The 71,735-nt window shown below is 40.1% G+C and overlaps 3 protein-coding genes and 1 long non-coding RNA gene across 6 annotated transcripts; 2 read left to right on the top strand and 2 right to left on the bottom strand.

Annotated features, from left to right (window-relative positions):
• Positions 1–30,275: 30,275 nt before the first annotated feature.
• On the bottom strand, positions 30,276–35,741 carry MRPL32 (mitochondrial ribosomal protein L32). The gene is made up of 3 exons (XM_020889501.2): positions 35,541–35,741; positions 33,519–33,700; positions 30,276–31,050 (listed from the first exon to the last, which is right to left on the bottom strand). The coding sequence occupies exons 1-3, from the start codon at positions 35,668–35,670 to the stop codon at positions 30,796–30,798; spliced, it is 567 nt and encodes a 188-aa protein (XP_020745160.2). The 5' UTR covers positions 35,671–35,741; the 3' UTR covers positions 30,276–30,795.
• Positions 35,742–35,848: 107 nt separating this feature from the next.
• Positions 35,849–46,346, top strand: PSMA2 (proteasome 20S subunit alpha 2). Its single transcript, XM_070466950.1, has 8 exons — positions 35,849–35,950; positions 39,520–39,596; positions 40,019–40,151; positions 41,482–41,604; positions 42,359–42,440; positions 43,905–43,978; positions 45,374–45,431; positions 45,516–46,346. Exons 1-8 carry the CDS (start codon positions 35,910–35,912, stop codon positions 45,630–45,632), a joined length of 705 nt encoding a protein of 234 aa, XP_070323051.1. The 5' UTR covers positions 35,849–35,909; the 3' UTR covers positions 45,633–46,346.
• On the bottom strand, positions 42,737–51,897 carry LOC139034837 (uncharacterized). Its single transcript, XR_011487427.1, has 2 exons — positions 51,776–51,897; positions 42,737–43,001 (listed from the first exon to the last, which is right to left on the bottom strand). It is a non-coding gene; the product is annotated as an uncharacterized lncRNA (long non-coding RNA).
• On the top strand, positions 51,390–54,123 carry C1H7orf25 (chromosome 1 C7orf25 homolog). 3 transcript variants are annotated; one of them, XM_020889495.2, is made up of 2 exons: positions 51,390–51,531; positions 52,480–54,123. In XM_020889495.2, the coding sequence occupies exon 2, from the start codon at positions 52,501–52,503 to the stop codon at positions 53,764–53,766; it is 1,266 nt and encodes a 421-aa protein (XP_020745154.1). In that variant the 5' UTR covers positions 51,390–51,531; positions 52,480–52,500; the 3' UTR covers positions 53,767–54,123. The 3 variants fall into 3 exon arrangements, with proteins under 3 accessions (XP_020745154.1, XP_020745156.1, XP_020745155.1); XM_020889497.2 differs by lacking the exon at positions 51,390–51,531 and adding an exon at positions 51,757–51,856; XM_020889496.2 differs by lacking the exon at positions 51,390–51,531 and adding an exon at positions 51,963–52,305.
• The last annotated feature ends 17,612 nt before the right edge of the window (positions 54,124–71,735 follow it).

Here is a 71,735-nt window from a genome sequence, read left to right as displayed (position 1 = left end):
GAATGAAATTCTGATATATGCTACAACATGAATGAAACTTGAAGATACCATGCTAAATGAAATGTCAGACATAAAAATACAAATATGATTCCCCTTATATGAGATACCAAAAATAGTAACATCCACAGAGACAGAAAGTGGAATGGTGGTTACTAGAGGTTGAGGGAGGAGGGAATAGGAATATGTTTTTTAATGGGTACAGAGTTTCAGTATGGAATGATAATATTCTGGAAATGGAGAGTGGTGATGGTTTCACAACAATGTGAATGAGCTTAATCTCACTGAACTGGATGCTTAAACATGGTTAAAACAGTAAGTTTTATGTAAGTTATATATAGTTTACCAGAGTAAAATAAATCTGCTTGAAGTTATCAGAAGCCTGACCAGAAGATAGAGATAACTATGTTGAGTATCAGAGAAGGCAGCCAAGACCAAATAAACAAAAACACTAAACCCAGAAAACTAGAAAGATGAGCCCATCATTTGGGATATATTTCTGCCCAGGGACAACTGTCAATCTAGAAAAAGTAGTTGACGGTCTCATCAGCATTTTTCACAGCCTTGTGGAGTCTGAGAGAAGAAAGAGTTCAGGGTAGAAGAAAGAGTAAGGGTTCAAGACCAATAACAAGCTGCCTGTGTCCTGGGTTTGGGCCCTAAAAGATTGTACCCTAGGAGTGAGAGAGAATTGGAAGAAAGTGCTCATTCACACTGCATCCCTGCTTCAAATCATCTGAGTGGCCCAGGAAATGCTGAACTGTGAAAATGAAATAATGTAATCTAGACTGTTAGGATCCTACAGGAACATGGCAAAAACAAATGAAAATTGTCTTTGGAGGAAAATGATGATTCCAGGCTTCAAATTACTTCTACAAATTTCAAAATACAATTCTTGGAACATTCCCCTTCACTTAAAAAAAGAAAAGGAATAAGTCACAATAGAGTTAAATACAAGCCTTTGACAGTGTGGATCACAACAAACTGTGCAAAATACTCAAAAGAGATAGGAATACCAGACCACCTTACTTGCCCTCTGAGAAATCTGTATGCAGGTCAAGAAGCAAAAGTTAGAACCAGACATGGAACAAAGGGCTGGTTCCAAATAGGGAAAGGAGTACATCAAGGCTGTATATTGTCACTCTGCTTACTTGATGTGTATGCAGAGTACATCATGCGAAATGCTGGGCTGGATGACACACAAGCTGGAATCATGATTGCCGGGAGAAAAATCAATAACCTCAGATATGCAAATGACACCACCCTTATGGCAGAAAGAGAAAAGGAACTAAAGAGCCTCTTGATGAAGGTAAAAGAGGAGAGTGAAAAAGCTGGCTTAAAACTCAACATTGAAAATAACAAAAATCATGGCATCCAGTTCCATCCACTTAATGGCAAATAGACGGGGAAACGTTGCAAACAGTGACAGATTTTATTTTCTTGGTCTCCAAAATCACTGCAGGTGGTGACTGTAGCCATGATGCTTGCTCCTTGGTAGAAGAACTATGACAAACCTAGACAGTATATTAAAAAGCAGAGACATTACTTTGCCAACAAAGGTGCATCTAGTCAAAACTATGGTTTTTCCAGTAGTCATGTATGGGTGTGAGAGTTGGACCATAAAGAAGGCTGAGCACTGAAGAATCGATGCTTTTTAACTGTGGTGTTGGAGAAGACTCTTGAGAATACCTTGGACCGCAAGGAGATCCAACCAGTTCATCCTAAAGGAAATCAGTCCTGGGTGTTCATTGGAAGGACTGATGCTGAAGCTGGAACTCCAATACTTTGGCCACCTCATGCGAAGAGCAAACAGAAGATGAGATGGTTGGATGGCATCACTGACTCAATGGGCATGAGTTTGAGCAAGCTCTGGGAGATGGTGAAGGACAGGGAAGCCTGGTGTGCTGCAGTCCATGGGGTCATGAAGAGTTGGACATGAGTGAGCGACTCAACAACAGCAACCACAGCCACGTGAAGGTGAACCAGCAGTAACGACAGAGAGCAGAAAACAGCCCCATAGCTCCAGACATTGCAATCATTACACACAGATTTTAAAATAACTCCTCTTAATATGGATTAGTAGCTAGGGCACAGGGTTGAATTTTTCTAGTTCCATTGACATAGAGCTAGAAAACAAAAAATAATGTATCTTTAAAAAGAACAAACTGTAATTTCAGAAAAATATCTAAACTATAACTAAAATTAAGAACTCAGAGCTTACAGAAGATAGAAAAGTTTGAAAGGAAATTAGTCACTTGGATAAAAGGTCAGAAGAAAAATACCCAAAAGAAAGCAAAAAATTAAGGTTTGGAAAACATAAAAGAGAGGATAAGAAACACAGGAATATAGTTACAAGTCCTAATATACATATGGCTTTGAACTTTCTAAGACAAATGAAAAACATCAATTTTCAAATTCAAAAATTCCGAAGAAAATCCAAGATAGAAAAATAAAAAGAAATCTGAAGCTAAAAATAATAACACTGGAGATGGTGATGGGCAAGGTCAGGGGTGGGGTTGGAGGGAGCGGGGTGGGGGGGGGGGTGGTAGAGAGAGAAGGAAAAATAAAAGGAAAAAAAAAAAAGCTGTCAGAAAAATTACTTTCAGAAGAACAAGGACGTCTAAAGTTAATGGGATAATATTTTCAATGTTCTGAATCCTGTTTTGCAGCAAAAATATCCTTCCGAAATGAAGGTGAATTAAATATATTTTCAAACAAGCAAAAACTGAAATAACTTATCATTAGCAGAACTGACCTAGAGAGAAAACTAATGGATATTCTGTAAGCAGAAGAAAACTTACTCCAGATACAAAGTTTAAGATGCAGAAAGAAATGAAAATAATAAATATATGGATTAATCAAAACAAATATGGACTGTAGGCTGTTATTTTTATCAAGTTTACACTGTAGGCAGAATTAAAATTGGATGATAGGAGAATAAACTGAACTAAAGTGTTTTAATGTCCTTGCAGTGCCCAGAAAGCTTGTAAAAGTACAAAGTGATGTTCAACTCTGATGAGTCGGGATTCATGCTGTGGTCTCAGGAAGATCTGCAGAAACAATGGAAGAGTGCATGTCTTCCACACTGCCCAAAAAATGAGATAATTTTTGATCCAGTAATGTTAAGAAGAGAGAGACAAGAGAATATAGAATAGTGAGAAAAATAGACATTGTATAGATTATAGAATTATATTCAAATATAATAGAAATATTGAATATTCTATTGTACATTATATTCAATAGGAAAAAATAGCACAAATAAAAGACAAAGCTTATAAGTATGATAAAATTGTCTATATGAAAAGGATCTGGTAAAATCCAACATTTTGTTATAATAAAAACTTTTAGCACATTAAAAGTAGAAGAGAACTTCCTTAGTTTGAAAAGAATATTATAAATTCTTGGAGCTAATATCATACTTAATGATATGGCTGGACATGTAGAAAATTCAGTCATCTACAAATTTATTAGAATGAATAATGGATTTCTTAGATACAAGGTTCATACAAAAAAAATAATTGCAATTCCTTATACTAGCAGCTCAGGAAGAAAATATATATACTAGCAAACCATATACAGGCAATATTTTATTAAAAAATAAAATTTTAACAAGATATCATAGACAATAGCATCAAAATAATTATTATGAATTAATCTTTTAAAATAGTTTTTAAGACCCCTAAGTAAAAATTTAATTACACCTTGTTGAGAAAAGATAATAAAACTTAAATAGAGATACAGATTGTGTTTGTGAAATGGAAGACTCAATATTGCAAATATCTCAAATTGATACATAGATTCAATGCAAACTCAAAAAACAATCCCAAGGCATTGTTTCTGTGTGTGTACGCATGAGTGAAACTTAACAAGCAGATGTTGGAATTGCTTTGAAAGTGCAACAAGAATTTGGAAATACTTGCTCTACTGAATACAAAGACATAATAAAATTGCTATGATTAAGACAGAGTGAAATTGTTGCACAGAAAGACAAACAGACCAATGCAATGGGATCAATATCCTGTAAACAGAAGCATAAATGCACGGTTTATAATGAAATCTAAAAAACAGAAAATAAGGACAGAGTTCAGTGAATATCTTGGGGAAAATTGGATATCCTCATTTAAAAAAACTTGACCTTGCCTTTACACCATCTACAGTATCAATTTCTAGTAAATTTCAACCTAGGAGTGAACAAAAAAACAATGAATCACAATATCATCTGTGATCAAGAAAAAACACATTAAAACCACAGGGCTTCCCTGGTGACTCAGTGGCAAAGAATCCACCTGTCAATGCAGGAGACACGGGTTTGATCTCTGAGTCAGGAAGACCCCCTGGAGAAGGAAATGGCAACCCACTGCAGTAGTCTTGCCTGGGAAATCCTAGGGACAGAAGAGACCGGTGGGTTGCAAGCCGAGGGGGTGCAGAAGAGTCAGACACCACTTAGTGACTAAACATCACTGTTAAATTACCATTTCCTGCTTCTAGAATGGCTAAAATTAGAAAGCAAACAAGTTTAAAAGTTGGTGAGGAGCAAATGGAGGGCTCACATTGAGTGGGGTGGGAATTGGGAGAACATATGGGCAGACACTTTAATCTTCTTTACTAAAGTGAGGATACACCAACACTATGACCCAGAAATCCCACTCATAGGCATATGTCTAACATAAATATCTATTGACAGTAAAAAGGGTTCACACATTATAGCATATATGTACAATAGATGGCTGTTAAGACTAAAAATGAACTCACATGCAACATGGATGAATTTCTCAGACATAATGTTGAACAAAAGATTAAAAATAGCTTACACAGTATAACTCCAGTTAAATCATGGTTTTTTAAAAAGGGAAACTTAGCTGTAGTTTTTAAGAATGCATGAAAAGTGAAAGTGTTAGTTGCTCATCATGTCTGACTCTTTGTGACCCCATGAACTGTAGCCCACCAGGCTCCTCCGTCCAAGGAATTCTCCAGGGAAGAAAACTGGAGTGGGTTGCCATTCCCTTCTCCAGGGGATCATCCCGACCCAGAGATTGAACCTGTGTCTCCTGGATTGCAGGCAGATTCTTTACCATCTTAGCCATCAGGGATGCCCCATCATGTGTGGTGATTATCAATGTAAACAAAGCAAGGCAACGGCCATTTCCAAGGTCAAGATAGCAGTTATATTTAGGGAGCAAGAAAGGATTGTATTTGGCGTATGTATCTGGGTATTGGGGCAGCTGGCATTGTTCTGTTTCTTACCTGGATTGGTGGCTAAAGGGGGCTTATTTTTATGGTAATTCAATAAACTGCACATTTACTACTTATACACTTACTTTGAGCAGACTTTGGGGTACAGTGAAGGACAGGGAAGCCTGGTGTTCTGCAATCCATGGGGTCACAAAGAGTCAGAAGTGCCTGAGCAACTGAACAACACCACCAAAAACAACACTTATTCTCATGGGTTTTACAATTCTCAAAAAAATTTAAAAAAGGAAAAATCATGAAATAAAAATGTTTCTTAGAAAATAAAAACGTTGTTTCAAAAAAAAAAAAAAAAACACCACACAAACCCAGGGGGTAAAGTCTAGTATATTTCCTGGAAAGACAAAGAAATAGAAAGATGAAGATAAATAGGACAGAGGATCAATCTTGAAGATGTGTATTAAATGGTTAGTAGATTCAAAAAACAGAAAAGAGAGAAAGTAAATGGGAACACATTAGCAAAGAAACAGTAAAACATGTTTCCAGAATGGGAGGATATGGTTTTTTAAATCACAAAAGCCCCTTCAAAATAGCCCATACTAAAGCACATTACTGTGAAATTTCAGAACATAAGAGGTGAAGAGAAGGTTATGAATTTCCTAGAAACACATAAATACGATGGACTTATGTAAAGGATCAGGGATTGGAATCCCGTTGTGCTTAATAACAGCAATGCTGGAAGTCTTCCAGTCTCTGGAACATTATTATCAACTTCTAGTTCGAGGCTAACCATGTTGTCAATCAAGTGTGAGAGTAGAACACAGACTTTTAGACCTGTGATATCTCTCGATTTGCTTCTTTGTATTCTTTCTCAGAAATTGAACTCCATGCTTCCTAAAATGAATTAGTACAAAAGGATAAGTCCATCTGATGCAGAAGAGAGAGGATTCAAGATGACAGAGGGAGGGCAATTTCAGGAAGAGGCTGGAGAGCCCGGTTACCATCAACGCTGAGAGACAAAAAGATCTGACAGAAGATGAACAAAGGGTCCTGGGAGTATGATGAAAAGAAACCAGGATTTAGTAGATTTCCTAACTGGTGATTGGTGAATGTATTGAGGAATTCTAGAGGTTTTAGAGCTTTGGCAAGATTTAACAATAGCTAAATACTTAACAATAGTGTACACTTCTAGCAAATGAAAAAACAAGCTAATTATTAACTCCCAGGAAAATCAAATACATTCCAAACCAAAGCAAGAAAAACAATAGTGAAAGAAAAATAACTAAAAATAATTAAAATGCATAATATTGTATGAAACTGTATTGAAAGATGGAAGGAGGGGGTGAGAGTGTGTGGGTAAGAGAGGAAGGATTGTAGGGCTGGAAGGTCTAAATCTTAATATTCAATTATTAGGAAGTCAGGAAGTCAGGAGTAGGATAAGCATATTGTTATTAGTTAAGGAGTAGGATAAGTCAAGAAAATAAAAATAAAAAAACCCAAAACTTTCCGCCGGAGTTCAGCTGTTAACTAAGCAAATAATTTATTTGTGAATTAGGGGTGTGGCTCAGTGGTCAGAATGTAAGTGCCATAGCTAGATGACTAAGGTCTAAGTCCTGGCTCTGCAGTTACTAGTTATGTGATATTCACATGGTATGGAAAACTCTATGCCTCCACTGCCTAATCTGAAAAAACAGATAATAATTGCACTCAATCCATGAGGTAATAGCAAGGTAGAAGAGTTATTATACAGAAATTTCCTAGGTCAGTAACTGACATGTATCAAGTACTATGTAAATGCTTGCTCTTGAAATTATATACTATATTTTTACTATATGTAATTACAATATATACATACATACAATATATACATATAATTATATACTATATTTTTTCTTACCTCATCCTAAAATGTATTTAAGGTGTCTTAAATGGTACATAAAACATCAACATAGTTTAAATTATAAGTCAGAACAAACTCAAAGAAAAAAATAACTTGTTCTAATTGATTCTGGATTTTTCCATATTTTCTAAAAGTTTTCATTAAATATGTTTTTTCTCTCTCACGGGCATTATTTTGATCATGTATTTTACATTTCTAATTTAGATACATGGATGTAAGAGGAAGTAGATCCAAAAGGAACAAAAATATGAGCAAAGCCTCAAGGAGATCATAGAAAAACAAAATCAGAAGAGCATCCAGAGTAAACACACACTGGCAATGATGGAAGAGTGGAGTTCCTGCAGAGAACTTTACAAACAGCATGAAGCTCTCGCCGAGGAAGCCCATCCAGGGGTAACAGAGAAAGTGAAAGCTTTTGAGAAAACAGCTTGCATTATTTGAGTGATGTTTCAAAATATTAACCTGAGTTTTGTCTTCATTAATTTCACAATCAAGTATATCAGAGTCATCATGCTGAGATCTAAGTAAACTTTTAGTAAAAGGAAACAGAAATATAAAATACAAAATGACTGTAAGGAAGTCTAATTCATTTCTTCATATGACTGACCATCCATAAGAGGCTGGCGATCACTCAGTTTCAGAAACTTAGGTCTAAAAGACATATGTCCTTGGGTAACTTATGCTGAACATCAAAGGGAAATATTTTAGGGTCTCAGAGCTCCAGACTTTCTTACATTTTTCATGTCATTTCCTATAGTGCAAACACATTTAATGGAAAAAGAGAGCCAGTGTTGTGGAGAAGTGACATTGCTTTTTTTTTTTTTTTTTCAAACTACTCAACAGGTTTATTTCAAAATATGTGTACAAGTCAGTTTTTCAGAACCCACATATGGTTTTCCACAGAGATGGTAGTTTTCATTGATAGTTTCTAGACCATTGTGCTTCCTAGATTTAAAATACTATTGGTTTCATATTAGTGATCTGGAATATGGTTTTTTCTACTCTATCTAATTAAGTCTCTGAACCTTCTATTACTCTGTGACTTACTGGAGAAGTTTTATAGAAAAAATATTTTTTAAGGAGGAAGCTCTCTGTGCTAAGGGTTCAGCCATACAAGGCTCATTTAACTCCTTCTTCACTTAAAATACAGTGTGATTAGGTCTGTTTCAGCTGTGCTTAACCAGTTCTTGTAACATTGTTTTTTTTCTTCCCCCCATCTTTTAATTTATTTTTTTTATACTTCTTTTTTTTTTTTTTTTTTGTCATACATTGACATGAATTAGCCATGGATTTACATGACATTGCTTTTTCACCCTACCTTGAAATCAAGATTGAAGTAGCCTGAGAGCCATTTAATCTATAGGTTTGGGTGGCCTGGGACTCACTAGTCCACTTTAGTCCTGGGCAGCTAGTTAAGTTCACAACTTTGCCAATAATTTCACACCCAGGAGTGGACAGCAACTCCCTGAAGACACAGACATTTACCACCCTGAGGGGTGATCTGCTCTTTCTCTCACTTCCCAGGAGTGAGCAAAGAGGTGATGGTGGCTGAACCCTTAGCACAGAGAGCTTCCTCCTTAAAAAATATTTTTTCTATAAAACTTCTCCAGTAAGTCACAGAGTAATAGAAGGTTCAGAGACTTAATTAGATAGAGTAGAAAAAACCATATTCCAGATCACTAATATGAAACCAATAGTATTTTAAGTCTAGGAAGCACAAAATAGAACAGAAGGGAAAATGGCATAGAGTCTCGTTACAATATCTATATTGCCAAACCTACAGCATAGGGGATATCTAAATATAAAACTGAATACATGTGCTTGTTGATTTAAAAATAGAGGGAGGTTAAAGGTAAATAAATAAGGTTGACTAAGAGACTATATCTCACCTTACAGGTGAATTTTAATTTGGATATAAATAGTAGTAGTTGTAGAAACAGAGGAAAGTGAAAGTCACTCAGTTGTGTCTGGCTCTTTGTGAACCCAGGGACTGTTTCCCGCCTTGGAACTCTCCAGACAAGAACGCTGGAGTGGGTAGCCGTTCCCTTCTCCAGGGGATCTTCCTGACCCAGGGATCAAATGCAGTTCTCCTGCATTGCAGGTGGATTCTTTACCATCTGAGCCACAAGGGAAGCCCAGTAGGCAGAGGGCCCTGGTCCAAACCATTCTGTTAGCAATATTTCCTTGTTCTAGAATGTCATCCCATAGCTTTCCTTTTGAAAGGAGAACAAACTTTTCTTCTGGAAATAGCCCGTATGTCTTTTTAAAAATAAAATTCATCAGTTGAATGCCTTAGCTGCGTTCTGTGGTTCCTGAGCCAGAATCTCAAGGTGGATGAAAGTATTTTTACATTCTATTCTTGCCAAAGGTGATCCATGGGGTTCTTTTCCAGCACTGTTCCAGGGTTGGCTGAGAACTACCTAATGACCATATTCGATGCTAAGGCTCTAAAAGCCTGTTCTGTTTTTAGCCAGTACTTTTCTTCTAAATGACAAAATAACCAGCTTTCCTCTCTCAAATTTCATCTGGATATTTTTCAAAAGCAAATGAACTCTGTGGCAAGAGAGGAACCCGAACATGACAAGGTTCAGTGAAAGGATTGTATCAGCCTAGTTGTTAAAGTGAATTCAAGGTAAGATTTTTGGGGGAGAATAAAAACATTTCATGTCATGCTAAAGCACTGTAAGTAGATATTACATTATATATTCTTGTTGCATCTTTGGGTGACACTTTAAAAGCAAAGAAATAAAGAAAAAGGAAGCTGTGTTAGTTATATATCTCAACTCAGCCTACCGCACAATAAAAGGCTGAATGTGGGGGAAAGTGCCTTGAGGTTGGAAACCTATTACTAATTCAGTAGCAAATACATTAGGAGGTGCTCAGAGCAGTGATCCCATCAGATACTATCAAAGAGCTGCACATGGAGACAAGCCTCTTCATAATTCATGGGGCAATTTCACTGTCTTTCCGGGGAGGTTTCTTATCAATAGAAATGTGTCCTTGTGAGTGAATTGTTAGGAATACCAATTACGTGCTTGACTATTTAATTCTACAGATATTCTTAGTTGAGTCATCAAAGTATGTAGCTGATCTAAGTCGAATTTCAGCATCTTCTTACAGTGTCATTCTTCAGTAGCTCCAGCCTTGTTAAATGTGGGTTAATATAAAGTAACATTTATTAGGAATTTCTTCTTTGATATTCAACATAGCTTTAAGACCTCTTCCCTCCAAATCACTGAAGTGTCAATGCTCTATTTCCCCCCCTAAGTTCTTCTAACTTTGATGCCACAAAAGTAACATTTATTTTTTTTTTTATTCAGTGTTTGATGTTTTCTTCTTCTTGACTTACAGTGAAAATAATTCCCAGCTAACACTACTGATGAAAGCAAGTGAATTCACTTACAATCAGTTGTTTATATATTTTAAAATGTTGAAAAGAAAAAAAAAAACTCAGGGTTTAGATTGTGGTTTTTTGTGCATATATATATGTATCTAACAGCTCTGTGTTTTTTTAAAAATAATTTTCCATCTACCACTAAGAGTTACTGAGTTTTAAGTGTTCATTTATTGGAATTCATCCCAGTGCTGAATTCAGCATTTAAGTGCATAGTCTCGTATAACATTAGTTCAGTTCATAACTAGACAGGGCAAAAAAAGTAAACTTTAAATAGAAAACAGTGAAAAGCATAAATAATCTTTGAGATTTTTTAAAAAACTAAATATTGGATCTTCAACAAAATATGACATAAAGGAACTGATTCTTTTCCTCCACATTGGAATAATCCTGGAAAACCAAAAAGAGCTTTGAAATGAAGATGCTTAGGGGAAAGCACTGAGTCTTCCAAAAATTTATAGTGGGGAATATTTTACTGGAACATACCCCAATACTTTTGCCTTTTATTCCAGAGTGTATATTTTAGAATTCTTAAAATAGAATTCTTGAAAAAGACATCAAAATCATATGCAGTCACTGGGAAAATGAGGTCTCTAAGATTTATTTATACTTTGAGAACTGAAAATCAGGCATTAAATAGTCAGGGAGAAGTTTGGGCTATGACTTCGTAAGTTCTTCCCTGGTGGCTCAATAGTAAAGAATCTGCCTGCCAATGCAGGAGACGTGGATTCAATCCCTGGATGGGAAAGATTCCTTGGAAAAGGAAATGGCAACCCACTCCAGCATTCTTGCCTGGGAAATCCCATGGACAGTGGAGCCTGGCAGGCTACAGTCCACGGGGTCACAAAGAATCTGATAAGACAGGACTAAACAACAACTTTTCTCTGGGGGCCCCTGGTGGTGTGACCTAGAAATGGTCAGAACAAAGGGGATTTAGGGGAGAGAGAATTTCCCAAGTGGATGGAAACTAGCAGTGCCTCCTTATCTACCAAAAATGCTAAAGGAGTCAAGATTCTGGTGTTATGCAAGAGGGCAGATTTCAGCACCCATGAAGAAACAGCAGTTTTAGGAAGGGATTCCCACTGGTAGACATTGAAATGTGATAAGCTGTCCAAATCCAAAAGGCAATAGGAAAACCTGATCCGGATCAGAAGGGTGATTAATCTGAAGATGGAGCTGCAAAAGTAAAGCAGAGCCTAGGTTAGCATGCTTTAGTGAGAGGACCAGCGATTCAAGACCTAGATTTGGGATATACTCAATTTTAGGATAAAGGAAGGTGGGAGGAGAGTACATTATGTGAAATGCCAGGCTGGATGAAATACAAGCTGGAATCAAGATTGCTGGGAGAAATATCAATAACCTCAGATATGAGATGACACCATCCTTATGGTAGAAAGTGAAGAGGAACTGAAGAGCCTCTTGGTGAAAGTGAAAGAGGAGAGTGAAAAAGTTGGCTTAAAACTCAGCATCCAAAAAACTAAGATAATGGCATCCGGTCCCATCACTTCATGGCAAATAGATGGGGAAACAGTGGAAACCGTGACTGACTTTATTTTCTTGGCTTCAAAATCATTGCAGATGGTGACTGCAGTCATGACATTAAAAGACACTTGGCTCCTTGGAAGAAAAGCTATGACAAACCTAGACAGCATATTGAAAAGCAGAGACATTACTTTGCCAACAAAGCTCTGTATACTTCAAGCTATGGTTTTTCCAGTAGTCATGTATGGATGTGAGAGTTGGACTATGAAGAAAGTTGAATGCCAAAGAATTGATGCTTTTGAACTGTGGTGTTGGAGAAGACTCTTGAGAGTCCCTTGGACTGCAAGGAGATTCAACCAGTCCATCCTAAAGGAAATCAGTCATGAATATTCATTGGAAGGATTGATGCTGGAGCTGAAACTCCAATGCTTTGGCCACATGATACAAAGAACTGACTCATTGGAAAAGACCCTGATGCTGGGAAAGATTGAAGGCAGGAGGAGAAGGGGATGGCAGAGGATGAGATGGTTGGATGACATTACCAGCTCGATGGACATGATTCTGAGTAAGCTCTGGGAGTTGGTGATGGACAGGGAAGCGTGGTGTGCTACAGTCCATGGGGTCGCAAAAAGCTGGACATGACTGAGCGACTGAACAGAATTGAAGATGGGAGTACCTAGTGCTAGAGACAGGCTTCTCCATAGCTTTTAATTCAATGTGCATTTAATTCCCAGCATTGAGATTTATTTAGAAAGTTATATTCTTGATATTGGGTACAGAGAATTTCTAAGGGTTTATAGTAATCACTGAAGTTATTTAGGCTTAAAAATAACACAGCATTTCACAGACTCCCACTGCATGAGCACAGTGTAGTAAATAATTTAACATTGTTCAGCCAGGCATGTTTTTTTTTTAATTAAAATATAGTTGATTTACAATATTATATAAGTTTCAGGTGTTGAACATAGTGATTTACAATTTTGAAACGTTATGCTCCATTTATAGGCATTAGAGGATATTTGCTATACTCCCAGTGCTGTAGCTTATTTATTTTATACAGGGTAGTTTGTACCTCTTAATCCCCTGCCCTTATCTTACCCCTTCCCCCTTCCCTCTCCCCAGTAGTGAACCACTAGTTTGTTCTCTATTACCTGTGAGTGTATTTCTTTCTTGCTATGTTCACTAGTTTGTTTTACTTTTTAGAGTCCACATATGATATCACAATACAAGTGTAATCATATAGTATTTGTCTTTCTCTGCCTAACTTATTTCACTAAGCATGATACCATCCAAGACCATCCATGCTGTTGCAAATGGCAAAATTTCATTCTTTTTTATCAGTCAGGCAATTGTTTTCTTTCTACTCTACTACATCTAAAGCTGAGCAGCAATTTCTTTTCAAGACAAGGTTACTCTCTATTTCTTTATCTTCCTCAGAGGTTTCGAGTTTGAGCGAACTCCAGGAGATAGTGAAGGACAGGGAAGACTGGTGTGGTGTTGCCATCACAGGGTCACAAAGAGTCAGACTCATTCACAACAACAGGTAGTGAAAATAAAATAAATATTTAAAATTGAAATAGTTGAAAGGTTGCTGATTTGATACAGTTTTGCATGTTTGAGTTGTAATGATATTGTTTCCTTCCAAAGACATTTTTCTGCCTCTGATGAAGGCAAACTCATGCCCCAGTTAATAGTATCAGATGCCAATAGAATGTCTTTCTAAAATCAGAAGCACTTAAAGGACGATGATGATGTTAAATCACATGTTTAAGATTTAGTTTTGGAAATAAAAATCATTCAAATCCCTAATAATGCATTTACACTTCAGGGCTTACACCCATGTGGTTCCAGCAGCCAATACAAAGGCAAATTCATGCTATGGGAACGAAAGCCTAGGTTTCGTTCTGCTGAACCTAGTACTTCTAGTCGCCTTGATCTAACCATTAGAAGAGGAAGGGTGATAAGGGCCACTTGTCCACAGTGAGGTGGGTCTCCCAGATGGGGGCTGGGAGCAGGAAACTGCCTCCTGGGAAAAGTCAGAGAATGGGGCAGTTAGAGAAGCCAAAGTCCATAAATGAAATGGTTGGGGGAGTAAAGGTGGAGCCAGATCAAGATGAAAGCAGAGGACTTTCTTGGTGGTCCAGTGGTTAAGACTCTGTGCTTCCAATGCAAGAGGCATGGGTTTGATTTCTGGTCAGAGAAGTTCTACATGCCACATGGTGAACTTGGAATTTGGGAGGCAAGTAGATGTGAATAGCAGACCACGGGGGCCTCAAGGTGCTTTTGGGAAAACTGCTTTTGGAAGGCTACTTTGACCCCTCTAGCCAGTGTCTCCTCTTCTAATTCTCTCTATTACTGTCTTTTTATGGCACACCTAGTAATGTGCTTTATGATCTATTAACAGTATATTCTCCTTGCCAAGTCCACGGGCCCCATCACCCTGTTCTTGGTAAAGGTAATAAGGAGATAAGAAAATGGGCATTTTCGGAGCACCTGCTATGCAATAGGTACCAGTGGAGGTACATTTATGCATTGTTTAACTAAACAATTTATGTAGGGGCATCCCTGTTATTCCAGTGGTTAAGATTTCACCTTCCAAAGCAGGGGGCGCATTTTTTGATTCTGGTCAGGGAGCTAAGATCCCACCTACCTCAAGGTCAATAAATAAATAAATAAATAAAAGAAGCAATATTGTAGCAAGTTCAATAAAGACTTTTAAAATGGTCTATTAAAAGATTGTTTAAAAAGTTCTGTAATTGACAGACAAGGAAACTGAGGGCTCATGGTCAATGAACTAAGAAGCAAAAGCAGGAGCCAGGATTGAGTTCACAGCCTGCCCTCCCTCTCAAAGCACCATCAGCCTGCTGGCCGTGAGTGAGTGATCCCTGTTTAGTGACCTGGGAGCCACAGTTCACTCCCACCTGCTCCCATGGGAATGCTCCAGCTTGTGCATTATTCAAGCCCCAGCTTTTCATTTGCCTCTTCTCATCTTACTCCATCTTTACCGTGACCTTCACTCAGGGAACAAAGGCAGGACAAGGAAGGAGAACTCGGGTGTGGATTTTGCCCTTCATGGCAAGCTCTGGAGGGTTTTCAAAGATAGAAATTATTTTCTTAAGTTAGTTTTATGGAGTTAATTTCTGACTTCATAGAAGTTTAAATTTTCTTTTCTTTCTTTTTTTTTTTTGCCATGCATGTGGAATCTTAGTTCCCCAACCAAGGACTGAACATGTGTCCCCTGTGGGTTCAATGGGTTCAGTGGCAGCACAGAATCTTAACAACTGGACTTCCAGGGCAGTCCCAAATTTCCTATTTTGAAGGTTTCTAAGAGATTACCTGTATTTTGTTTTTATTTTTTTGTATTTTATTTTTGTATTTTATTTTTGTATTTCTCGTTTGCCTCCTATTTCTCATGAGAGATAAAAGTAACTTACCAGCACACTCTGGAGATCTCTGGAGACAGAGGTGCATTGTTAAATACTGTAGAGAATATATTCTTATTCTTTCTTTTTTTTAATTCTCTATCACTTTAATAAAGAAAGGGGGAGAAGCTAAGTCTCTAGAATGCCTTCCTTTTTGACTGTAGAACCTCAGGAGGTAGATATTTAGCAAGGAATCAGCTGAACTAGAGATTAATTCCCTCCAACTTTGGTTTAATTTCTGACCCTTCCATCTAAACCTCTGAAAGTAAAGTTGTTAGGAATATTTATTTCTGTCTAAGAGCTGAGCGTGGACCCCAGATTTGGGTTGTCAGCACAAAGGACCTGTGCACAGTGTTTGCAGCGTCATTGAGAACCCTTCTAACTTCTCACTCTAAAAGAAACTTTCTCTCTTGTGGCTTCCACTGTTATTATCTGACCCCAGGCTCCATCTCCTCTGCAACGACAAGTAAAAGCTGCACTCTTTATCTTTGAATGCCAGGAAATATAATGAACAGGAATGAGGAGTCTCTGCCAGAGAGGTTTTGTTTTGATGCTTTCTTCCATCTGCCTTGACCTCCCCTGGGGGGAAATTATGCATTTATCAGTTTTTATTATCTTGATTTATAACCTTGGGTCACAATTAGGAGATAAAACATAAAGGCGTAGATTTAAATAGTGCCAATCCTGCCTTCTACATTTCATTCTTTTCTCTCTTTTGCAAGAGATGAAATTCCTCCTGCTCTGTAGCCGTGTATAGATCTGTCAGTGCAGAGTATATGTCACTGCTCCCTTATGTTTACTTAATACTACACTTTTCCGCGTTAACTTCAACCCGCAAACTTTACATTTGTGTCCTTACCTTCCTGGTTTACACTTATTCAGTTAGATAAACAGTGTACCTCCACTACTTTAATGAGTTGATTATGACAAGAGTTGTGAAGAGTGGCACTCAGTAGCTTCAGATGATCATCCAGAAATTTTAATTTTTCCAACATCCATCAGAGAATTTAACAATAGCTAGACCTATTGTGAGGCTTCATTCTCTTACATCATTTCACATTTACTATGGTTCAGGGTATAGAACAATGACATTTATTCACCCACTCAAATAAGGTTCATTAAGTTGTCTTCTATGTGTCAGATATCAGGAGAGGTCCAGGGGCAACAACAGGGAGATAATAAGCAAAATCCTGGCTTTCAATTGGCTAACAAGCAGATAACAGGAAGTATAACAGACCAATGAAAAGCATGTTTGTAATACTAGGATGACAGTAGGCAAAGGGCTCCTGAAGAAGAGAAGGGAGCTGACGTCCCAGTAGTCAGGAAAACCTCTCTTAGATGGTGACCTGGGACAGAGACCTGAATGAAATGAGGAATATGCTGTATAGCTTCAGGCAGCCTTCCAAGCAGAGGGAGCTGTGCCCGTCATGGAGCCCAGGACTGAGCAGGGTTGGGCATGTTTGATTAACAGAAAGGACAAAATCTGAACACAAAATCTGGAGCACAGAGAGCAAAGGGGAAAGTGGTTGAAAGAGAAGGTGGCTGATAGACAGACTTAGGGATGGACTTGAGGACCAAAATAGCAACTTACATTTCATTCTGATAAGATGTGGATGCCAAGGGAGGGTTTTGAGCAAAGGAGACATAATCTGACCTTTTTTCAAAAGAATTGCTCCAACTGAGAGAAGAATGAAATATACGGGTAACAGCAGAAAGCAGGAAACAAGTTATGAGTCATCACAATAAGACAGTGAAGGATAATGGGGTGGGATGGGGGTGGAAGAGGGGCTACAGACAAGGTCAGGTTCATACTGTACTTTGAAGGTGAAGCCAACAGGTTTTGCTGAAAGACTGGATATGTGTAGGAGAGGATAACTCCAAGAATGGGAGATGATTAATGCTAGTGTTTACTGAAAGAGGGAAGCCTGAAGGAAGAGATGATCAGACAGAAGGAGAAAGATCAAGGGTTGTCTTTTGGACATATTAGCTTAGAGAAGGTTATTAGGTCTGTAAGTAGAGAAGTTTAGCATTGAGGTTATGCTGAGAACGTGAACCAAGCCTCTTTTGGCATCTACGTATCAGGCTTTCCAGTTGCGGTGCTGGAGAATAATCTTGGGAGTCTCTAAGAATGCAAGAAGATCAAATCAGTTAATCCTAAAGGAAATCAACCCTGATTATTCATTGGAAGGACTGATGCTGAAGCTGAAGCTCTAATACTTTGAACAACTCTTTGGAAAAGACCCTGATTCTGGGGAAGACTGAGGGCAAGGGAAGAAGGAGGTGACAGGGTGAGATGGTTAGATAGCATCACCAACTCAATGGACATGAGGTTGAGCAAACTCGGGGAGACAGTGAAGGACAGGGAAGCCTGTGATGCAGTCCATGGCATTGCAAAGAGTTGGATATGATGTAGCTACTGAACAACAATAACGAAATATCAGGCTAACCTTGAGTGTTTGTTTATGTCTGAAGTTTAGTTCCTTTTTTCTCTTCCCTTACACCCACAGGGCTTCCCTGGTGGCTCAGATGGTAAAGTGTCTGCCTGCAATGCGGGAGAGCAGGGTTCGATCCCTGGGTTGGGAAGATCCCCTAAGGAAGGAAATAGCAACCCACTCTAGTACTCTTGCCTGGAAAATTCCATGGATAGAGGAGCCTGGTGGGCTACAGTCCAAGGGGTCCCAAAGAGTTGGACACGACTGAGCAACTTCACTTTCACTTTCTTACACCCACACTCTTTTATTTCCCCTCAGAAATACACTTTCTGAATTTCCCTGCCCCTTAACCCATAAACCAGATATCCCCAGAGTGTTGCATGTGAACTCAAGCACTCCTTCAGAAAAAATATAAATCAAGAGAGGGGTCCTTGTGGTGATGGATTTGTTCAGTATCTTAACTGTGATAAATTATTTAGAGCTAAACACACATACACAGTCACATACACAAGTACAAGTAAAACTGGGAGAATCTGAATGAGATCCATAGATTGTTTGAGTGTTGATATTCTGGTTGTGATATTATACTACAGTTTTACAAATGTTACCACTGGGGGGAACTGAGTTAAACTATATGCATGATCTCTCTGTATTATTTCTTACCATGTGAAAAATAACATATCATCACAAGGAATTTTTAATGCTCAAAATACAAGGAGAAAACTTCAAAAACTCAATTGTCATGGAAAGTATTACTGCATTGCTCCTAGATTGAGACAACAGATAAAAAACATACTTGGATGTGACTAGTTTTATTATGGTTTAGGTGAATGGATATTTCTGAAATATAAGGGCAAAACTCAAATTAATAAATTGAAAAAGCAAAAGAGGATAAAATTTATAAGTCCAAAAATTGCTTCTTTTGAAGAGAGCATCATAAAATAGAAACACATCTGCCAAAAAATGTATTCAGTGTTGGTGATGTCACAGTGAGATGGATCTTTACGTGCAAGCCTGGGAAATTGTAAATTAAGTTGCCATTCATTTAACTAATATTGTCTTCTGTATAACATACAGAGGTGAGTGAAGGATGTGTTAACCCCACCATTTTGATACCAAGGACATTTTGGAGATTGATAGTGGAGTGAACTCCATCAGCTTCATTTAACTCCTTGATTGATTTTCTGTAGAGCAGTTGCCCCATTGGCCTTTCTGAAATGATGGAAATGTTCTACATCTGCACTCTTCAACATGCTAACCCTCGTGGTACAAGGAAATCACCAGGTCTCATAATTGCTACTGTTTGTATAAACTGGTATCATAATCATGGAGAAAGAAGTATCATTACCTCCAGAAGTTACAATGACCATGTCTCATTATCTCAATTTTTGATGATGCTTGGTATTTATGTTATTTCTTTAAAAATGAACATTTTAAAAGTCAAGTGTGGCTGGTATTATGGTCCAGGTAAACTGTTCTAGACTCTCATCTAATATTCATTGGCTTTGTGATCTTGGGTTAAGTCTAGGCTTAAATTTTCCTGAGCTCCAAATGAAGCCATTGGACTAAGTCATTTCCTTTCAAGCTCGAATAATCTATTCTACTATGAATATCCATATGCCATCTGGGAGACTGGCCAGCATTTGTTCCATAGAATTAAAAAGAGAGGCCTTAAGATGTGCACATGGCCACCCTGTGTAGGCCGTGAGGCTCAGGGGAATAGGTGCCAAGGCCGATCTTAGCTCCCAGCTCCCCGCTGTGAGCTCCAGGCTGTGGGTGAGTTTGTGTCGTTTTTACCATCTGTAAACCCCAAGGTGCTCTATCACAGTGATAAGCCCCTAGGATTTTGCTCTTTTTTCTCTTTTTATTTTTGAAGCGTAGTTGATTTACAATGTTGTGTTAATTTCTACTGTACAGCAAAGTAATTCAGTTATACACAGACACACACACATATATATACCTTCTTTTTATATTTTTCCTTATGGTCTGTCATAGGATACTGAATATGGTTCCTGTGCTATACAGTGAGACCTTGTTTTTTAACCATTCTATATATAACAGTTTACATCTGCTAATCCCAGCCTCCCACTTCATCTCTCCCCTAGCCTTCCCCTCTCGGCAAACACAAGTCTGTTCTTTACGTCTGTGAGTCTGTTTCTGTTTCATAGATACATTCATTTGTGTCATATTTTAGATTTCACATTTAAGTCATTTTGTATGACATTTGTCTTTCTCTTTCTGAGTTACTTCACTAGGTCTGATCATCTCTAGTTGTATCCATGTTGCTGCAAATAAACCCCTAGGATTTCAGATTTAGAATCAGTTTAGGCTCAAATCATAGTCCTTCCCTGTATGACATCAGGCAGGATTGCTTCTGTACCCGTCTACCTCACAGAGTGAGGCTGCATTCCATCTGGGGACTGGCCCAGCTGCCGACTCAGGGGTCACAGGTCCCACTCACTCCCACCATACACACATATGCAGCATTCTACTTTTCTCAAGGATGCCTTTCCTTTTTTTCCTTTAGATTTTGGGGGATTTACCTCATGACAAGAGACAGGAGACAGGGCAGACATGGGTTTTTGGTGTCCACTGAAGCCATCATCCTGTCTGGCCCCCGGTCTTCTATCCACACAACCTGGAGCATCCTTGGTTCCTGTAAGTAAGACTTGTCAGGACCAGACATTCTGTAGTTCTTCACATCTCCATGATACTGCAAAAGGCCCACCTGCCTAAGAATACCACACAGCCCCTTCATCCCTGGAGTCTTTCTGCCTCTCTGAGGCTGCATCCAAAGAATAAGACTCTAGCCCTCCTCCAAGGGTAGAGTGTGACTGGGTGGGACAGGCAAGGCCCAGGGAACTGTCTCCTACTCTCTGGCTCAGGACATTGATCAATTGCTTGGGGCAAGAAGTCCTATTTACTAACATGTGCCTCCCCCAAGAGTTTATTTCTCTGCTTTCTCCCTTAAAGCCCAGGATTTTTAAAAGCTTTCTTTTTTCCCTCTTTGTTTTACCTTTTTTGAAAAGTTAAAATATCTGACTTTCTGGATCAGATACAAGAAATATCACAGAAAAAAATCAGAGAATTTTACAACAATATATGCTATATAAAAATACAATAATCTATGTAAAACATTCAGCACTGGGCCTCATGTGTTATACACACTAAACAGGCCATAGCTGTGGTGATTAATATCTGTTGTTCAATGTTATTTTAAAGATTATTTATAACATATGCAAAATGCCTGACATATAATAGACACTCAGTAAATGTTCACCAACATATTGAAGTAAAATGCTTTTGAGTTTAATATAAAGATTAATACTGTTTTTGTTTGTTTTTTTTTTAAGGCATTTTATCTTTTAAATTTCATTATATTATTTTTAAAGTCTTTATTGAATTTGTTACAATACTGATTCTGTTTTATGTGTTGGGGTTTTTTTTGGCTCTAAGGCATGTTAGATCTTAGCTCCCCAACCAGGGATGGAATTTGTACCCCCTGCATTGGAAGGTGAAGTCTTAACCACGGGATGGTCAGGGAAGTCCCTGAAGACTAATATGGTTTCTGAATGATGGAGTTAACTGAAAATAATATTTTTTAAAAGGCTTTGAGAATTTATCTTTCCTATTGCTCATTTTTACCTCCTATAAACCACATCCTAGGTTAGCTCAAAGTATATACTTAGATGTCCCTGGCCTTCATATTCTAGAAGATTGTATCAGCAGAAATAACCATTAAGCCTCTGCAACGGCATATGACACATAACATGAAATCATCAATATATCAGACCAAATGGAATTACTTGCTTCATCTAAGTCTAATGGCAGGAAAATGGGAAAAGGAAAATTGTAGATGGGCTGTCCTGAGGGCAGAGTCAGAGACCCAGACTTCTAGGCTTATTCCAGAAAAGTATGAAAGTGAATTAGGCTTCTCAGATTTCTTTTGGCTTCTCCAGCTACTTTAGCAAATAGGATGTGTCTGATGGAGGTGGAGGTCTCACTGGCTAAGTAAGAGGATACAGTCTCCTCTTTGGTGCCAATGGTTTGGGTCAAGGGCACTGATCCTTGCAATGAGTGCGTGGGATCTGTCTGAGGAAAAACAGATAATCTTAATAGGGGTAGGAAATAAGATGAAATAAATAGAGAAAAATACTAATGTTGCTATGTAGAAAGATTAAATATGTCAAATTCATTAAATTTTAGAGTTAATATTGTCCTAAGCAAAATCCTAATGAATATAACACTGTCCCAGATGATTATAAAGTCCACTCTGGAGAATACAGAGCTTTTATTTTTGGTTTAAACAAAGAAGAGTAAAGAGGAGATACCTCCTTGACCACACTGTAAAATGCATTATAATGTGGCAGTAATTAAAATGTCATTGTCCTGGTTCATGAACAGAAACAGGAAGGAATAGCCTGAGACAGATCCTAGCATATGGAAGAATTTATAGTGGAAAAGTGTGTTAACGTTTAACAGTGTTAATCATTTGTGCATTAAAGGATGCCATCCATAGAATGAAAAGGCAACCCATGAGAAAATATCTGCCAACCATATATTTTATAAGGGGTTAGTGTCCAGAATATGTAAAGAACCCCCACAATTCAACAACAATAAAACAGTTTGATTCAAAATGGACTAAGGAGTTGAATAGACATTTCTCTAAAGATGAAATCAGTGATGCACCTGAGGGTAAAAACAGAATCATGTTAGATTCTGTCCATATATCACATATCAAAACTAGTTCCAGAACTTCCTTAGTGGCATAGTGGATAAGAATCTGCCTGCCAATGCAGGGGACAGGGGTTTGACCCCTGGTCTGGGAGGATTCCACATGCCTCAGGCAATTTAAAATTCATGCATCACAACTACTGGACCTCAGGAGCTCTAGGACCCACAACCTGCAGCAACTGAGCCCAAGAACTGCGGCTACTGAAACCCGTGTGCCGAGAGCCTGGGCTCTGCAACACGGGAAGCCACCACAACGAGGAGCACGTGCACTGTAACGGAGAGAAGCCCCCGCTGACCGCAGCTGGAGAAAGCCCACGTGCAGTGACAAAGACCCAGAGTAACCAAATAGAAACAAATAAATTTAAAAAAATTAATTCCAGATGGATTGAAGCTTTCAGTTCAGTTCAGTTCAGTCTCTCAGTTGTGTCTGACGCTTTGCGACCCCATGGACCGCAGTACGCCAGGCCTCCCTGTCCATCACCAACCCCCTTTGCTTCAAAGTAAAAAAAAATCAAATCATAGAAAAATGGAAGAAATTATATTCTGTTAATTTGACAACATGGGATAAGGTTGTAAGCATAAAAATAAAACCAAAGGAAAGTTATCACACATTTGGCTAACAGTCTGGGCATTCAAAAGAGTTAGGCTAAAATCATGTCTTTTTCAAAACCAATTTTTAGTTCCTCCCCATAAATTCTACAACTACTCTCTACTCAGTTTTAAAAATATTTATATTGGTGTTCAGTTTTGATTTACAATGATTTACATTGTATACATTTATATGATTTACAATGTTGTGTTAATTTCAGCTATACAGCTAAGTGATTCAGTTATACACATACATCTGTTCTTTTTCAGATTCTTTCCCCACATAGGTTATTACAAAATATTGAACAGAGTCCCCTGTGCTATACAGTAGGTCCTTGTTGATTATCTATTTTGTTTATAGTTCTACTCATTACTTTTAATGAGCAAAATCATGTCCTTGATATGAAGTTTGCATAGTCTTTTCCCAGGTCATCCTCCTAGTTTAACCTTCAGAAGCTAAGTTAGAGGATGCATCCCTCTTCTAAAAAAGTGAGCCTTGGACCTGTCCTCTCGCTTCACTAAAGATATCCCTCTCTATCTGTCTGAATGGCTGGCTGTCTTCCCTCCATCACTTTGCGAATAGTCTCCTCTTTTACTGGATAATTCTCATAAGCATAAATACATATTTGCTCTCTCTGTTTGCAACACACACACAAACACATTGGCCCCTCCATCCGCTACCTTCCTCTAGTGATCGTCTCGCTTCTCCACTCCCCTGCAGAGGACGACTTTTGGAAAGAACTGTCTAGGAACGCTGCCTCCGCCTCCTCGGTTCACCTACTCTTCAGCCCACTCCAATCTGGCTTCTGCCACCAACAGACAAATGAAATTGCTTTTGTCATGTCACAAACCAATTCCATTTGCCACAATCATCAGGCCCTTTTCAATCCTCATTCCAGGCACATTTGACTGAACGGATGGCTCCCTCTTTCCGACATGCTCTCCTCTCTTGGGATCTGTGGCAGGCAGCATCTCCTCAGTTTATGGCTCTTTCTCTTGAGTACTTGCCCTCGATAATCTCCTTCATTTCCCTGGCTTTAGAAGCATCCCATCTGGGGCAGTTTCCTGGTAGCCTAGTGCTTAGGATTCTGGGCTTTCCCTGCCGTGGCCTGGGTTCAGTCCTTGGTTAGGGAACTGAGATCCTGCCCCCAAAATTCCATTTGCTATTTCTGAATTTACACACTCACATGTCCATCAGCTGCCTCTCGATCTCAGCTTGGATGTCGAAGAGTATATCAAATAAAACGTCAAAAATGGGTATCTTCAGTTTCCCCCATAACCTGCCCTCACCTCACATATGCTTCCTTAATCCCATCTCCTATGTTGTGAAGCTGGAAACTTGGGAATCATCCTTGATCTGTAATCACGAAGTCCAATATGCTGAAATATATCTCAACTTCCCTTCATTCTATGTCCATAGACACTATCCTGGCCCGTGCTGCATCATCTCTGACCTAGATTACTGCCAGAGTCCCTTGGCCTGTCTCCCCAGACCCATTCTTGCCCCTCCCTAATCATTCTCTGCATCCCTGCCTTTGGCTCCAAACTATTTGCCCCAGGTCTCAGATATGTCCTAGGGGTAAAATCAAGAAGAGTTGCTTTTGAATTGTGTGTCTGATGAGAAGGGAAAAGAAAAGTCAAGAATGACTAGCGTTTTGCTTGAACAACTTTACAGGAGACAATGACTTTTTATCAAGATGGAAAAGTTTGGGTCAAGTACATGTTTGGCTGATGGGGATGGGTTAGAAGGGTGATCAATAGTCTTCTTTTTTTTTTTTTTTTCAGCTTTCTTTTTTTTTTTCCATTTATTTTTATTAGTTGGAGGCTAATTACTTTACATCATTGCAGTGGTTTTTGTCACACATTGAAATGAATTAGATCAATAGTCTTCTGTGAGCTAATCTGGAAATGTCAATCAGCCGAGCAGAAGTATGCTATAGTTGGAAAGAAATAAGAGACATGATAGATGTTTGATGAAAAAATGATCCAAGCTAGGCTACCAGAGAAACAAATTTTGAGGGAAAGAATTTGGAAGTTGTTAGACTGGGAGGTAACATCCTGATGGAAATCCCTGGTATTATTTGGATATGTAGGACTGGTGGTCAATAGGAAAATAGACCTGGAGGCTTAGACCTGAGGGTCATCGTGAGAGTTTAAAACATGGAAAAAAATCAAATGGAAGTCAAACTTCTAGAAAACCAAACTATTTTCTTTTTACATATTTTATTCAAAACAAAATTAGTTTTATTGAGTTTGATGGGGACTTGTTGAGTGACACCCCCGTCTACTCACTAGAAGTCAGTAGCTTTCCTCCTCCCCCATTCCAAGTGATGACAACCAAAAATGTCCCTAAGACGTTTCCCGTTCCCAGGGTCGAGGAAGGGAATCGGCCCTGGTTAAGAATTATAGGATAAGAGCAATGGTACTTCTTTTTAGCCACCGAGATGCTAATATTGGAGAACCTGGAGAAACAGCTATAAAGTAGTGGCGTTCTAAGCTTTTACCCTGCAGAAAGCTCTTGGAAAGAATTTGATCATGAAGATGTGTGCACCGCAAGGGTGTGGGGTAAGGAAAGAGGGTAGAGGGGAGCCCCCCACGGAAGAGCGTCGCTGAAGCCCAGGACAGAGGAAAGAAGCCAGCACCTGGGTTCAACGTTGCGGAAAGCCCTGTCCCTCTGCAGAAATCCTGTCTGCTCTCCACATGCGGACGGCTTTCCTAGCAACAGACGACAGGTTCTCACATTGCTGGACCCTAGGGATTTTTATTTCACTGGAGAAGTCAGTACAGTTCACCTGCTGCCCCCTAGCGAGGCGGCTCGGGATGCCCGGTAAATTCCGAATTGTATTTCCAGATTGAACTGTCAAGCTGGCTTCTGAGAGTAAATAACAGAACACGTTGTCCTTCTAGCTTTCCTCCCGTCCTTGCTCCAAATAGCATCCTTAACACTGGCGACTTCCCTAACGTGGCGAAGAGGGAGGGACAGGACGTCAGCAGGACAGCCGAGGAGCAGGAGCTGGGTGACGGAAGAGGCACGACCATGGAAAGTGTTTCCAAAGCGGTAAAAGTCGCCGGGGGAAAAGTGGCCTGGGTTAGCCCCTAAAGCGCCAGGAACGTGCTCTCGGCTGCCCTCTGCTGTCGAGACGAGTGAAGCCAGGCCCTGGAAGAGACAGCGCTCTGTTCCAAGAGGCTCAAATTAAGATGCTAGGCACCGATATAGGCCACTGGATGACATTGCTTCTTACCAGCTGCAGCTAAAGACAGAGCATCTATTTTGGTATATGTGCCAGGAAAAGAAACGCTAATCATAGACAGTAGAGTCCCAAAGCACAGATTTGGAAATACTGAGGGACTAATCCTTCTCTAAAACATAACAATTGGATATGAGAGGATGGGGGTAGGGGTAAGAATTAGTTCTCTGAGGGGAGTGTTGAAGTGATCCCCATGCCAGGGATGTATGAAAGACCCCTACCCTTTGTACTTCGTTAACAGGAATATTAAATTTAAAAGTCACACCACACAAATTATGAAAAAGTCATTCATATATTTAAAAGATTAATCAAAACTTTACAGGTCATTCTGTTATAAATCTGAAATAGTTTTGATTTTACCAAAACTCACAAGGAATGTGTATATATACATATGTGTGTGTATCAACATAAAGCAAAAATCCTCGTGCATGTACCTACATGTTTCATCTGAGTTAAGGGTTTTTTTTTTTGCCACTTTATTTTTTTAATTGAAGGATATTTGCTTTACAGAATTTTGTGGTTTTCTGTCATACACTAAGAAGAATCAGCCACAGGTATACAATGGAATACTGCTAAGTCACTTCAGTCGTGTCCGACTCTGTGCGATCCCAGCCCTGGGATTCTCCAGGCAAGAACACTGGAGTGGGTTGCCATTTCCTTCTCCAATGTGTGAAAGTGAAAAGTGAAAGTGAAGTCGCTCAGTCATGTCTGACTATGACCCCATGGACTGCAGCCTACCAGGCTCCTCTGTCCATGGGATTTTCCAGGCAGGAGTACTGGAGTGGGGTGCCATTGACTACTACTCAGCCATGAAAAGGAATGCACTTGAGTCAGTTCTAATGAGGTGGACGAAGCAAGAGCCTATTATACAGAGTGAAGTAAGTCAGAAAGAGAAATGTAAATATCATTTACTGAGGCATATATATGGAATCCAGAAAGATGGTACTGATGAATTTATTTTCAGGGCAGTAATGGAGAAATGGACATAGAGAACAGACATAAGGACATGGGGTGGGGGGGGGACAGGGAGCGGGTGAGGTGAGTTAGGGTTTTAAGTAAAGGAATTTAAAGAGAGTAGAGACATGACTTGATGCGCTTTTAAAGGATTCTGGGTGCTGCATTGGGAATGGACTTAGGAGACCGAGGTGGTGGCAGGGAGACCTTTTAGTGTGGTACTTTGGTTTTCTAGGCAAGATGATGGCCGAGGTGCAGGTGGTGATGAGTGATCCGAATCTAAGTATATTTTAAAGGTAGAGCTGGTGGGATTTGTGCTCATAGATTGGATGTGAGAGAGAGACAGAGAGACATACACAGAAAGAGAGACTTCAGGAGTCAAGGATGACTGAGCGATCTGGAGAACAGAGCTGCCGTCTGGTGAGATGGAGAAGACTGAGGGAGCAGTCGGACCCTACTGAGAAGAGATTCTGCGTGCAGACACCGGGCTAAGACACCCGCTAGACACTTGACAGGAAGGCCAACTTCACGGCTGAATGTGGATCTGGAGTTCAGGGGAGAGGTCCATGCAAGAAATACCAAATTGGCAGGTGTCAAGACAGAGTTGCTGTTTAAAGCCACAGCATTGTATGAGAGCTTGAAGGATGGGGACTTGAGGACTCTAAGGAGGTTGGGGAAAGTGGGTGGATCAGAAAGGGGGCCTTGGAGGGAGACTCAGTGATGTACCAGAGTGGAGCCAAGTGGGGACAGTGGGAGGAATGATGCATGCATGCTCTGCTCAACGTGGTTATGACTTCAACCCTCTGAGGGTGGGGTGTGTACCACACTGTGTGTACACACATACCATGCTTTGTGGAGACACAAATACTGGGACGTATCATGAGGATACCAGACAGGGTTTGATTAGGAGCCTGGTTTTTATCAGGGAGTGATACGATCAAAACTGTTTCAGAAACCACCTCTTGGAAGGGTGGCATTTAGAAGCGTATACTCCATGGTGGTAGAGAAATGATTCTTAACTTTTCGTTATATACTTTGTGTTGTTTCATTAACTATAGTATTATTTCTGTGATTTAAAATCTATTAAGATGTATGAGAAATATGAGAAGACTGGAAACTAGTTAATTGATAGTTCATTGTTAATAGCTCAGGAAAGAGATGCTTAGGGTTCAGAGGACTCTGGCAGGTAGATGCAATGAGTCAGATGCTTAGGTTTTCAGAACTTGGCTATCTGCTAGGAACTGGCTTAAAAAAAAAAAGGAAGATGGAGGGGAGTGCCACCAAGCTAAGAGGACATCACCTCCTCACCAGCCCTCCCTCCAAAAGTAAAATGTCTCATCTCAATGAAAGGGGTAAGTAGGGATGACAGTCATTGCTAGTGTTAAGAACATGAACAAATCTTTTACACAAACTCATGATTTTTATGTTTCTGATAGTAAAAACTGGAGGTATGAATTGATATAATCTATTATAAAGATAAATTTGTGGGATAACCTCTTCAAAAAGTGATGGTCACCCACCCTTATGTCATGGTTTTCTGACATGAAGCAGGTATCGGGTTTTGCTAATTTGGGGATGCATTTAGTAGCGTTTATCTTCCATGAATAGCAAACAGAAAAGTGGCCCTGACCACATGTTCTCACTAAGTTCAGCTCTGTAGCCTTCTGCCAAATCTACAGAAAATGTGTACCCAGACATACTTTGCAACCTGACAGTCAACCGAGATGCTGAGTAGGTAGCAGATTCGGGTGTGTACCTTGTTAGCCTTAGCCTCCATGAATTGTGTGGGCTTCCCTGGTAGATCAACTGGTAAGAAATTGCCTGCAATGCAGGAGACCCAGGTTCGATTCCTGGGTGGGGAAGATCCCCTAGAGAAGGAAATGGCAACCCACTCCAGTATGCTTGCCTGGAAAATCCCATGAACTGAGGAGCCTGGCAGGCTTCAGTCCACGGGGTCACAAAAAGTCAGACATGACTGAGTGACTAAACATGATTCTACCTCGAGTATATACACCTGGAGTTTGACACTAGGCACTTCTAAGGCTTGTCAGAAGGAAAAATCATTATCTGCAGAGGATTGCCTTAAAGAGAATAAGAAACCAATTCCTTCAGAAAGTTTTTCTAAAAAATACATGAAGGTGCAGCTAAGTCTTCAAAGAGCTAATTACTGAGACTCCAGTATTTTGGAAGATTTAAGGATTTGCTCTCACTGAATCACACTCTAATAATATATCTTTGGTTTATACTGTACTGCATGAAATTCGTCATTTTACTTCTAGGCATGTTAACATGGATGACTCCATCACAGAATCCTCATGACATCTCAAGGGCAAAACGTACCTCAGGCCTAAATACCAGGGTAGAAGTACACTTCTGGTTCATGTGTCCACCTGTGGAGACTCATCCATGGATGTCCTCTTCAAGCAAAAGCAAGTTCAGTGTTGAATTCACTGCCTAATTCTTGTAAATATTCAGGACACTGCAGCATGCATTCTGTTTTAAATATATCCCTGGGCTTTATCTTATTTTGCCTTCTGATTTTTCATTCAACCATATAATTTTCTTACTTTGTGTTTTAATAAGCTATTTCACTTCTATTATTTTCTTTTTCCATGAGGCAGAAAATACCAAACTCTGGACTCAGAGTAGACACAGAAATGGGGGAAGGAGAGAGAAATATGAATTGTGTTGCTAAAAAAGCCATTGTTATATGATGACATGTGAAACAAACTAAAAGGTCATATTAGAAGGAAAATGCAAGGGCAACCCCTTCAGTACATTTTCTGTGTGCTACTGAATTCACTCACATCTCCTTTAAAAAATCCCTCTCCTCGAACTATTAATTACAGATCTCATGAACATCTAATGAATTCTGAATATTATCGTGATTTAATGTAAAATATCAAGAACTGTTCCATCTAAAAAAAGTAACATACTATGTCTCATACAAAGTGCCATACAAAGGCAATTTTAATTTGCTAAAACAAAAGAAAAACAAGAAACAGAACAACCTTTTTCTTACTGCTACATCTACCATCTTAAAAAAAATGATACCGAGAATTTACATAACCTATTTCCAGGTGTTATTTAAACAAAAGCATACGTGTAAGTATTCTTGAGTAAGAAAAACCAGTCGCAAACAAGTAAAACTAGAATCCATACTCCTAATTTTGGCTATAAATTTTAAATCATGTTTTATCTCTCAGTCCTGAAAATGTTATCTTTACTGAAACTTCACTGTATAATAGAAACAGACACAGAAATCCATTGAGCCTCTGCTGAAACATTTAGACTTTACTCCTGATGCAAATTACCTGCAAAAAACTAACTGCTTATACAGAATGTTTGAAGCTACGTCAATGATTTAAAAACAAGCACACAACCAATGTCAAAGCAAAGAATCTTTCTTTTTCAGGAGAAACGTCTTATGTGAAGCTCTCCTCTTGAAACAAGTTTGATGTCAATTCTGGGTGAACCAGGACGGCCGCTTCCTCTCCCGTTCAATGATCCTCTTGCCTTGATCCTGCTCGGAGGGTGTCTCCCCCGAATACAGCACCACAGTCTCCACAGTAGGAGCCTTGAAAGGGCCCCCCTCTTGCTTCCCTATCTGTCTTCTGATTTCTGCTGTCTCCTTGCACACCTTCTCATAGCAGTAGCCACAGAGGACATGTTTCTGTTTCAGGTGACCACATTCAGGACAAAAGTCTATGTTGTTCTTTAAAAAGAAAGAAAGAAAGAAAATTTAACGAGAGGCAACAAAATGCACACATTATCAAGGATGAGGCTTGTATTAAAACTTCTTTGGAAATGTTCATCCTGCACAAGGTCACAGAGTACCCAGTTCGACCTCATTTTAATCAGGAAACTAAGGACACACATTGATTTGAATTAGTAGGAAAACTGGAATTAGAAGCCAGGTTTACCAACTTTGAATCTGGTACATTTTTACTTAAATACAACAGTCTTACTATGTGAAATGGTACTCCATTCCCCCAGCCTCAAAAACTAAACATCTGGTAAGGAGCCCATGGGTGATCCGCACAGCCAGCATCTTAACTAAGAGACCAAGGCAAAGGGAATTCACTTTTCCTTTCAATCAATCCTGGGAAGAACAAGAAGACAAACACATTACAAGTTGGCTTCCCCTGATTATCACAGTGTAATTCAAATTCCTGTATGATGTATAGTTGGTATGGGGTGTGATTTTTCTTCCTATAAATGAACACTGATTATTTCTTAATGTAAAACTCTTGATATATTACAATTTGAGGGTATTTTAATGAGTTTTTATACATGTATCCAATTTTAATAAGACAATTCTAACCTCTAAAGAAGTCCTTTCAATGGGTTCTAAAGGTAGATTTGAAATATAAAGAAAAATAGTAAACAGGAACATCAAAGAAACTCTAAGCATGTTTGAAGACTAACACACAAACATTTATGAGATAGATGACAACAAGAACCGCATTTTCTAAAAGAAACAAGTGTTAGTCGCTCAGTCATGTCCAACCCTTTGTGATCCCATGAACTATAGCTTGCTAGGCTCCTCTGCCCGTAGGGTTTTTCCAGGCAAGAATACTGGAGTGGGTTGCCATTCCCTTCTCCAGGGGATCTTCCCAACCCAGGGATCAAACCTGGGTCTCCAGCATTGCAGGCAGACTCTTTAGTCTGAGCCACCAGGGAAACCCCAAAAGAAACAAAGAACCCTGCAAATCATTTGACCCACTGACTTCTCATCTTACTCCAATACGTGGAAAACTGGATTGTACATTCAACTCGAGGAACTGAAAAAGTACCCATGGTCAGTAGGTGCTCTTTTCCTAACAAAGACCTAAGCATAACAAATTATATGTTAACAGAAAACTGTCTACATTAATGAAGTATTTTCCAGTTCCACATTTTAAGTGTGGTCCCAACCATGACTCAGTAATATTTTTGAGCTTATGTTCTAGGGGTTTGTTTTAATACTGAATGTGGAAGCTTATGGAAGTCAATTTTCTGTCCTTGAGTTCCATCTGCACTGCCCTGGAGAATGCCAGGCAGTAAACATGAACTCCAATCATGGCTGTTAAAACCATAAATCAATAAATCAAAGGCAATAAACACTATAGATTTTGTTACTAGATCAATGAAGTAAGTGTACCCATGGGAGATGGTGGGTGAGTGCTGGGGGGAGACAGAGAAGGAGCACTGAGATGAACTATCTAAGGATAGGAACACACACACACACACACAAAAGTTTCAAGAGAACAGACTCCCATAGGACACTGAGTGAGTGAAGTCGCTCAGTCGTGTACGACTCTTTGCGGCCCTGTGGACTGTAGCCCACCAGGCTCCTCCATGGGATTCTCCAGGCAGGAGTACTGGAGTGGGTTGCCATTTCCTTCTCCACAACAGGACACTGCTACTGCTGCTAAGTCACTTCAGTCGTGTCCGACCATGTGTGACACCATGGACAGCAGCCCACCAGGCTCCCCCGTCCCTAGGATTCTCTAGGCAAGAATAACGGAGTGGGTTGCCATTTCCTTCTCCACAATAGGACACTACCAGGGCTCAAATCCTGGTTCTATTACTTAAGTTTGGGATCACAGGTGAATTCTTTTTGTCTCAGTTTCTTCATAGTAAAACTGAGCAAAACAATATTTACTTTGGAGAGCTGTTCTGAAAATATAATTCATGTAAAGCACTTAGATACATCATAGGCACTTATTAAGATATTAGCTATTTTTACTACTTATCTAAGGATTTTACTTCACAGTATCTCATTGGACTCAGGAAAGAAGAGAATAAGTCTGTTAGGGTTAATAAAACCCCGTATTGAATAGATCTACTGCTTCTGACTTTAATTTTAGGCTCTGCAATAGTTAAAATGTTTATTTACATATAGCTCAAAAGCACACAGCTCAGGACTGGCACAGCTCATGATATAAAAGTCACACAGACTCTTTATGACTCAGTTCTCTGTCCAGACTCTGAACTCCCTCCTTGATTGGGTTCTTAATATATAGTCTACAGAACAGGAGACGCATACATATATAAAAAGAATATTCTATGTATTTAGACCAGGGAAAGGTAGACATATAGGATCTAAAAATAATTTACTCATAGGTTACATGTACAAATCAAGAGATTATGCAGTGGTGGACATGAGAAAAAGTATACCCACAAAAATCACCATATTACCTTAACTTTAATAAGCTTATGAGGGTTTCTCCTCCTACACCGGTTCACTTCAATGCTGCGCCTGTTTTTAGGAGCTGCCATCCAAAATATACTATCCAGAAGGCTGCAAGTCTCCGTACTTCCACTGGTATCATTTGCTGGTTCTGAAAATATAGCTGGACCTTGGACTGCTAACGCTGGTCCTACAAAATAAACCATGGAGATACAGAATGGTTTCTAGCTTTGAAATGACCGTTTCCAAGTATCACTCTCTTTAACAATCAACAGTAATGTATAAACAGGCCTATGTAACTTAAAACATTACATTCAACAGACATTTAACAGGAAACCTTAGAAGCTATTAAAATATACTTAAAGTTCATACCTGAAATAATTTTAGAACAGAGTATTTCTTAGTGGCACTTGCTTAAATGAATCAGTGAAATTCTACCAAAAGTTTCTCATCTTAAAATACAGAACTCAGGGGTTTAGTAGTAAACATGCATAAAAGTGTGTGAGGCACCAAATTTAAACAAAATAAGGCAAAAAAAAAATTCACTCAATTGTCCACATTTTACTTGATGAGCAGTACCTAGTTACAAGTAAACCTTAAGTTTGAGGCTTTCAAAATCCACTTCCTACCAGCACAGAAATAAATGCTGATTGTCTTTTTTTTTTATTATATTCAAATTGAGTTAGCTCCTCAGTCATATAACCTGATAGGCCCTTTAAGACACTTAGTTCTCATAATATTTAGTCTTTTTCCCTAAGGAAAGTACTCTAAGGAAAAGAACTCACTCATCACTTTTTGTAGGATACTAATTTACTCTTGTGACCACCAACATTTCACTTTTGTTCTTCTAAACTGTTTATAAAAATTAGTGCGAGGTGGGAGGGAAGTTCAAGAGGGAGGGGACATATGTATACCTACTGCCGATTCATGTTGATGCATGGCAGAAACCCACACAGTATTGTAAAGTAATTATCCTTCAATTAAAAATAAAATAAAACTTAAAAAAAAAGAAAAAGATTTCTTTACCCTCTCCTTGCTATATTCCTCAGGCCTGCAATATTTCTTTTGATTTTAGGAACTCTTAAAAATATACAAAGCTGTTTAACACTTAACAACTGATATTCCTTTTCAATATACCTGAAAGTATTGCTAAGCACAGACCTGTGGTTAATAGCACAGGCTCTGGAAGGTCGGTGTGACCTTGAGGTCTTCCTGAGTCTAGTTCTTCAGTTGAAAAGTGGAGACACGTAATGGGACTGTAGCGGAGATTATCTTACGAAATATATGTTGACTTTGACATTCAGTGGGACTTTCCTGGTGGCTAAGACGGTAAAAGCGTCTGCCTACAATGCGGGAGAACAGGGTTCGATCCCTGGATTGGGAAGACCCCCTGGAGAAGGAAATGGCAACCCACTCCAGTATTCTTGCCTGGAAAATACCATGGACAGAGGAGCCTGGCGTGCTACAGTCCACGGGGTCGCAAAGAGTCAGACACGACTGAGCGACTTCACTTCACTTCACTTGACTAAATGTCAAGCGGGCTCTTCTGAGTATTATCATCATTATGTTCGGGCTAACTTCGAAATCGAGTAGAATGTAAATGTCAAAGCAATGACAATTTTAACAGCCAAGACATTTCCATTTAAAATTAGTTTTCAGGGGAAATAGAGGATCAAGAGTCAATTGACAAAGCTCAAATGCCACAGAAGGCAAACTGCTTTAGGTGGTGGACTGGACTGGAAAGAAAAGAGGATCTAGAGAGCGGTGTCCCTTGATGCTAAGTTAATGCACTTCGGTTACATTCTCTGTAGGAATGGGACAGTCAGAGGACGTTTCTTTTCCTTTTTGCAGGGGACTGTGGGGGGCAAAAACTGCTGTCTTTGTTCCTAAGTAAGTGAATGCCCGGAACATCGTCTCCTACACGCAGCCAAAGATCAGAACACCGGAGCAGGCTACATACGAGCAGAATTCACCACCCTGCCTGGGGTCCCCAGTCCAAACCCTTCTCCACGGAGGCCTTCTTTACGTACCCCATGGAGGACTGGGAAAACCTGGTCGGCTCTGCAGAATTTTCCGCTGCAGCTGCTTCCAACAGTTCCGGAGAAGTCCTCGGGCTGCGGGCAACGGCGGAACCAGCAGCACCAGCATGGTGGGCGCCATGTTGCTCGGGCGAAAGCCACACCCACCAGGCCTCTGGGTCCCGCCCCTACCGTGAGCATGCGCACAGACACAGAGTCGGGCAAACGCGCACCTGGAACTATAACTCCCAGCATGCTTCTGGAGCGGCTCTGCCTTTCCTCCAATCAGAAGCCTAGAAAGAAAGGCGCGGGGCGGAGAAAAGAAACTAAACTGGCCTCAGTGCGCATGTGCACGGATGTGCGTTGGGTCTTCGGGTAAAGATGGCGGAGCGTGGTTACAGCTTTTCGCTGACTACATTCAGGTATGGAAGGGACTTCTGAGGTCCTCCACGTAACCGAGGTTGCAGGAGCTCTGCCGACCAGGTTTTTACCTTCCTGGTCTCTGACTTGGCGCTTCCTGACGGCCTAGTAGGAAATGGGGGTGGAAATACGAGTTTGCCAAGTCATTTGCGTGGCCTTCCCGCGGCCTGGGGAGCATTGGTGCCTGGGGGCCGTGGGAATGCGAGTCAGGATTTCCTGGGAGATCTATCTAGACGCTGTGGGAAGTTGAGGCCCTCACCCAGGGATTTTCTTTAGCTTTGGAACTAGAGAAAAAGGCAATTTTGAATGAGCTGCGTCCAGGTTTCCTATTCAGAGCTCAGAAGATTTCCTTCCTGACCCAAGTAGGCCTGATTCAGGAGCTTCTGCAGTTTGGAATCTTGGTCAGCTCTGTGGGGTTCCTTTTTCTTGGAAAGCCCCAACTTTACAGTTCAGTTCTAGTCTTAGCTTCCATTTGGCGCTGATGTCTTTGGAAACCTTTTCCCGCTTTCGATTTTTTCGGTGCCCCTACTGGAAGCTTAAGAACTGAAAGTGAAAGTGGTAATGTTTCTAGCCTGTTGTCTTTGTGGGCTCCAAAATAGGCTGTATTTGCTTTGGGGCTGTTATTTTTGGAAGGGGATATGTTTATTTAAAGAAAGATTGTAGGCTTTTAAACTTCAGAGCATTTATGTAAGCATATTTTTCAAAATAAATCTGAGCTGCACTATCATCGTTCCCGGTGTAAGAAAACCGTCACCAAAGGCTTTACTGACCGGAGAAGGATTCAATTTGGCCACTTTCCCTATGGTCAGTAATGGCCTATTTAATTAAAAATATTATCTGACAGCTAAAGACAAGCGGCATCTAACTTGTTGAGTACTTTATGTGTGGGTGGAGCTTACTTCTTCTCTTTGGGCTACCCTGTGTGATGAATGTTTTCTAAACATCTTGCAAATGAGGTGACCACAACTCAAATTCAATAACTCCTCCCTGGTCATAGGTTAACATTTAAACTGGGTTCTTTCTGACGACAAAATTAATACATTTTGCATTACTGTGTAATGTCTTCTTAAAATACTAGAATATTTATCTTTAAAAAAGATCTCATACAGTGATAGGAAACAGGGTTTGACAGGTCGCTACTCTTCCTATTTGGAGACAAAACATGGACCTCTATCTTTAAGAAAGTGTTATCCTAATTCTAGCTGAAACACGTAGCAACCATATGTTATCAGGGACTGAATCTTTCTATAATAAATTTCCTTGTTTAAACATCTTTTAAAAAAAATATGATGGTGCAATTCTGTTTTGGATTTTAAAAATTGTTTCTAGCCTGTTGTAATTAGAATTATTAATGGTAGACGTGATAAGAGACTATACTGTAGGATGAAAAGGTGTTCCTGAGGATCACATTTAGTTGGGGATATTGATAACCAGTGGGCTTCCCTCATAGCTCAGCTGGTAAAGAATCCTCCTGCAACACAGGAGACCCCGGTTCAATTCCTGGGTTGGAAAGATACGCTGGAGAAGGGATAGGTTACCCACTCCAGTATTCTTGGACTTCCCTTGTGCCTCAACTAGTAAAGAATCTGCCTGCAATGCGGGAGACCTGGTTGGGTTGGGAAGATCCCCTGGAGCAGGGAAAGACTACCTACTCTAATATTCTGGCTTGGAGAATTCCTTGGACTGTATAGTCTGTGGGGTTGTGAAGAGTCAGACAGTACTGAGCGACTTTCACTTTCACTTCATTGACAATCAGTGGGTAAACAAATGGGTGTCTACTCATACATTCTGAAGAATGATTTTCCCTTATTCGGGAATTTTTATTAAGAAAGGGCGAAAGAAGGAATGTAACTTTAGATTGGGCGATCAGGAAAGACCAATGCTTGGGGGTTGTTCTGGGGGACTGGAAGATGAAAGGGAGCCAACTATTTGAAAATTGAAGGGTAGGGAGAGTTGCCGACAAGGGAAAGCATGTTTGAAAGTGCTGAAGTTGAGGAAGACTGAATTGATAGAAGGCCAATGTGTTAGAGTATAGTGAGCAGGACATTATCCTGGGTCTGAACCAATCTTGCATGGCCCTGTAGGCCAGAGTAAGGAGCTTTTATTGTAAATGAGTCAAAAAATTAAAGGATTTAAATGGAAGATGTTATGATATAAAAGTATCCGGAACGGGGAATGGAAGTAAGAGTGGGAAATGAAAACTAGTTGGAGGGCTATTTCACTTATCCCTGATAGAGCCTGGTGGGCTGCCGTCTGTGGGGTCGAACAGAGTCGGACACGACTGAAGTGACTTAGCAGCAGCAGTGGCAGCAGTAGACTGCTCCTCCTAGGTATATTCCTTAAAAATAGGTGTGGATGTATGTCTGTCTCTCAGCCAGATGAACCTGGTCATTGGTTATATGTTGGTGTGTTGATTGAACACAGCTTACACTTCGTGAATGTTACAAAGTAATTCAAGTGTGATGACTCTGAGCCAAAGAGGAAGCACGGGACACTCAGGTATGAGTGTGTGGGGTTTGGCCTAGTCTGGGCGGTCAGGGCAGCTTTCCTTGAGAAAGTGACACTTCTACTAAGGATTGGAGAGTGACTTGGAAGGAGTTCACCAGACAGTGGTGAAGTGCATTGCAAACAGGGATTGTCTTGCCAGAGGGGTTTTTTGAATTCTAACGGTAGTTGTGTCTCTGGAGCGCAATGGCATGGTGTGAGATGAGACTTGAGTGACAGTATCTATAATTTTATGAAGATGAAACAGATGACCTCCTGAATCTGAAGATTATATCCAGTAGACTGGATATGTGGACCTAGCTTATGTCTCACTTTGGACAAATTATTTTCATTCACAGACTTTATCAATCAAATAGAAAGGTTGGTGATGTTTATGGTATTTGTTCTAACTCAACAACTAGACTGAAATAATATATCACCTAAAAAGCCAGTTTGGACCTAGCATTTGACTGCCAAACTCAGTGGAACCAGAGAAGTATAACCAGCTCACAGCATCTTGAAATAGTTTTTTGTTGTTGTTATATTTTGTTGTGACTGACATGTAGATCTTAGGTGTTAGGTTATGTCTACTTTATAAAATGTCAAACTCCACCCACATGGAATATGTGCTGTTATTTGGTGTTTAACAGACAAACATATGTTCTTAGTAACGTTATTATTTGGTGTTTACTTAGTGCTAATTTTGTGCCAGGAACAAAAGGCATCATTTCATTTAATCTTCACAACAAACTTTGAACCCGGTAACACTATTATCCCCATTTTACAGATGAGAAAACTATTGGTGAGTGGTGAAAGAAAAGAATAATAATACTGCTTTAAATGGCAGACAAGAAAAATCAACCAAAGGAAAGAGATTAGTGTTTCATTATGAATATGTTCACATCACCTAATAACTTTGGTTTCTATATAACTTCTGATAAATGTCCAAAGCCCATCTATTGATGCTTGATTAATAGATTTGGCCTATTTGCCTGCCCTTTCTCAGAGATGCTCCTGTAATAAATATTTGAGAATATTTATTTAGCAATAATATTGAAATTTAGCAATACCTTTGTTTCTTTTTAAGCCCGTCTGGTAAACTTGTCCAGATAGAATATGCTTTGGCTGCTGTAGCTGGAGGAGCTCCTTCAGTGGGAATTAAAGGTAATTAAATGCTTCATTCACTTCAGATTCCTATTAGTTGTAATGCTTTTTGGGGATTAATAGGCCATTAATGTAAAAATAAATAGCTGTGGCGGCATAATTTTTAACAGTTCTTTTTGTTAATCTACAGTATTTTGATGTTTAAAGAAGTAGTAAACCAAAGAAGATGATTAAATTTTTTAACTTAGAAAAGGTTAATTGTAAAATTTAAGGATACCGTGTAAAAATGTATCATTGGTTTTTAAGTTTCAAATTATAAGAACAGTAGGCTAAGTAGGCAGAATTCCATAATTTTAAAACTTAACGTACTCTAACGTGTCCTAGAATACTTTAGGAAAAGTTGCATAATACCTTTAACTGAGGGATTTCTTGTGCAATACAGATGATTAAACATTCAAGTCTTTTATTTTCTTTTTTTTAAGCTGCAAATGGCGTGGTCTTGGCAACTGAGAAGAAACAGAAATCCATTCTGTATGATGAGCGAAGTGTCCACAAAGTGGAACCAATCACCAAGCATATAGGTTTGGTGTATAGTGGCATGGGCCCAGATTACAGGTACCTTGTATCACCATCACATGAATTCCTTGTAATTGATACTTTGGGAAGAAAAAACAAGGGATGTTTTCCTTTAATCGCCTACCTTCTTGTTTTTTTGCTTAGTTGAAGAACAGCAGCTGAAGTTAGTTGCCAGTATGAGGCAGACTGGGGGTTTCTTGAAGGTGAAGAACTCAGTGCTCCTCACTTGTTAAAAGAGGAGATGGATATAGTACTCACTCCTGTCAGCTCTGTTCTCTTCTACCATCCAAGGCCTCAGCAATACATGTTATAATAAACTATATTTTTAAAAAGTTTACCAGACAGCAAAAGAAAGCATATTATCCAGAGTTAACCTCATTGTATTTATTTCTGTTTTTAGCAAAAGGACAGAATTCTCAAAAAGGCCACTGGAAGTTGTAGAGTATGACAATCAGTTAGGATCCAGATGTTTATGTAGTCTCTTCTTTAATATTCACAGGAAGAGAGTAATCTGGTTCCATCAGGGTACCAGCAAGTTTAAAGAGATGGATAGTTTTCTGTTTGTCATTTAACAGTTGAAAGGATTATTATTACTTCATTGACTTGTGGAACAAGATAGGTAGAGCTAGAATTTCACTTTTATGAGTCGGCAACAGCACTAGTGTCACCGACATATAATCAGGCTTCGCTGCAGTGGAACCTGTTACCACTTCAGGGAGGGAGGCTGCAGTGTATTACCACTCAACAGAATAAACAGAGACTTGGCAGGAGTCTTGTTCAGAGGGATAATGTGTACAGCTCAGATCAGTAGTACATGAGCAGGTAGAGCTAAATCCTGCTTGTCTTGCCAATATATTTAATCGTTATACTTTTGACAAATTTTACATTTTTTACATTATAAACAGTTTCATGGTACTCTTTGAAGTTCAGTCTGTGGACATGATTGAGGCAGAGTGAGATGCCTTAACACGTGTGTATGTGTGTTCATGTGTGTGCATATTAGTGTATTACCTGGAATGAGATATAAAATGAGAAGGTACCCTCTCTTGGGATACGGGGGGCATACTCTTGGAGATTCTGTGACAAGAGATAAAAATCTCTTGTGCATTAAAGCTGTGTCTGTTAAACTGATTGATACCCCTAGTCCATAGTTTTCCTTTTGTCTTATTCTTGTCCATTTCCTGTAGTTTAGCTCTTCAGTGACACTCTGATATTTTCTTTTAAGTTAGCTGTAATTGGATGACTGGTTTACAGCTGAGAGCTACTGTCAAACTTGTGCTATAGTTGTATGCCTATAGAAGGTGAATGAGTCTTGAGGATGTAAAGCATATGAATTTTAATTAAGTCTTATTTCTTTTCTATTTTTCAGGGTACTTGTGCACAGAGCTCGAAAACTAGCTCAACAGTACTATCTCGTTTACCAAGAACCTATTCCCACAGCTCAACTGGTACAGAGAGTAGCTTCCGTGATGCAGGAATATACCCAGTCAGGGTAAGTTGATTTTATTATTTGAAATGTGTCATGAATTAGGAAAAAAAAAAATCATCTTACTTTTGTAAAAGTAGACATACTTCAGGAAAAAAAAAAAAGAGGATTTAGTATTCCTGTATTACCTTAATCAGTGAAGAAAACCACTGTGAATGAATAGTTCTGATCTTAACTGGACTTGAAATATTTTCTTAAAGAGAAAGTGGGAATGTATTGTAGCTGTTCATGTAACAGCAGAAAGCAGCTTCTAGATAAAGTCCTTTTGACAGTGATTAAAACATTTCTTTATGGGCAGGCAGTCATTGCTGCCTCCAGATTTATCTTCTAGCTAGAAATGATTATAAGCACTTGATGAAAGCAGTAACTGACACATCTGTATTCATTTTAATTCCAGTGTTCTTGAGTTTGGATGTGAAAATGATGAGGTAATTGCTGATACGTAAAACCAGTGGGAAAGCTGCATTTGCTGAAAATCTGTTATTTTGTTAGGACATGAAGTGTTAGCCACACTTATTAACCCCAATATTTGTATCAGTCTATTGACCAAAATGATTTGACTGTTGTTCCTCAGTACCATAAAGAAAATTCATTTTGAACTGATTTGTTTAGACAGGTGTTAAATGCTTTTTAAGGAACTTAGAAGTCTAATTCGATTTACCTGGTAACTTGCTTTACCTGAGAGTATTAATAACTTCTTACATTAAGTTGACTTTAACACCATGAAGGTGCCAAGTAATTTTCATTTCTCTTTGTTCAGTGGTGTTCGCCCATTTGGAGTTTCTTTACTTATCTGTGGTTGGAATGAGGGACGGCCATATTTATTTCAGTCAGATCCATCTGTAAGTACCATTAGGTGTATTCGAGTAGATTGTTAAAGTGCTCTTTGAATATCTAGTAAAAATAGAAGCCATAAAACCCTTACAAGTTAGAGTATTTTCTCTTCCATTTGGGCTTTAGAACTAATACATATTCACTTGAACATTTAAAATGTTGATAACTTCATCTTCTGATAAGGAACCTCCTTTAGTTCTGCCCTCTTTTCTTCTGGCATGCTGATTAACTTCACGTACTTAGAATGATTTGTTGAAGTAGGTTATTATCAAATCTCTGTAAATCTGTGGAATTCTTTTAAAAATTATGATTAAAGCTAATTTTAATTTAGTTAAAACCTTTCTGGGAGTGGGCAGTGCCCTTTGCCATTAATTTAATCTTGGGGTTGACTTGAAGTGACTCTTCTGCACAAATATTGATGTTACTGTCATGACTTTGATGTTTTGCAAAGTGAGTGAGTCGTTTGCTATAAAGCAGAAGACTGGTGTCTGGGTTGGCAGGTGTCTGGAGAAGGCACCACTCCTCCACGTGTGTCTCATGTCTGTCACTCAGGTTTGCTGTGAGGAGACCTGGAAGAAAAGATTCACGATTAGAAACTGATCTTTCATAGTTTATAGATCATTAGGTAATGGCAGGTTTACTCAATTCACATCTTATACTCTAGCTTTGTGATCTGATAAGGCAAAAATATTTAGGTTGTTAATTAAATCAGAAAAATTAAGTGTTTGAGGAACTCTGACAGTGTCTGTTACCCCATATCTGAGCTTCTGAAGCTAAATGACAAGTCCTCTTATCTTCCTTTCCTCAGAGTAGCAGAGCCATCATCGTGGGCACCTAGCTTTCATCTTTTGCCCTTTTCCCCTGTTACAGCTAAAAGTCACTTGTTTTCTTTTAAGATATGGTCTGTTGCTTTTAGTTTCTGTATATGTGTGCATATGTACTTTTTCAGTAGATGAGCCATATATGATATGGTAGCTGTTTTCGTGTAACTTTAGATTACAAAATATCAACACCTTTGAAAATTTTTAGTGCAAAGTTGTGTCTTTTTAGTTTGTTCACCAGTGATGGAGAGCTGGTCACCATTTTTCAGATAGATATGAACAGATTTTTAGAGCCTTTCAATCCTAGTAAGCTAAAATACTGCTTTTGATTATTTGCTCTAAATTAACTTCATTTCTTTTTTTTACAAAAATTTTGTACAGTAAATTGTACATTGATGGGGTTTTGATATATTAAATACCTGAGAAAATCATCAACACAATCAAGATGCTGAACCTCCAAAAGTTTCTTCGTGCCTCTTTGTTATCACATTAATTTATTTTGTGACATAGCTCATTGTATTCCAATAAATATTCTGAAAACCTTAGAAGTTATAGACAAATTATGGAGCTGAGAAATAAATGTCAGAGTCATAAATAATTAATGATTTAAAATGTGCTTTTTTTTTTTTTTCCTCTTCCTCTCCTGATTAGGGAGCTTACTTTGCCTGGAAAGCCACAGCAATGGGAAAGAACTATGTAAATGGGAAAACTTTCCTTGAGAAAAGGTAGACTTATAAAACTAGATTCATTACCACACTTACTCTATGGTCTTTAGCTCTCTGCAAATAATATCATTAATCTATAAACAAATTTGTTGCATGACTGTAGTCAAGCCTAGCTGCTGATAGAACAAACTTACTTGTCTGTACTCTGGCTCCCCAGCCTTTAACATATTAAGTGGTAATACTCATTTCTTAAGAACTTTTCTTTCTACATCCTCATGTTTTCCTAAATTTTTTTTTTTTACTTCATTTTTTCTACCATCTCAAAAAGAAAAAAAAAAGACCATTGGATTTGGAGTAAAAAGTTTGGGAAGAAAATTTTTAAATGGTTTAAGTGATAACAGTTTGTATGTGTGCTCAGTCACCCAGTCGTGTCTGATTCTTTGAGGCCACGTGGACTGTAGCCCGCCAGGCTCCTCTGTCATTTTTCATTTTGACAATTACCAAAAAATATATAGTGAACCCAAATAACCTGGTGTTGATGGTAGATTAAAGATGTGACATATGGGGCTTCCCTGGTGGTCCAGTGGTTAAGAATCCTGCCAGTGTAGGGCACAGTCTGGGAGGATCCCACATGCTGCAAAGTGACTAACCTCATGGGCTACAATCTAAAGCCTGTGTGCCTTAGAGCCTGTGCTTCTCAACAAGAGAGTAGCCCCCGCTCACCTCAACTAGAGAAAGCCTGCGCACGGCTACGAAGACCCAGTGCAGCCAAATATAAATTAAAAAAACAAAATTAAAAAAAGATGTGATACATAAAAATCTACCCCTGCCCAACACAGCAGACTTCTCTCACTTAATTCCAGCTGTATTCTAGACTCAGCATTATTGTAGCCCACCAAAAAGTGTCCTATATTTTGGATGGGAACAGTCTGCAATTGATTTTAACCACCAAATGAATCTTTTCAGTACATTCTCAGATAATATTAATGCTAAGATTACTTAAAAATCTTAGACCTGGGATTACTTGGTAAACTTAAATAATCTTAGGATCTTAAAGCACTTTCTTTATCCTCTTATGTATTATTGGTGAGTCTTCCAGATGTTATGAAATTTTACTAAAGGTTTGATTTCTCTGCTTTATTTTTGTAAATTGTTATAATATTGCCACCACATGCTGATCATAGTAAAATACTTATACTTAAGGAAATTTCCTAAGTAAACTCGTGTTAGGGTTACATTCTTCATGATGTCAGGAATGCACCCCAAATAATTGTCAATTTCTTATTTTGGGGACAGCTCAGTGAGGAGACTAGGAGAATTTGTAACATAATATTTTTAAGAATGTCTTATTAGATGTTTAAAAAATCTTAATGCTGTTGCTATCATTGTTTCCTTAGTCATGAATCATCTTAATAGTGCCACAAGTCATTGTTTTTCTTAAAAAAAATTCTTTAGATATAATGAAGATTTGGAACTTGAAGATGCCATTCATACAGCCATATTAACCCTAAAGGTTAGTTCAATATCTAATGATTGGATTTGTAGTGATTTTATGATTAACTGTTTGGAAAATTGACCTTTTCCCCTCCTTCATCAGGAAAGCTTTGAAGGGCAGATGACAGAAGATAATATAGAAGTTGGAATCTGCAACGAAGCCGGATTTAGGAGGCTTACCCCAACTGAAGTTAAGGATTATTTGGCTGCCATTGCATAATAATGCAAATAATGAAGTGACTGAAAATGCAGAATTTCAGATAACTTCTCTACTTAAACATGTTTAAAGTATGTTTTGTTTTGCAGACTTTTTGCATACTTATTTCTACATGGTTTGATGGACTGATGTTTTTAAAATGAGACTTATAAATCATAATAAACTCTTAAATTAACTTCCAGCGTTTTAGGAGTTAGTAAACTTTTAACATAGTTATTTCCTGCTTTCCATCACAGTTGATTTCTGGAAACTACATTGAAAAGCAGAATGGTGAAATTGGTCTTTAGTCTTCACACAGTTTGGGTTAAGTCAAACCTTGTCATCTTCTTTACTGTCAGATGTTGTCTGCTTCAGGAAAGCAAAATCCTGATTTCAGTAAACACTGCTTTTGGAGCTGAGAGAATCTGTAGACTTTCATGGATTCTGAGGCAAGGTAGGAAGCATAGCTGTATTTCAGGCACCATTAGGTGTGGATCAGTGAAACCTAGGATGTTCTATGAGATTGCACTGGAGCCGCCGAGAGTGCTGAGCCAAACAGCCTCCTATAGGAGATGTACTGTGTAAATACATAAAAAACGGTGTGCTAGTTCCTGTTGACTTTTCCGTCACAAGTACATAAATGTATTTCAAAAGAGCCCCCTAGAGTCTACTAGATCTTTCTAACTCCAGGATGAACATGAGTGCTGGAAATAAAATGCTAATACTTAAATGTCAAAATTACGGCTTAAGTCTCTCCCTCATTCATGTAACCTCTGTAATCAGAACCTTCACTGCACATTAAGACTTCCAACTGCAAGCTAATCATGGAATATCAGAGCCCTGTTTCCATTATATGTGAAGCATAGCACTTAAAGCTTTCTTTGTTTTATAAGGCATCGTAGGTTGAGAGAAATCCTGTCATTAGTCTTGCTCACAGAACGTAGTTTATGAATGTCACTGTTCTTACTAACAAAGAGATGGGGATTTCTGTGACTTAAATGTGGCTCAAAAGATCTCAAAAGATTTGGTTAAGTTTAGGCTTTTTAGGAAAGAGACTTATCTTGGAGTATTTTTGTCAGGATTCCCAGTTCTCCCTGCTGTCACTGTAACCCCCTATAGTGGCAGAAGTGTTATGATGAGAGATGGGAGATGCCAACTTGACCTGTTTCTAGACATTTGTCTTGAAGACCTCATTTAACATTAGTCTCCTCTTGTTGGCTCTTGGTACATTATGAATCCAGCATGCTAAAAAGAGAACTTAATGGTTAAAAGGAATGGTTTTGGAGTTAGGTCTTACCTCTCCCCCTTAACTGGCCGAGTGACTGCACATGGTAATTATTTCAGAGGGTTTTCTCAGGACTAACCTTGATTCTGCAAGTGAAAGGCCTGGCAAGGTTAATGGTTGAGTTTCAGCTAGTTTCAGCTCCTTTGAATTTGCTTAGGCTCGCCAATGTCCAACATTAAGAAATCAGAGGAATGCCAAAATTCTTCAAAGAAGGGAAGAGTAAAGGCAGTTTTATTTAGGACCAAAAGCACATGGAGGTTCTTATGGAGCACTAACAGAATAAATCCTATGGAATAAAGGGAGGAAAAATGAGCTGAAGCACATCTGTGTCCAGAGTCTCATCTCTGCTTCTTGCCCCATTAAATCCAAAGCCCAGTTCAGCTGAAGCTTCTCCATGAACACGTCTCCCTTGGTTCTCAGTTTGTTCTCTTCAGTGATCTAAAGTTGTTCCCTTTGTCTCAGTTCTTGGGAAACTCAAGTTTTTGGTCTAGCAACCCACTGCATGCATCCCTACGCCTTCCCAAATTCTTCAGTCTTCTAGCCTGTGGATTCTAGCTTTTAAAATCATTTTAAGTATCATAATGCTCCTCATGTACATTCTCCATTTTCAGTTCCTTTTTGTTTTTTTGTATTAAAAAAACATTTGCCTCCACTTGTTTTGTTTTCTAGTTTCTCACTGAACTGTGAATTCAAGTTTTTGCAAAACTATTAGCAGTGAAATGTGGACATATTTAAAATTCACGTGTGGGGGTAGGAGGGCGTTCAAAAGGAAAGGGGGATCAGGAAGAAAAGTAATACGGATCTTTATAATTATCAAGTGCTAATTTATTGGGCACTGATTAGCTGATAAATATGATCAGAGGATTTTTCATCTATTGCTCAATTATGTTCATGGCTGGAAATGCCTGCTCTCAGTCTTTATTGCAAATGTAGGCAAGCTCCGAGCCCCTGTTGTAAAGAAACTTAAGCTAATATTCAGCGGACTGCCCGAGAACATGTAAGAGTGAGTAAGTCCTTTGGTTTAGAATCCTAATTTCCTGAAACCAGTTCAGTGGTCCTGTATTAATGTCGTATTACTTCACACAGGTCCTTCAATTCATACTCCTCCCATGACTCTGCTCCAAAGGACCTTATAGAACCAGCAATAGTTGGCTACCAAATGATAGCTTCCTAAGCATGAACTTAAAGTTGGACAACTAACACTGATCAAAGGCCTTGTCCCTGATCCATTCATCACTTTTCACTTTTTAAGTACTCTTATCAAGTACTCCTGTATTTCAAAACAGTAGGCTTATATGGTCGTTTCTGGACTCCAAAAGGTTAACTACCATATAAACATTTTCTTCTGCAATATGAGAATTTTGAACTCTTATACGTCCCTCAGTTCCTCTCTGCTTTAATTAGATCACAATGTTGAGCTTAAAAGGTGTTTTTTAATTGGTATTAAGTATACTGTGAGGGCTTCCCAGAGGGCTCTAGTGGTAAAGAACCTGCCTGCCAACGCAGGAGACAAAGGAGACATGGATTCGATCCGTGGGTTGGGGAGCTCCCCTGGAGGAGGACATGGCAATCCACACAAGTATTCTTGCCTGGAGAATCTCCAGGATAGGAGCCTGGCATGCTGTATAGTCCATGGGGTCGCAAAGGGTTGGAAACGCCTGAAGTGATTTAGCACGCAAGTATACTGTGATTGCTTTTCCTCAGTTTTTTGCTTTGTTTTTTTCTGTGGCTCACTAATTCTTACCAGCTCCCCCCCAACAGGATTGTAAAACCCTCCTCAGTCTGTTTTCCTCTTGGTCAGATATCAGGTAATCTTATCAGTTCTCACCCTACCTTTCACACCATTCCAAGAAAGAACCCTCTCTTCCTGCTCTAATCTAAGCTAGTTGCATGTTGAAACTATTCTGTTTCTTGATTCAGTTCAGTCACTCAGTTGTGTCCAACTCTGCGACCCCATGGACTGTAGCTTGCCAGGCTTCCCTGTCCATCACCAACTCCCGAAGCTTGCTCAAACTCATTCATTGAGTTGGTGATGCCATTCAACCATCTCATCCTCTTCCCCTTTTCTTGATTGGCTGGATTTAAAAATTCTAGACTAGAAAGAATTGTCTCCACATTGAGTCTCTTATTAATTGGATACTGGACCCTTTTGTTTTCACTGTATTTTTCACCTGTTTTTAAAATTCTACTTTTTAGTAGACTTTTCTACTTATAGTAGACACTTCCTACTTTTCTATTGATGTTTTAAGATTTGGGATAGCATTTTTAGTTTTGAAGAACTCTACTATACTCCATTATCTCCCCTTTAGGAAAAAATTCTCTTGATTCATGGTTAAAATACCTTTTATCTGAGTGAAAGTGTTAGTCACTTCAGTAATGTGCCACTCTTTGCACCCCCTGGACTGTAGCCTGCCAGGCTCTTCTGTCCATGGAATTCTCCAGGCAAGAATACTGGAGTAGATAGCCATTCCCTTCTCCAGGGGATCTTCCCACCCCAGGGATCAAACCCAGGTCTCCGGAATTGCAGGCAGATTCTTTACCATCTGAGCCACCTGAGGATGTTAAAGATATTTAAAAACAAAACGTTTGTTCTGCTTTCTGTTTCCTTTAGATTCCAAACAGAAAAATGTTTGAAAGTGCTGTTTGTGAGTCCCAAACCTGCTTACTGTGCTGTGATTAGTTGCTCAGTCGTGTCTGACTCATTGTGACCGTCGCTCACCACTCTGTCCGTGGGATTCTTCAGGCGAGAATACTGGAGTGGGTTGCCATTCCTCCAGGGCATCTTCCCAACCCAGGAATCAAACCAGGGTCTCCTGCTTTGCTGGTGGATTCTTTACTGTCTGAGCCACCAACTGGGGGATGCCAAATATCACCTGTAAATCATTTCTCTGTGGTCTTTCATGTGCTCTGTGACTCCAGAGAAAAACAGGGTTTGGGGGAGAGGGTGATGAGGGGAGTGGGACAGGAGTGCCTTTGTTTTGTGAGGGGCAGAAAAGGGGCCAACAACGTTTTCCTATTCAGGATATTAACTTGCATTCTTCATAATGTGTCTGGAACCTTTCTAATCCCCTATCTTCAACATCTTAAATGCTACACTTCTGCCAGGGGAAGGATGGGTAACAGTCCCAGCTTCACAGGACTGGAGAGAGGACTTATGTGTCTGTTGGATATACAACATAAGCAATGCCCATTTCTAGTCCTGCCTCAACTACTCCCCTGGTATCCAGAACCTTTTGGGAGTTCTGCTTTGTGAATCACTTGACGCAGCTTTGTTTCTGCTAACTACTCCATCCACGGAGAGGCTTCCTGGTTCAAATAACCACTCTCTAGCAGATTTAACTCTAAAGTGTATCTTTGAGGCTAAAAAGGTTGGATAAATTAATATGTGAAATGCACTCAGAACAATGCCGGCCATATGTTAAGCATTGAGTAAGTTTCACTGCTCTTGGTCTTCCAAAAACTTATTGACATGTCTCCTGTGCAGTCTTGTTTTCTTTTTTCTTTTTAGCTTTGTAGGTTTGTTCCTTTTTCATTCCTTTAAAGGAGCAGGCAGGCATAGGATAAAATTTAACGTCAAGTTCTCTTTAATTTTTAGAATGAGGCTTAAAGACTTCCCTGGTGGCTCAGATGGTAAAGCATCTTGCCTACAATGCCGGGGAACCGGGTTCGATCCCTCGGTTGGGAAGATACTCTGGAGAAGGATATGGCAACTCACTCCAGTACTCTTGCCTGGAAAATCCCATGGACGGAGAGCCTGGTAGGCTACAGTCCATGGGGTCACAGAGTCGGACACAGCTGGGCGACCTCACTTTCTACTTTATGGGTGACTCTGAACACTGTAGCAGGGTTAATGTCAATTTCCCAGCCCTTCAGAAGCCACATTTGTCTTCTTTTGTCTTTCTTTTAGAAAGGCAGAGGATCTGTGTATGACACTATGCAGAGCCCGTGATGTTGCACTGGCGAGTGCTTTGGCTTGGAGTCAGAACTCTCAGCTCCAGTACTTAGCAGCTGTGTAACCTCTGACAAGCCTCTCTAGCCAGTTTTCTGTTAAAATGAGCCAAGCATTTTCTACAACCGTCGTTTGGCACTCTAGGGGTTTCAGCTTGATGGCAAAGTGATGTGCTTGGTCCGAGGAGAGGAGCTGGGCGCCATCGGGAGATTTTCTCCACCAAAACGCACCGACTCCCGCCCCAGGCAAAGTCTTAACTATTAGATCAAATGCTAGGGTGCGGGTTCAGCCGACCAGGCACCCTGGGGATCGAGCGGTCGGCGGCCAGTGGGAGAGGCGCGGTCCTTAAAGTTCTACCCCTGCTGCTTTCCTGGAGCCAGGAAGCCGCGCGTCCCTTGGTTCGCCCCGCGCCGGCAGTTAGGAAAAGTCGGTGCCATCAACAAACATGGCCGCCATGCTAGCGTCAGCCCCGCTCTCGAGGCCGCGCTGCCGCCTGGGAATCGCGGACTCGGCGTCACCCGGCGCGGGGCCACGTGACGCGTTAGGCGCCCGAGGCGGTAGGGCTTGCGCAGGCGGAGCAGCAGCGGAGGCCGGAGTTGAGTGGGGGCTGCCGGGTGAGGTTTACCGGCGGGTCCCGACCTCGAGCGCACGTGGCCCCCTGCTCGCGCTCACAGTTCTGGGCGCTGCCGGTGAGGAACCGGGGAAGGGGCCAAGGGGAGTGGGAACGGAGCGCCCCTTCTGAGGCTGGGAGGGGACTTAACTGGCCCGGCCCCGCGGGAAGGGTAGTGGGCGCCGGGCCGCCGAGACCCCTCCGCCCGCGCCGCAGACCCCGCGCTGGTCGCGGGTGCTTTTGGATCCCCAGCCTACCCAGCGGGGCCAGCGGTGCAGGTGGACCCGACAGGGCCGAATGCCCGCCAGGAAGGCCCCACTTACCTCAGCCCCGCCCGCTCGGGTCGCCGCGGGCTGCTCCGTGGAGTTTATTTTCAGGCTTTTCTTTTGGAGTGGGAGCTGGAGGCAAGTCGGTGGGCTCCTTAGTTCTTTAGAAATAGGCTGGGTTGGCGTCACAGGCACGAACAGGCAGTCTTGATTCCTCGGCGCGTGTACCATATGCTCCTGGGAATCACTAGGCAGGAGGTTGAAGGAGACACAAGTATGAAAAGCTTAGAGTGCTCAATTTAGGAGAGAATCTCCTGTTTTGGGAAATTTATTTTTTTGGACAATTTTTTCTTTTTGGACAATTTTTTCACCAGCTAGTCTATGCGGATACTTTAACCATTTTATTTTGACTTCCGAGCTTTATAAAATTTCTTGACAGCCAAATAGTAAGGCTGCTTATAAGGAAATTTCTTAGGTAGCAGGTTGCCAGCTCACTGCATTTTATCCTTACCTGGGTTATATTGTGGATCCCATGACTTTTAAGCTGAAAAAATGAAAGTGTAAAGAGTCTTGAAAACCAAGTGTAGGTAAGGAGTTGGGAAGTATAGCTGTGATCCTTTCCCTAGTCCTCAGAAGAGGAAGTCACTCCAGACACCCAGAATCCCACGTTCATAGTCTCGGGGCCCCCATAATCTTAGTTGTCCGATTGAAATCTTACAATCCTGAGTGAAAAACTGCTTGTGGTTTATTTGTTTTCATAGGAAAGGAATAATGCTGTCAGCATGTCTGCACACTCCATGCTCTGTGAACGCATCACCATAGCCAAGGAACTGATCAAGAGAGCAGAATCACTTTCCAGATCAAGAAAAGGGGGCATCGAAGGTGGTGCCAAGCTGTGCAGCAAGTTGAAGGCAGAATTAAAATTCTTACAGAAAGTAGAAGCTGGAAAAGTAGCTATTAAAGAGTCCCACTTGCAGAGCACTAACCTGACACACCTCAGAGCCATCGTGGAATCAGCAGAAAACCTGGAGGAAGTGGTCAGTGTTCTCCATGTCTTCAGTTACACAGACACCTTTGGAGAAAAGCAGACCCTTGTGGTGGATGTTGTTGCAAATGGTGGTCATACTTGGGTGAAAGCCATTGGCCGCAAGGCTGAAGCTCTGCATAACATTTGGCTGGGCAGGGGCCAGTATGGTGACAAAAGCATTATTGAGCAGGCTGAAGACTTCCTCCAGGCCAGTCACCAGCAGCCCGTGCAATATAGCAACCCTCACATCATCTTTGCATTTTACAATAGTGTCTCCAGCCCCATGGCTGAGAAGCTGAAAGAAATGGGCATATCAGTGAGGGGGGACATAGTAGCAGTGAATTCTCTGTTAGATCACCCTGAAGAGCTCCAGCCCAGTGAGAGTGAATCAGGTGATGAGGGCCCTGAACTTTTGCAGGTGACCCGGGTAGACCGAGAAAACATCCTAGCAAGTGTCGCGTTTCCTACAGAAATCAAGGTGGATGTGTGCAAAAGAGTCAACCTGGACATTACTACTTTAATCACCTACGTATCTGCCCTCAGCTATGGAGGCTGCCACTTTATCTTCAAAGAAAAAGTGCTCACGGAACAAGCAGAGCAGGAGAGGAAAGAGCAGGTTCTGCCACAGCTGGAGGCATTTATGAAGGACAAGGAGTTGTTTGCTTGCGAATCTGCTGTCAAGGATTTTCAGTCTATCCTAGATACCTTAGGAGGACCCGGGGAGAGAGAGCGAGCTGCGATGCTGATTAAGCGAATTAATGTGGTCCCCGACCAGCCTTCGGAGCGTGCCTTGAAACTAGTGGCTAGTTCAAAAATTAACAGCCGCTCATTAACAATTTTTGGGACAGGAGACACCCTGAAAGCCATTACAATGACTGCCAATAGTGGTTTTGTCCGGGCTGCCAACAACCAGGGTGTTAAGTTTAGTGTATTTATCCATCAGCCAAGAGCGCTTACCGAGAGCAAAGAGACCCTAGCTACCCCCTTACCAAAAGACTGCACAACTGACAATGAACACTAACGATATCCTTTATTGTCATGGAAATAAGTTATTTATACCAAAGGCTGTGTCTCCCTATCTTAATTGGAAAAAAAAACTATGGTAAAATTAATACTTAGAACTCTTATTAAATCAGTTGATGGTGTGTCTCATCTATAAAGTAAATAACCTAATGTAGAAAAAGCATAAGAGACAACCTTATTTATCAAACTGGCTACATTATAATTAGAACAGAAATACATCTCTGCAAGGCTTGTAGCTGTATCACAATACTTTGATTTGTTTGATTCAGTAGGGCTCCATCTCCCGTAATGGTAATTGCATCTCTTTGACTGTGGCTACATTGCATCTTGCATTAAATATCGAGCAACCTCTGAAGCTTGTTTTTCATTATATTGATTTAGCATTTGATACGGGTTGAGCCTGGGAATTAATTGTTTACAGATAATTTTAGATGCCAAAATTATGGCCATTATTAACAAAAAAATACTGATTGCTATCTGTTAGGTGCAGTCTGGTGGTTATGTACATTGACATAGAAGGAAACAAAGTGAAGTCTGATCACAAGAGTCCCATGAATCTGAAATACCATTGTAAAAAGGTAGACAACAGTCATACTACTACACACCTAAGATGTTGGAAGATTAAATGTTAATTTGAATATAATGAAAAATATATAAAATAATTCAGATTTTACTTTTAAATATAAATAGCCCCCACATGGCCAGTATTTGGATTATGGATACTATTCTTGTGCAAGTGGCAAGGGATAGCCATGTTATCTCATTACATCTCTCTCATGAAATAGCCCCAGGGAGATTTCATGCCTGCTGCATGATACAGTTGTAATTAAGAAAATTTTCATGTCCATATTGTGCTGGGTGTTTTATTAATGTGCAGCGAAAACAAATTAGCAAAGTAGATAATGTATTTACATTTTAAAAATTGGGACTTGAGTCTTAAAGCTGAGGTATTAATTTGTGCCGAGTGTAGGAACCAGTGTTAAGATTTTGTGCTTTCACAGCCTGGCCTTTTCTACTGTGCCAACCCCTATTTTGTGAGTAAACTTGTTTCCAGCCACAGTGTTGAGTAGGTGAAATTTGATTGTCGGGCCCTGTGACAATGGAAATGAAATGCAAACTTAAGAGTATGGGATGCTTCTCTGGAGAGAGATTTTATTACTAAATGCATTTCCTAGGGGGAAATGGCTGTGATTGGGACTCCAATTTAGTGTAGAGAGGTAGATTTAACTCATTGCAACAGAAATTATCTAGGGTTAGAAATTGAACTTAGGCCTTCTCAAGCACCTATTAAAGTCCTAAAGTATTGATCCTTGGTACTATTAAGTACCTAGCGTTATAACAGTTATTGTCACAAAAAATGAATAATTGCTCTTTAAGGAGTTTTTAGTCTGGACTGGAGGTGAACAATTGAAGTATAATTAATGTGCTGAATTTTTGTAAATAATTATGTTTAAAATACTGTGGAAACAATAAGGGAGTAATTCTTGATGTGAGGGGCAGAAAGTCAGAGAGGAAGTAACCTCTGAGGGGTTTGGGTGTGAGATTTGACAAGAAGTATACAGGCATGGATGGGAAAGGTACAGAAGTTTTGACTGAGATTCTGTCCAGAGCCCAGGCTTGTGGACACTCTAAAACTGGAGGTGAAGCTAGAAAAGCAGGCAAAGTTCTCTGAAGAGTTTGGCATTAGAGAGCCATTGGTGATTTTTAAGATCTGGTCATGATCAAATCCCTTAGGAAAACAACAAAAACTTGTAGTGTGGAGGAATAATTAAACGAAGGAAAGATAGGATTATAAAAATGATAGTGCAATATGGTGGAATATAGTCATGGCTCTATACTAGATTCATTCAAGGCGTGCGTGCTCAGTTGTGTCCAACTCATTGTGACCCCCATGGACTGTAGCCTGCCAGGCTCCTCTGTCCACGGGATTTTCCAGGCAAGAATACTGGAGTGGGTTGCCATTTCCTTCTCCAGGGGATCTTTCCAACCCAGGGATTGAACCCTGACTGCAGGTGGCTTCTTTACCGCTGAGCTCCTGGGGGAAGCCCATTCAAGGCAGTTGTCCTAATACTTATTCCTTTGTTGAATAGACATTTATCAAGTGCCTGCCATGTCAGACGGCATGCAATATAATTTTGGATGTCAAACAGGAAATACAACCAATACTAAAAAGTAAACCAAATTGAATCACTTTGAAGTGAAGGGCCAGGTTGGAGAATAAATGTGGTCCAGATAGTAAGAGAAGACAAGTAAAAAGAATTCTCAAGGGAAGCAATAAAACCAGAAAGCACAACATAAAGAGTTACAAGATCAAGAAGGATATAAAACAGCTTTGGAGAAGATTAATTATATGGAAATATACAGTAGTGAAAGTGAAGTCACTCAGTCTTGTCTGACTCTGTGACCCTGTGGACTGTAGCCTACCAGGTTCCGCCATCCATGGGATTCTCCAGGCAAGAGTGCTGGAGTGGGTTGCCATTTCCTTCTCCAGGGGATCTTCCTGACCCAGGGATCAAACCCCAGTCTCCTGCATTGCAGGCAGATGCTTTACCCCCTAAGCCACCAGCGAAGCCCAAAAAAATATACAATAACTATATACTATTTTAGTAAGCTTAGAAGTTAGCCATGCTCCCTATCAGTTGAGATGCCATCTCTTATTAAATTCTAAATCAGCTCAGAGAACACATGTTTATTATTTTTCTAACATCATGTGACTGATTCTGGAGGATCCAAGAGAGTCTTTGGAATAAATTGATTAAAAGATACTTCAGAATGTCAAAAACATTATTTTCTTAGAGAATAGTTAAAATTGAAGAAGAACTAGAAAACCTACTTAACCCATAGTCATTGAGAAAATTGTTAAAATAGTTAATGACCTCCCCCAAGTTTCCGGGTCCAGTTAACCTCCTTTAGGTCAGTTTTGCTTATGTTTAAATGTGAAATAATCTTGCTCTGAAAAATACTACGGGCAAACTGTACCTGACACATGACAGACACTTGATAATGTATATTAAATAAATGAGTATCATGTCAGTTCTGCCCTAAACAATTTGCAGTGATGAAAATGTTTTGGAATTAGATAAAGTTGGTAGTTACACAACATTATGAATGTAGGCCAGTTAATTTTATGTTTCTGAATTTCACATCAATTTAAAAAATAGTACCCTGTACGTAGGGTAGAAATATTTTGAGTATGTGTTCCATTTACTCCCCCTCCTTTGCCCCAAAATGAGAACTTTGACTGTTCCTGTTTGAGGACAGGGCCCTTGTGAAGGCCTCCAGCGCTGTGGCTATATGTTAATCATTGTGTGTGTCTGTTCAGTTGTGTCCAACTCTTTGTGACGCCATGGACTGTAGTCTGCCAGGCTTCTCTATCCATGGAGTTCTCCAGGCAAGAATACTACAGTAGGTTGCCATGCCCTCCTTCAGGGGATCTTCCCAACCCAGGGATCGAACCCCAGTCTCTTATGTCTCCTGCATTGACAGGCTGGTTCTTTACCACTAGTGCCACCTGGGAAGCCTCCAGATACCCTACCAGTCAGTTAAGTCATTTGTACACCTGATTTGCTTTGAATTACTTTACACTTTCTGACCGTTTTTCTTAGTATGTTTCTCCATTTTTTATTGACTTACATGTACTCTTTGTTTAGTATGGACATGAGTTTTTTATCTATAGTGCATTGCTAAATCTTCTAGTTTGCCTTTGTGTGTGTGTGTGTGTGACTGGGGAAGTGCTGTTATGTTTATGAAACCCTATTTCCTTTCTCTCCTGAGCACACAGTGGAAGCGTATCTCTCAACCTGCTCTGAAATGAATTGCGGCCGTGGACTATGGGTGGGGCATATGCACCGCTTCCAGGCTTGGCTCTAGAACTTCCATGATCCTTTGCACTCTTCTCATTTATAATCAGATGCTAAAGATTCTGTGGCGGATTCTGATCCTGGGAGCACTTCTGCTGGGTGGAATCGAATCACGCTCCCAGTTTTTCTTCATTGATGAACTCCATGCAGGTTTTAGGGGCGTTAAATTATCATATCATTGTAGTTTGAAAGGACTTCTTTGGATGTGACCTATTCTTTTCAGTCTCTTTCCAGAGCTTTGGCTGACCCTTTGGATCTTCCTAAGAAGAAAGCGATATAGACATTCATATGAAAAGATTTTCCAATTTAGACATTAGGAGATAAACACTTTTAATCTGATAAACACTTTTAATCTGAAAGCTTTCATTCCAGGAAATAATTTTTTTTTTTTTAGTTTTTTGCTTCTCCACCTCTCAGATACGTCATCACAAGGGTTTAAGGGGTCATGCAAAATGACTAGAATTCTAAACTAAAACTAATTTCAAATGGAGCACTGTATTTTATTTCTCTGATGACAACTGTATCTGCCAGTGAGGTGTATAACAAGCAATCCACACCTGCAGCACAGACCCAGCGTTGCACGCATGCATGTGTACACTGGCATGGTTTTCTCCCTTTAAGTACCCAACGCCCCAACTGTAAGTAATTGTTTTCAGAACTGTATTCACTAAGGAAAATAAGTGTCCATAATATTCAGGGTGGAATTCTTCAGTGAGTCACGTGTGTGTGTTTATGTGTGTGTGGCATGCATGCTCAGTCATGCCTGACTCTGTGACTCCATAGACTGTAGCCCGTTAGGCTCCTCTGTCCATGGGATTTTTCAGGCAAGTATACTGGAATGGATTGCCGTATCCTATTTCAGGGGATCTCCCCGATCCAGGGATTGAACCTGTGTCACTGTGGTTCCTGCATTGGCAGGTGGATTCTTTACCACTAGTGCCACCTGGGAAGCCAGGTGTGTGTGTGTGGAACGGAGACTAACAGTGATTCCTAAAATCTCCAGCTCAGAAAAAAAGGTGAAGAGCCTCTGACACTTCTGGGATACTTCAGAGAGAGAAGAATTTTTAGCCAGTAGAACCCTTAGAAGATGATGATGCTGACAATAGTAATAATGCTGATATCAGTGTAACAAAACTGTCCTATCTAGGCCTCATTTAGTCACTTATAAAACAGTGAACTCAATAAATTCTTTGACTTCAATTCTAGCTCCATTTTTTTTCCCCAAAAAAGACAAATGTGAGGTGGTTTAATGGCCTTACATAGATCCCTGAGGTCTCCCTAGTTATTTTTGAGCCCTTCTGGTGTGAAGGATGACTGTTACCAGTGCCAGGAGTGCAGAGATGACACAAATTAATCATGTAATTTATAAATTCCAGGCTGAATGAATTACCATCAGTTTTGGTCATGAGGTCAGATCTTTAAGAATAGATTTGATACGTGCACATATTTTCCTAACTTTGGTGTAATTAGGAATGTTGGATTACAAAAAAGGGACTTTGGAGATTGTCTTTGCCAGACACATCTCAGGTTATGGATGGAAACAGTTTTAGTTAAATGAGAGTAACAGCCAGAATTCAGGCTTCGTAATTACCAGCTCTGGCCACTGGGGGGCAGCACACAGTAATGGTCAGCTCTTGGGGGCGTCAGAGTTAGTTGGATACATTTTGCCATTCTGTGTGAGCCCTGGGCAAGTGACTTAACCTCACCAAGCTTTAGTTTCCTTATCTGTAAAATAAGGATATGAAATAAGACACTCTATGGATAGCATTTAAAACAGTATCTGACACAAAATAAGGTCTAGTAACTATCAGGCCTTGCTAGTTGTCATACTTTCTGTATTTTGACATGTGATTGCTTTGAGTTTGCATGCTGATTATTTCTTTTTGGAATAAACTATACATTTATATAGACTACATATGCTATATACACGTGTGCTTGCATGCACACACAAACTTTTGGGTCCCTTTATTTTGCATCACTTGACACTTTATTATTTTGCATTTCAATTGTGTTTCATTTTGAGAATTCCAATTCCTTCTGATTTTTGTGTGAATCCTAAAATAATTATTTCCCTTTCCTTAACTCCTGGTTGTAATTCTGGCAATAATTCAGACGTGGCAAATAGAGGACTTTGAGAATAGCACTGCATGACCACACAGGTTCCTGAACAGGGTGGGTATTGTTAGGGATCCTGACAATTTTTTTGGGGGGGGATCCTGACAATTTTAATAAGGGTTATTTTCTGTGTCTGTGGTGGAGAGCACACAGGTTTGAGACCCCTGTCCTGTGTGTCTTTATGGGGTAGAGTGTAGAGTAGCAGGGGGAGGTTGAGATTTTTGCAGGCAGATCAATTGTATAGGGGTGGGGTGTCAATGCTAATGGCAAATAATTGAAAAACTCAAAGTGACATTTATTCCTAAAGATCTACTTCATTTCTGATTCTAGGTGAAGTTCTGGCCTTTGTTTACCCTTTTTCCTTCTCACTTTATAAACACCTTAAATCCTTTTTTGATTCAAAGTGGTGACACAAGCTCATAGTAAATAAGTAAAAAAGCTCATGGTAAATATTCTGTGATTTTAATAACCATCAATTTATTATCTAAAGACATTTACAATGAAAAGGAGTGAATCAAACAAGTCACCAGCAGAGCATTTTTGGATGTGATGTGTGGTTCCATGTTCTGTACTTTACCATGAATAATGTGGAAGAAATGAAAATATTTGGCAATAGGCAGAGTTAGGGATGGGGGAGCTATCTCACAGTATTTATATTCTTTGTGTTGTTTCAGACTTGATGTCTCTGTCATCAGATCTCATTTGCTCCATTATTAATGCCAACATCTGGTGAGATTCTAGCCCTCTTGGCATTTCTTCTTTTGAAGATTCTTGTGGTCTTGGTCTATGAAAAAAAACAAATGGGCACGATGTGAGCTGAGAACAGAAAGTAAATTTATTTCTTTTTCTTAAAAGGGTGTCTGTGCGTTCTCTGCTGTGCCCTTTCTCTTTCTGTTTTGCACAATGTGTATTGAATGTAGGGAATATATATTCTTTCTGCGTGATTTCTAGAATATAGAACATCAGTTCAAAAGAAAAAAAAAGTGACAGTAGAACAAGGTTACAATCCTAACGAAAATTCTGCAGGAAGAACATTAAATGGGAGATGCTATAATAATAGATCCTACTCATTTTTGTATTTCTGAGAGCTGAATGAGGTGATGGCTTGACTACAGTGGAGTGGTTGTTTTATTTCCGTATTTATCAAGGGTGGTAGGGTGGGAGCCAACCAGAGTGGTGGATTGTGAAAGGTACATGAATAAAGAGGGAAAACTGACACACAAAAAAATAGGCCAATTGAAACAAAATCGAATGTCAACCAGGAGTCTCCATGTAAAGTCAGCGAGCAGAGTGCTTATAGGGAGTGGAATTCCCGGCGGGGCTGTTGGTGCTTCCACTGGACTCTGAGCATCAATCATCCAGGTCAGTAACGTGGCTGACTTCTGGTTCCTGGCATGCTTCTTGACTGGTCTCCTGAGAGCAAGGGCAGATGGTCCATCCGAGGTTGCTTCATGTTTATCTGACTTTGTAACTGTAGTATAATCATCTGTTGAGCATTGGCTAGACAGAATAGTTATTTCTTCTGTAAGTATTGGACTTAGGTTCTCAGGTGGCAAAGTTTGAGATAACTCTGAAAAATAACAATGATGACAACAACAACAAATGAAGCCTGGGTCTCTATTATTTTCTTCATTCAGCTGAGTTCATCCTATTCCTAAATCAATGCCATTACATAGGAGAAGAGGAGAAAGACAGGATATTTTAGAAAGAATTTGCTTGCACCTAAAAAAAAAAAAATCTACATTCAGAAAACTAAGATCATGGTATCCAGTCCCATCATTTCATGGCAAATAGATGGGGAAACATTGGAAACAGTGGCTGACTTCATTTTTCTGGGCTCCAAAATCACTGCAGATGGCAATTACAGCCATTAAATTAAGACGCTGACTCCTTGGAAGGAAAGTTATGACCAACCTAGACAGCATATTAAAAAGCAGAGACATTATTTTGTCAACAAAGTTCTGTCTAGTCAAGGCTATGGTTTTTCCAGTCGTCATGTATGGATGTGAGAGTTGGACTATAAAGAAAGCTGAGCACCGAAGAATTGATGCTTTTGAACTGTGGTGTTGGAGAAGACTCTTGAGAGTCCCTTGGACTGCAAGGAGATCCAACCAGTCCATCCTAAAGGAGATCAGTCCTGGGTGTTCATTGGAAGGACTGATGTTGAAGCTGAAACTCCAATACTTTGGCCACCTGATGCGAAGAGCGGACTCATTTGAAAAGACCCTGACGCTGGGAAAGATTGAGGGCGGGAGGAGAAGGGGACAACAGAGGATGAGATGGATGGCATCACTGACTCAATGGACATGGGTTTGGGTGGACTCCGGGAGTCGGTGATGGACAGATGGCATGCTGCGATTCATGGGGTCACAAAGAGTCAGACACGACTGAGCAACTGAACTGAGCTGAAAAAAAAAATCACACCTGACATGAAAAGATGTTTAACATTGGTAATTATTAGAGTAATGCAAATCAAAACTATAGTGAGGTGTCATGTCACATGGGTCAGAATGGCCACCACCAAAATGTCTATGAATAATAAATGCTGGAGATGGTGTGACGAAAAGGGAACCTTCCTATACTATTGGTAGGAATATAAAATCGGTACAGCCGCTTGGAAAACAGTATGGGGGTTCCTTAAGAAGCTAAAAATAGAGTTACCATATGATTCAGCAATCTCACTCCTGGGTATATATCCAGAAAAGATGAAGGAAGTAAGCTAAGTGTCCAGCAACAGATGAATAGATAAAAAGGATGTGGTGCATGTATATGCCATATATATATGTAAACACATATTCATATAATATGTAATATTTATATAACAGGTAAATATAAATATGTAAATACATGTAAACACACATAAGTATATATGCATATATATGTAAATACATATAAAACACACACATTGTATACATATGTGTGTATACATATGTGTGTATATATATGTGTGTATATACAATGGAATATTTCTCAGCCAGGAAAAAGAATGAAATATTGCTATTTGCCACAACGTGGATGGACCTAGGGGCTATCATACTAAGTGAAGTAAGTCAGACAGAGAAAAACAAATGACATATCACTTTTATGTGGAATCTAAAACAAAATACAAAATTTACAAAACAGATTCACAGACATAGAAAACAAACTGATGTTTACCAAGGTGGAAAGGGATAAATTAGGATTGTGGGATTAACATATATGCACTACTGTATATAAAATAGATAAACAACAAGGATTTACTGTGTAGCACAGTGAACTATGTTCAATATCTTGTAGTAACTTATAATGGAAAAGGATCTGAAAAAATATGCAACTGAATCACTTTGCTCTACACCTAAAACTAACACAAGTGCCATAAGTCATTGTTTTTCTTAAAAGAATTCTTTAGATACAATGAAGATCTGGCACTTATACTTCAATAATAAAAAAATAATCATGCATGTATCACATGGAGCAAATTTTCTTACCAATAAACAAAAAATATCAGAAAATACAACAGAAAAAGTTTTCAACTTCAAGATAGACATAGCAAAATACACTCTAAGATGTCTGGCTACCAAAAGTCAACTAGAATATAAAAGCACTATGTTTTGCTAAGGACTTGAACATAAATTCATTTGCTCTGAAAATGTCAGCTTCTCTAAAGTGTTTACAGTGACTAGGAAATGAAAATTTTAAATTCAAATTGGAAAGCAACTCAGTTCAGGTGCTGAGCTAGAAATAATAGAGACACCAAATGCATGCTGGAGGGATTGCTGCATGAATTATGCTGCTCCAGCAGCTGATGATTAATATTGTGTCTCATTCATAATGCCTGTGACTTCAGCCAGCTGCCAACTAAAAACTGGCACTTGCCATCTGCCTCTACAGGGACTGAGTCACAAACTGCTGTACCGCTTACCCTCAATACCCCCTGAAAGGAGCTCAGGGTGGAGATCAAGAATGAGGCCCTCTGTGCTCTGGGAAAAACTAGCAGAACAGGCCTTTAGATAGTTAGATATTTTCAGGAGAGGATTTTTTTTTTTTTTTTAAGGGGGGTGAATTTCTAAAAAACTTTTTATTGGAGTATAGTTGACTTATAATATTGTGTTACTTTCTGCTGTAGAGCAAAGTGAATCAGTTGTACATATATCCACTCTTTTTTAGATTCTTTTCTGATACATCATTAAGAGCAGGAGAGGATTTTATGAGCCTGATTCCTGTATCTCCTATGTGTTTATTGTTGTTCAGTTGCTCAGTTGTGTCTGACTCTTTGCGACCTTATGGACTGCAGAAAACCAGGCTTCCCTGTCAATCACCAACTCCTGGAGCCTACTCAAACTCAAGTCCATTGATTCGATGATGTCATCCAACCATCTCATCCTCTGTCATCCGCTTCTCCTCCCACCTTCAATCTTTCCCAGCATCAGGGTCTTTTCAAATAAGTCGGTTCTTCACATCAGGTGGCCAAACTTTCAGCTTCAACATCAGTCCTTCTAATGAATATTCAGGACTGATTTCCTTTAGGGTTGACTGGTTTGATCTTCTTGCAGTCTGAGGGACTCTCAAGAGTCTTCACCAGCACCACAGTTCAAAAGCATCGATTCTTCAGTGCTCAGCCTTCTTTATGGTCCAACTCTCACATCCATACATGACTACTGGAAAAACCATAGCTTTGACTATATGGACCTCCTTATGTCTAGAAAAGCACTAACATCACTAAAAGTGACACCTGTTCCTTGTGTCTAGTGTACATAAGATGTTACAGAAAAACCCAAATTAAGTTTTTGGTCAACCCAATACAGTTCCAAGGCCACCTGGGTTGGGACCCTTCCCAGTGCTCAGAGCATTTCTTGACTGCAGTGACTGGGCTCCCCAGGGCAGCAGGCTCATCCTCCTGTGAGCTCTGCCCCCTGCACCCTTCCTGGGTCCTTTTTGGACCCAGTCATCTCTGTCACCTAAGTGGCCCAGTGGCTCAGGCTCAGAGGCACACTGGGCTTTAAGACACATAGCCCAACGGGCAGAAATGGAAGCTTTACAGACATAGGTAAAATGAGATCTTAGTCTCACCCTCAAGGATATTCTCTATCATCAAGTTGATTTTTCATCCCTTTAATATTCATCTCAGATGCTACATGATCATGACAAAAGAGGGAAACTCTATGGACATTGTTTAGGAATTTTCTTCTCTCTCTGCACCCCTTCCCCCATTAAAATACAGATAAACTGAGCGTTAATCATTTCAACTCCAAAAACCTATCTTCGGGCATCCTAGCCCAAAGGACCAGTTTCTTCACAGGAAAAAAAATACTGGTTTGCTTTCTATGGAAATGTACCTTTTCCTTATTTTTTGCCTTTCCAGAGATCTTTTACTTTATAACTTGGCATCATTTTGTGATGCCAAGCAAAGATCATGTATATCTGCCTTTTATCTCTATGAGAACAAGGCTGAGACAAGGACAAAGCAAGAAACTGTCTAAAACAGACCCCATCACCACCTTTAGAACCAGTGGACACCCATTTCTGAAAATTTTATAAGTTCTCTTTCCTTGAAATTTTAGAATCCCATGAAAGATTCAGAAATATTGTGGGCCAGGCTCAAAGTAGCCATCTGTTTTCTACAAAATTTGTCATGTTAATAAGTAAGCATTTGTGTGAGCATTAATTATTTTTCATTTAACTAGACAGGAAGAAAAATCCCAGACTGCTTTGTCACAGGCATTGAGAAAAATCCATAAGAGTTCATTTAGAATGAATTCAGAATCATTGTCTACCAGTCATTTTGGGTTTCCTTGCTGAAGTTTTGTTATCTGTTCGACCCAGTCATTCTATCCTTAGCCTGTGAGATTGTTACTTGATCCTGCTGATTCTGACAGAGAAAACCCCTCCTTAGGAAGATTATTCAAGACATCTTTAAATAAACAAAAGGGAAGTCAAAAGGGCAGAGAGACAGGCGCTGTGGAAGGGCTCACCAATTAGCCATCTGGGTTAGATATTCAGGAAACACCAGGGAGGCAATTTGGTTTATGAGCACTTTACATTTCCTTTGAAAGATGATTGTTGATGTGCTTGGCCCTAATTTGCACACGATCCCTCTATAGGGTCTCAGTTGTTGGGGGATTTGCCTTGCTCTGTAGACACAATAGCGACCTTTTAACGCTTTGCTCGGGGATGTCCCTGCAATGACCGGCCCTGTGTGTGCTGGATGGAAAGGTTTCACGTTTCTCTCTGCTCAAATCCCATCCTGCACCTGGGAAAATACACATCCCGTACATCCTGGATCCCCCACCAGCTGCCTTCCTATCACAATATTTTAGTAGATCATCTGACGAACCAGGTGCAGCAACAATGGAGCTTCACCTGTACCCAAAGTGCAGGCTCTCATCACATCCCACGGCCCCTCTGAATCACTGAGAGGAAACAGGAGCTGGGCTGGACGATCGGGGTGGGCCTTTGTATTTTTAAGCTCATTTTATTGAAGTGTAGTTGACTTACAATGTTAGGTTAATTTCTGCTGTTCAGCAAAGTGATTCAGTTATACACACACATATATGTGTACACATTCTTTTTCACATTCTTTTCCATTATGGTTCATCCCCGGACATTGACTGTCGTTCCCTGTGCTATACAGTAGGGCCTTGTTGTTTATCCATATTCTCTGTATAATGAGGCCTAAGCCAGCCTCTTTAAGGGGCTTCCTGGGTGGCTCAGTAATAAAGAATCGGCCTGCCAATCCAGGAGATGTGGGTTTGATCCCTGGGTTGGGAAGATCCCTGAAAGAGGAAATAACAACCCCCTGACATGAGTTTGGATAAACTCTGGGAGTTGGTGATGGCCAGGGAGGCCTGGCGTTCTGCGGTTCATGGGATTGCAAAGAGTCGGACACAACTGAGTGACTGAACTGAACTGAACTTAGTATTCTTGCCTGGAAAATTACATGGACAGATGGGCTACAGTCCATGGGGTCACAAAGAGTTGGACATGACTGATCAACTGGGCAGTCCTCTTTAGGACCTTCACCAGGAAGGCTCACTGGCCACTGCTCTGTCCTAGTTGTCCCCAAACCAAAGGCCCGCCCTGGCACGTCACTGGTCTTCTTAGGAACTGCTTTGTGAAATGCTGTCACTTTATTTCTTCAACTGCCCATGACTTTGGGAAAAGAGACCAACAAATGTTCCTTCAAGGAAAGTTTTCCTTTCTCCAGCCTCTCCCTTGGCATCCATCAAAGCCCCCCCCATCTCAGGATATAGCTACCCTCTGTGGCTCTTCTTGTTTCTGTGCTTTGAAACATTTTCACAAAGCTTGTTGAGAGGACTGTCTGCTCCTGGGGCCTCTGCCTTCTCCCCTGGAACTGTGCACTTCTCAGGGAGAGTGACAGAGCAGTTGTAGCCACATCAGAGGTCAGCATTTCAGATGATTCCATGAAACAGGGCCTCACAGCAGCGCACTGAGGTGTTCAGTTAGCTGGACTCAGTTCTCGGGTGAGGAAACTGGACTCTGGGTGGGTAAGCGACAGACCTGCAGGGACAGGGTCCTTGGTCCCAGGGCTGGACTAGGACCAGCTCTCCTAATTCATTCCTGCCCACTCTCGTTTTCACTGTCTGCTGCAAACACAGCTCTGCTTGATATAGGTTTAGCCAGGTAGGATGGGAGCCCTTGTGATTTTAAGTTAGAATCACATATGCTTCAGAAATGATGAAAATGTACATGTGTCTTTAAATCAGGAAATTCACCAAGAATATAAGGCTTCACCAAGCAACACTTCCTGTCATTCGAGAGATCTATCTAGATAATGGTTTATTTTTCTAAGAATTAGCCAGATTTTTTTTCCTATAGATTTTTTTTTTTTACTACAGATAATGCCTGGAAAGAGATCTTTTTTTTTTTTTTAGTTTCAATTATAGGTTTCTACTATGCTGACAGTTTCTAAACTTCTGTCATATTTAAAAACATTGTAATAGTAGTAGATAACTCTGGTTTTGAAAATCCAAATTTGGAAAATTTTGTTCTCAAAATGCCCTTGCTCTATTTGTTTCAGCCAGGATGTCATCATCAGCAGGCATTCATATATTAAAATATTTATGTTTATTTTTCCAATTATAGAAGTAGTGTGTGTATTAATAAGAACTTTGGAAACCATAGAAAGTAGAATGGACTTAAAAATATTCCATAATTCTACTCCCATAGTTTACACTTTAGTACCTTTTTTTTGGATGGTGTTTAATATTATATATATATATATAATATATATAAATATATATACTGTAATAGACATAAATTATTATATGTAAATGTCATATACATGAAGATCACTGTGTTTTATACATATATGTATGGTAATTTGAACATTTGTAATTGAACTATTTAGTAATAGTTCTTACTATTTACTAAATAGTAAAATTATCCCAATGTTATAAAAATATGGATAGCAAAGAGAGTTGGTTTTTTTAAAATTAAAATAATTTTTTGGACACACTCCATAGGGGATCTTAGTTCCCAAACAAGGGATCAAACCTGCAACCCCTGCATTGGAAACTTGGACTCTTAACCACTGAACCACCAGGGAAGTCCTGAGAGTTGGTTTTTAAAAACAGGAATATGGTTAAAATGGTAGAGCCTGTCTTAAAATGCAAATACAGACACTTATGGACTCAAATAGCTGTACATAATATATGAATGGAAGTTTAAAAATATGCATACCAAAAGTCAAGGAGGACTGTAAGTATTACCTATTTACAAAGCACTTTGTTCCAAAAGGTCATTTGCAGAATGTGCTGGAAGATTGGCATTGGGAACTGGAGGCTACCTCCCCTGGCAGAGGGGCGGGCACTTCTACACCCAGACACTGGTGGGGAGTTGGGCCTGGCCAGGCTCCAGAGGTGTAAGTGAGGGGCAGGCAGATGGGGCTGCAGAGATTGGGGATCAGGGAGTTTCCTCTGGGGGCATCTCTCACTCCCGTTTGCCTTCCTCCAGCTCCTCTCTCCTCTGGCTGCTATTCAGAGCAGCCCCGGGAGCTGAACAGGAAAGGTGGGGGCTTCCCTTCTGTCTCTCCTTTCATCATCTCTCTTCCTCCCTCTCCCCTGTTTCTACCAGATATGCTTTCAGGAGACTAGATGCTCCTGGCCTGGGTCAGAACCAAGGAAGAGTAAGGATGGTGACAGGTGAGGGCGGGCTTGAGTGTGTAGGTAGGTTAGCAGGGTGTGGGCCAGGCAGGAGACCCTCCTGGGCTTTAGAGGGAAAAGTGAAAGTCTCTGAAAGTGAAAGTGGCTCAGTGGTGTCTGACTCTTTGTGACCCCATGGACTGTAGCCCACCAGGCTTCTCTGTCCATGGGATTCTCCAGGCAAGAATACTGGAGTGGATTGCCATTCCCTTCTCCACAGGGTCTTCCCAACCCAGGGATCAAATCCAGGTCTCCTGCATTGCAGGCGGATTCTTTACCATCTGAGCCACAGCCATATGCGTGCAAACAGCCACTGATCTACAAGGAGTGTCTATGCCTTGTGTGGACAATCCAACTGCATCACCTTAATTAAAATCCTTGTTACATCAGTTAATAGACAAATCAGTAGGTACATCCAGCTCTAGGAGGTGAAAGGAAAGAAACGGAAAAAGCTAATTCTACAAGGTACAGGGCACTGAGTTATCCTTGTTGAGGCAATTTCCCTGGTGGTTCAGTGGTTAATATTTTGCACTCCCAGTGCAGGCAGCCCAGGTCCAATTCCTGATTGGGAAACTAGATCTCACATGCTGCAACTACAAAGTCCCACATGCCACAACTAAGGTCAAGCCCAGCCAAATAAGTAAATAAACAAATATTTTTTTAAAAAAAGAAGTTGAGTACACATGGGAATTCTCACAAATTTAGAAAAGAGTGACTCATACCATACACATGCACTTGGGAAATTTTAGCATTGGTTCCTCCTCAGTGATTCTTATACCTCCAACCTGAACATCATTTTCTTTTTAAGAGTTTCTGGTATGTGCTATCTTTTTTTTCAGATTTAACCTTCTTATTCATATGTGTTTATTGTCCTGTTGGGCCAGATAACACCAAGTAATGAAATTTATCCAGATCCAACATCACAGAGTGCATGATGGGCAACCCTTCTGTTGTGTCACCAAGTATCAGAAGATGTCATACCAGGATAGTAGGAGACAAAGTTAAACAAAACACTATATTATTTCCAGATTACCTGAAGGATGGAAGGAAGGCCAGGAGCAAGTGATGATAAGGCTGAGTAGTGAAATTATAGTGCTTTGGGGAAAGAGGTTCACTGGCAAAGGTGAATGAAGACAGACAGAGAAAATGGAAAAATAATCGAAATCAGACATAAACAGAGAATAACTCTTTATTAACTGCCCACAATGTGATGAATGCTATTCCAATGAGAGGCTAGAAAGTGTGAAGAAATTATCTCAAGTACATCTTTCTAAATGATTTGGTTGGTTAAACGATTTTAAAAAGAAGGAGGGTCTTCTTTTTAAAAAGAAGAAACATTTAAAAGAATTAACTGAGCCTCAATTTCAACACAAGACTTTGTTCTTGGCTAGAACACTGAAGTGAGTAAGTCAAGTTCTAAAGCAGGAAGACCTTGGGAAAGGCCTGGAGAACAGTCCTGAAAAGTCCACAAAGGTGGGTGGTTCCTGAAGCAACTGAACAGGCCTCCTGGCCCCAGGGGGCTGTTGCCATGGCCCATTGTTGGGTCTTGACTCTGTAAATCTATAAATTCAGTCTCATTTGTGGCAAGGGCCACAGCATGTGCAGAACTGCCACAAGCAAAACCCGCAAGACAACAATAAGAGGGAATGTCTTGTATTAGTCTTTTTTTTTTTTTTTAAGAAATTTTATTTCTTTATTTGGCTACATTGGGTCTTAGAAGGCATTTGGGATTTTAATTTCTCAACCAGTGGTCCAACCCACATCCTCTGCTTTGGAAGGTGGATTCCTAACCACTGGAGCACAAGGGAAGTCCCTGGTAATAATCTTTATCAAATCCTGTGGCTGTCCCACTGGACGAACAGCTTTTGTCAGCTGATCTTATGGTATCAGGGAGTTGATGACACCCAGGAAGCCCAAAGACCCTAGAAGTCACCTAGAAGCAAGGGTACCTAATTTAACTGGATGATTTGAAGGGTTCCCTCTGTGCTGCCGAGGGGTACAAGAGACAAGCCTGGGCCCTGACCTGCTTTTCACATCTTGTTACACTTTCTTTCTCCAGATTATCTAGAGCTGTTTTCTTTTTTGTTTGGTCATTTATTTCGCCTCTTAGCCAGATTTCTCCTGATTCTGCTTGGGGAGTGGCATGCTTTTTAAAAAGCACATTTGAACAGATCTGTATTGTTTTTACTAGTTAACTCTTAGGCCAGGGACCGAGCATGCCTAGTCCCCAGCAACACGCGTGGATGGGTGGCAAGGGTGTTATTACAGAGGGTCCTTGGAGGAAGTGCCTTCTCTAAGGGAGGGAGCAGGCTGAGCAGAGTTCAGGGTTGCTTCTGTGCTGTCTGGCGTGTGTCTGAATTTATAGGAACTATGACTAAAACTCTGCGAAAACACTTGCTTTCCTGTTTTCACTCAGTTCTCCTTTAAGCATCTGTGTTGCTCCAGTCACATTCACTTTATTGCTTCTAACTGCATGTGTACCATTTCCTTATCTATTCTCTTATGATGGACTTCCAAGTATCTTCCAAATTCCCATGACTGCAGATAAGTCCGAGATAAAGATCCTGATGTGCTTAAGAGCTGATTCATCAGAGTCTCTTGGGGCATATCCTGAAAGAGGGATTTCTGGATCCCAGAGAATGAGCATAAACTCCAGAGTAACGTGTAAACTCTCCTTATACTTACCTACACTGCCAACAAATGCTTTTTCCCTTCACTGTATCTTGCAATCTACATAGAAGCATGTGGAAGCCCACTTTCTAGGATGGAGCCCATGGTTGTCCAGTGTAAATATCAGTGTGACTCCTCCAGACTGGGGTCAGGATTGGACTCAGGCCAGTTGAGTCTGTAGG

Source organism: Odocoileus virginianus, chromosome 1, assembly GCF_023699985.2.
Source record: "Odocoileus virginianus isolate 20LAN1187 ecotype Illinois chromosome 1, Ovbor_1.2, whole genome shotgun sequence".
In the NCBI taxonomy this organism is placed as follows: domain Eukaryota; kingdom Metazoa; phylum Chordata; class Mammalia; order Artiodactyla; family Cervidae; genus Odocoileus; species Odocoileus virginianus.
Note: the sequence above shows the minus strand (reverse complement) of the source record. Positions and strands in the feature narration are given on the sequence as shown.

Excerpts from the sequence above, each read along its gene's own strand:
- MRPL32 (XM_020889501.2), bottom strand. The coding sequence starts at position 35,670 with ATGGCGCCCACCATGCTGGTGCTGCTGGTTCCGCCGTTGCCCGCAGCC. Across the intron at positions 33,701-35,540 it reads TTTTCCCAGTCCTCCATGGG|GACCAGCGTTAGCAGTCCAA; the intron begins GTACGTAAAGAA and ends TTTATTTTGTAG. Across the intron at positions 31,051-33,518 it reads ATAAGCTTATTAAAGTTAAG|AACAACATAGACTTTTGTCC; the intron begins GTAATATGGTGA and ends TTCTTTTTAAAG.
- PSMA2 (XM_070466950.1), top strand. The coding sequence starts at position 35,910 with ATGGCGGAGCGTGGTTACAGCTTTTCGCTGACTACATTCAG. Across the intron at positions 35,951-39,519 it reads TTTTCGCTGACTACATTCAG|CCCGTCTGGTAAACTTGTCC; the intron begins GTATGGAAGGGA and ends TTTCTTTTTAAG. Across the intron at positions 41,605-42,358 it reads CAGGAATATACCCAGTCAGG|TGGTGTTCGCCCATTTGGAG; the intron begins GTAAGTTGATTT and ends CTCTTTGTTCAG.
- C1H7orf25 (XM_020889495.2), top strand. The coding sequence starts at position 52,501 with ATGTCTGCACACTCCATGCTCTGTGAACGCATCACCATAGCCAAGGAA.